The sequence below is a fragment of the Prionailurus bengalensis genome, chromosome C2 (assembly GCF_016509475.1).
Source record: "Prionailurus bengalensis isolate Pbe53 chromosome C2, Fcat_Pben_1.1_paternal_pri, whole genome shotgun sequence".
In the NCBI taxonomy this organism is placed as follows: Eukaryota; Metazoa; Chordata; class Mammalia; order Carnivora; family Felidae; genus Prionailurus; species Prionailurus bengalensis.
In genome coordinates, this window is record NC_057350.1 from 149994158 (window position 1) to 150065926 (window position 71769).

Genomic DNA, 71769 nt, shown 5'->3' on the forward strand with positions numbered 1-71769 from the left:
GCAGTATCAGCCTGACCCACTGATCCTGTACAATCAGTAGGGTGACTTGTTAATAGGGAGCCAGAGCAGGTGGCCAATATGTTAAAGGGCCAGATAGATGGTTGCCTAGAGCCTTGAGCCAGGGCAAGAGCACAGAGTTGGGATATGTCAGTTCTCTACTGCTGTGTAACAACTTCTCCCCTCCCCAAACACAAACTTAGTGGCTTAGAACTAGAGTCATTCATCTATGGGTCAACAGGACAGTTCTGCCTATCTTGACAGGACTTGGTTGGTTTGGGCCATCATCGTCCAAGCATCTTTGGGCTGCTAGAGGCTGGCGAGTCTAGGCGATCTTATTCACATTCTTAGCTAACTAATTGGCTGTCTGCTGGGACAACAGGGGTGACGGGTGCCATTCATGTCTCAAAAGATGAGGCCAGGCTTGTTTACATGGTGGTGGTAGGATTCAGAGTGAGCAGAAGCTGCAAAGCTTCTTCAGGCCTGGGATCAATGCTGGCACTGCATCACGTCCACTGCATTCTGTTGGTCAAAGCAAGACACAGGCCAACTGACGTAACAAAGAGGCATGGATGCAGAGAAGAGTGGAATTGTGGCCTTTATCTTTTGGCAAATATTCTACTACAGTGGATGAGGGGGACATTTCTTTTCTGATAATATGCATTTTCAGAGGTAGTTGTTTTTGCAGATGGGATATTTATTGATTAACCTATATTTGTGAAAAGCACTTTGGTCCTTGGTCAACCAGTCTCCAGGCCCTGGAGCAATCTTTGAGTGGCCCCCCCTCTTGTATTTCACCTATATCTGAGTTCTCTGAAAGGTCTCCAAGGCAAAAGGTGCTGGATCTTGTCAGAAATGAGCCCCAGCCCAGGCTCTCACAGACTCCTGAAAAAGGAAAGGAAAGGACTCTTTCACAATAAGCCAAGGAGATGCCCCTCATCATGTCAGCTATTGACTGATGACTGCACAGGTGCGAGAGGCAGGCTGGAGCCACAGTAGCACCTTTTCTGGCTGCCCAGAAAGCTGAAAAGACAAAAAGTGGTGTTTAGTGCTCTCTCTCAAAGACCAGCTTAAGGGAGAGGAGCCTGGCAGGCTGGAGACCCTAAAAACGGGACATGATTCTAGGACTGCAGGAGAGAATATCTCTCAGCAGTGCACATTCTTCAGAACAAGCACACTCCCTTCTTTTTTAAATATAATTTATTGTCAAGTTGGCAAACATACAGTGTATATAGTGTTCTCTTGGCTTTTGGGGTAGGTTCCCATGATTCACCACTTACATACAACACCCAGTGCTCATCCCAACAAGTGCACTTTTCCCCTCTCTCTCCCTCTCATCACCCATTTTCCCCTCTCTCCCGCCCCTCCCCATCAACCCTTAGTTTGTTCTCTGTATTTAAGAGTCTCTTATGGTTTGCCTCCCTCCCTCTCTGTTTGTAACTATTTTTACCCCTTCCTTTCCCCCCTGGTCTTCTGTTAAGTTTCCCGAGTTCCACATATGAGAGAAAACATTTGATATCGGTCTTTCTCTGACTTATTTCACTTAGCATAATACCCTCACTTACCCATTATACCCAGTTCCATCCATGTTGCTGAAAATGGCAGAATTTCATTCTTTCTCGTTGCCAAGTAGTACTCCATTGTGTATATAAACCACATCTTCTTTATCCATTCATCAGTGGATGGACATTTAAGCTCTTTCCATAATTTGGCTATTGTCGATAGCACTGCTATAAACATTGGGGTACATGTGCCCCTATGAATCAGCACTCTTGTATCCTTTGGATAGATTCCTAGTAGAAGCACATTCCCTTCTAATCCCAGAACCATATAATGTCTATTCCCAAGGCCACAACTTTCTCTCCTCATGCAAATTCGGGTTACATCATGGCCATTGAGGAATGCATGCCTCCCATTCCTGGGAGAGGGCAGATGACATCAGAGCTTCTGGGGATCACAGGAACGTACCAAGGCCACTCCCCTGGAAAACCAGAGAACACCAGGAATGTGGGTGTTCCATAATAAAAATGAACTGGTGCACTGACAGAGGCTTGTTTGGATAATTCCGAAGGGCATAAATGTCAGTCGGGCCTTGAGATGAGTTCTGCGTGTGAGGAGCATCAGGTAAATCAATAGTGATCCAATTACTTTCTATTTTTAGAATAAGGTAAGAAGCCAAACAAGGTGAAAAAGGCCAAAAACCAAGGGTAAATATTGTATGCTTCCACTTATATGAAATACCTACAGTAAGCAAATTCACAGAGACAGAGAGATGAAAGGGGCCGGAGGGAGGCAGCAATGGAGAGTTATTGCTTAATGGGTGCAGAGTTTCTGATTGGGTGATGAAGAATTTTTGGAAATAGCAGTGATGGTTGCATAACATTGTGGGTGTAATTAATGCTACTGAATTTTCACTAGTAAATGGTTAATATAATAAAATTTATGTTCCATGTATTTTACCACAACTTAAAAAAATAGCATAATATTCTTAAACCATCCAAATATATATTCTGAATAGGTTAATTGTATGGATTAAATTATATTTCAGTAAACTTATTTTTTATTTTATTTTTTTAAGTTATTTTGAGAGAGAGAGAGAGAGAGAGAGCATGCACACAAGTGGGGGAGGGGCAGAGAGAAAGAAAGACAGAATCCCAAGCAGGCTTTGCACCATCAGCACAGAGCCCCATGTGGGGCTAAAACTCACCAACTGGGAGATCATGACCTGAGCCGAGACCAAGGGTGGGAAGCCCAAGTGATTACACCATCCAGGTGCCCCAATAAAGTTGGTTTTTTTTTTAATCTTTATTTTTGAGAGAGAGACAGAGTGTGAGCAGGGGAGGAGCAGAGAGAGAGAGAAACACAGAATCTGAAGCAGGCTCCAGGCCCTGAGCTGTCAGCACAGAGCCTGATGTGGGGCTCAAACCCACAAACCGTGAGATCATGAGCTGAGCCAAAGTCGGACGGTCAACCAACTGAGCCACCCAGGTGCCCCTAAAGTTGTTTTTTAAAAAGGCAACCAAGGGTATTGTGAATTCCCTAAATGTCAGCTGAAAGAGGAATGAAATCCAATTACTGACACACAGAACAATGAATTTTTACATAAAGATAAACACAGAGAAAGTCCTTGTCTCTCATGAGAGAATTCAGGAAGGAAGGGATAGTTCTGATGGGCTCTGCTACCTGCCAAGCTGGAGAGCCCTGAGCTTTTCTCAAAGAATGAGTGGGTCAGAGCTACTCAACACACAACTCAAATAGGATGAAACCAAGAGGAATGGGAAAGTCCTGAGGTGGACTGGCTTCAGGTACAGCCTGATCCAGAATTCAAACAACGTCACCAGGACTTAGTTTATCTTTGTCTCTTGGCTCTGCTGGCTGTGGAATTGGCTTCATTCTCTGGCTCCTTATGGTGGCCAGATCAACCCTTATGGTGATGCAATCATTTCAGAAGTTCCCCTCTTCCCCTGGAAGATTCACAGACACTGGGGTACACCTCTTTTCTAGAGGTTTTAAATCAAAATCTTAATCTTCTCTATGATTGGTGCAGTTTAGGTCACTTAATCATTCCTGAACCAATCGCTATGCCGAAAAGAATGTGAATGCTGAATGGCTTAGGCCTGGTCATGTGCTCCACTCTGGAGCCATGGATGCAGCCATCTGCAGATGATGGGTGAGTGAGGGATGGGTGTGTCCAGGTAGAAAATTGAGTGTGTTCACACTTTGGAGGCAAAGTATGAATCCACCTTACAGAGGTTGGGAGCACTCTTGGGAATGACAGAGGCAGACTTGTCGCCAAGAGATGTAAATTTATCTCAAAACAAGTGGCAGAATCTCATCCCTTAATATTACCGTTTGGGCTGCCTTGAAGCTGGTTCAGTCCATCTTCTGTGTGCACTAAGCTTTCACTTCTCAGCTCACTACATTTTAATTTTCATGTATGTCCTCCCACTATCCTGGCAGTTCCTTCAAGTTTAAGAGCAGAGAATGTGTCTGGTTCCTCACTGAGCCTACCCTAGACCCAGTACATAGTCTGTGCTTAATAACTGCTCTTCTAACGATTGAATGAATAAGGAAAGACTGGGGAGTAGGATGCTTTGGTCTGATAGGGTGGGGGAACAGTGTCTGGCTATAGTCGCTGTCTAACTTGGCAGGTCAATTTGTTAGTTGCACAGGTGCAAGCCCTTTTTCCTCATTTTTAAAACAAATCAGTTCTAGAAAGTTCTAATTCCATTCATGTGACCAAGTTGCTCAAAACATGTTTGGTAGGGCATGTTTGTGTGTGTGTATGAGTGTGTGAAGCTCCCTGCATGAGAGCAATTATTCAGTCTACTTTCTTCTCTGCCTTTAAAACCTTTTAAATATTTTGTTTATTTTTTAATAGGTAATTTATTTACTTGTTTTGAAATAGTGGTCAAATAAGGCACCTGGGTGGCTCAGTCGGTTAAGCATCCGACTTCGGCTCAGGTCATAATCTCATGGTCTGTGAGTTCGAGCCCCATGTCGGGCTCTGTGCTGACAGCTCAGAGCCTGGAGCCTGCTTCAGATTCTGTGTCTCCCTCTCTCTCTGACCCTCCCCCATTCATGCTCTGTCTCTCTCTGTCTCAAAAATAAATAAACATTAAAAAAATTTTAAAAGAAATAGTGGTCAAATGTAATAAATTTCTTGCATATCTTTCCATATATAGAACAAGCAAATATACATTAATATTACTTCGTTTTGCACGCTGAGATACTGATTTGAGACTCCTTCTCATTTAACATTATTTCATAAATATCTTCCCATATTAGTATGTGGAGAGTTGCCTGCTTGATTCCAAGGCTGCAAAGAATTCCACTGAATGAAATCACTTCGTAACTTGTGTAATCAACCTCTATTGATGAAAATACAAGTTGTTTCCAATAGTTCCTCATTTTAACCAAATACATGAATGATTGGGGGTGGCTGTTTTCCAACAAAACTATCTATGAGAATAGTCTGCTGGCCAGGTTTGGTCTGTGAGTTGTAGTTTGCCAGGCCCTGCCCTAAACTGTTCCATGAAATCTTTGCACTAACCCCAATAATAATAATGGAAGATGCTTTATGTCTTCCAAGGCACTCTAGTAAATGCACTAAAGTCTTGCACAGGAATGGAGCTCTGGTCAAACAGCAGTGGAAGTGTGGAGGAGGGAGAGGAGGGCTATTACTAGTCTTGCTCTAAAAGACCTCTGCTCCCCTCTCCCAACTCTGGGAGAAGAGACATAATCTCTCTTGACTACAGGTTTTCTGGAAAGCATAAGAATTCAAGATTACGTTTGAAAAACTGCTGAAAAGTACATAAAGTTGAAAAATACTCTACTGATGAGTAGTAGTGGTGACTTTTGCAAATTAAGTTGAAGAGTTAAAAGGAAATAGAGATATGCCATTAGTACTGATCTGTCAATTATGTGAGTATAAGGCTGTGTCCAACCAATCCAGGACAAATTGGTCATTCCAGCTTAAGTTAATTATCTAAACTTCAAGATGAGTGCTTTGAAAGACTTGAGAAAGGCAAATCATTCTACTAAAAGGATAATTTTGGGTAATATAACTAAGAAAGTTTAGAAAAAATCTTGAAAATCTAGAAGAGAAATCCAGGTGATATTGCTTTGCTTTATGTCTTTAAATTCTTTCTTTGCTTTTATGTTTTCAAGCTTTTGATTTACTTTAAAGTTATAGAAATTAGAAATGGAATATGGTACAGTATGATTTACACAAAAATCTTAAGCAGTGCTCCAGTCCATAACTCATATCTAAGAAATGGCCATCACTAAAGATTATTGAGCCAATGTGGATTTATGAGTTTAAGTCTTGGTGTTTATGGCCTGTTTCTTTTATGATTCTCTATTTTATCACTTTTAATTAATCAACTAATTACCAGTCATAACTGAGTCAGCCATAAGAACTTCAGTGTTTTCAAAAGGCTAGCATTATCCTCAATCATTTCAGCATGTTTTGACTCTTTGGAGCTAGAAGGGATTTTTAAGATAACCCAATCTGGTGCCCTTATCTCACAAATGAGGTTGCCCAGCTTCCAGAGAGGATGTCCTTGACCATGACCCATAGTGAGTAGATGAGCAAAATAATTGCTTCTCCCACTGCTCCCTACTAGAAGGAAGTTTTGTGGAGGCCTGGAAGAATGCTATGATAGGCAGAATAATGGTCCTCCAAAGATATCCACTCCCTTACACCTGAAACCTCTGAACATGTTATTTACATGGCAAGGACTTTACAAATGTGATTAAGGTAAAGAACCTTGAGATGGGCAGATTATCTTGGATATCTGGGTGAGCCAGTCTAATCACATGAGTCTTTATAAGTAAGAGAAGAGGCAGAAAGGTGAGTCAGAGGGGCAGCTGGGTGGTTCAGTTGGTTAAGCATCAGACTTTGGCTCAGGTCATGATCTTGTGGTTCACGGGTTTGAGCCCTGCATCGGGCTCTATGCTGACAGCTCAGAGCCTGGAACCTGCTTCAGATTCTCCGTCCCCGCCCCGCCCCTTCCCTGCTTGCCCTCTTGTTCTCTCTCTCTTTCAAAAATAAATAAACATTAAAAAAAATTAAAAGAAATGTGAGTCACAGATACAACAACATAAGAAGAGGAAAGAAGGAGTCAAAGCATGAGAGGGTTTTGACCCATCATTGCTAGTTTTGAAGATAGGGGAAGGGAGGTAAAGTCAAGTCATGCAGATGGCCCCTAGAAGCTGGGAATGGCCCTCAGCTGACAGCCAGCAAGGAAACAGGGTCTTGATCCTACAGCTACAAGGATCTTTATTCTGCTGACAACCCGAATGAGCAATGGAATGGGTTCTCTTCTATAGAACTTTAAGATAATAAATTTGTATAGCTTAAGCTGCTAAGTTTGATGCAGCTTGGTACAGCAACAATAGAAAACTAATACACCGTGTTGGTTACAGACCCCTCCCTGTTTCAGAATATTCTGGTGCATAGCTACTGATGTCATAGAAAAGATTCTAGAAGAGCACACTATGGAGAAGCACTTGGGTTTAGAAGCTCTTGGGTGGAGGTAAGCAGGTTATCAAGGAAGTGGAATCTGAAAAGCCCAGGGAACCGAGTGCAGGTAGAGCAACTTTTCTGCAATAAAGGTCAAAGCTGCCACAGTGGCTGCTTCTCCCCTCCCGTGAGGAGGCACCAAGGCCTGCAGAAGGACTGGTGAACTGGTAAGCTGGTATAGGATGGGCAGGAACCAGGACAGTTATGATGATACCCAGGTGCAAGAGACACTCAGAAAATCCATTTATTGCTTATATGATGACAATTCTGTTGGGAAGGGTTTGAATTCATTCATTCATTCATTCATTCATTCATTCATTCAACAGAGATTCAGAGCACCTACTATATACTAGGCTCTGTTCTAAGTTCTTTTTTTTAATATATGAAATTTATTGTCAAATTGGTTTCCATACAACACCTAGTGCTCATCCCAACAGGTGCCCTCCTCAATGCCCATCACCCACTTTCTCCTCCCTCCCACCCCCCATCAACTGTCAGTTTACTCTCAGTTTTTAAGAGTCTCTTATGGTTTGGTTCCCTCCCTCTCTAACTCCCCACCCCCCCGCCCCTCTGGGGATAAAGCAGAGAACAAAACAGACCAGGTTTCTGCATTCCTGGTGCTTACTCTCTGGTATGGGAGATAGAGGAACAAATAAATGAACAAGGTAATTTCTGAAATTGACTTATATTATGAAGAAAATAGAAATGATTTTCTGTGATGGAGCAGTGATCAGAGGAGATATTGAGATAATTTTTGAGCTGAGACCATGACCACAAAGAGCAGGCTCTGTGGTGGTTGGGGGAGTCCTGTTCCAGCCAGAAGAAACAGCAGACGAAGGGGTGACTGGGTGGCTCAGTTGGTTAAGCGTCTGACTCTTGATTTTGGCTCCAGCCATGATCTCGTGGTTTGTGGGATTGGGACCTGCGGTGGGCTCTGTGCTTGTCTGCTTGGAATTCTCTCTCTCTCTCTCTGCCCTTCTCCTGCTCTCTTAAAATAAATAAACTTTAAAAAAAAACAGCAGATGCAAAGAACCCGTGGTGGGAATGAGATTGGCATGTTTAAGGAAAAGAGATATGCAAGGTGAGTGTGGTGGGGAGAGAGGTGTGAAATCAGACTAGAGAGGTACTCAGGGCCAGAGCAGGAAGGGTCTTGTTGGCTGGGTTGAGGAGTTGGGATTTCAGTTAAAGTTCCAGGGGAACCCACAGGAGGTGAGTGATGTGACTGGATATATGTTTTTAAAAAATTTTTTTAACGTTTATTCAGTTTTGAGAGAGAGAGTGTGAATGGGGGAAGGGCAGAGAGAGAGGGAGACACAGAATTCGTAGCAGAATTCAGGCTCTGGGCTGTCAGCACAGAGCCCGACGTGGGGCTTGAACTCATGAACCGTGAGATCATGACCGGAGCTGAAGCCAGACCCTTAACCAACTGAGCCACCCAGGTGCCCCTGGATATATGTTTTTAAAGAGGACTTTCTAGCTGTTGTGTGGATAATAGGGATAGGGGAACAGGAGAGGATTGTAGGGTTTCGGAGTATATCTAGGAACCTCTACAGAAGTCAGAGTTGATGGTGATTTCTGAACTGCCATGAGGCAGAGGAGATGGTGAGAGGTGGATAGGCTTTGGTAGAACAGGAGACGGGACTCCCAGTGAATTCACTGCAAGGGAAGAAGGAAGGAGGGAGGACTAAGTATGCCTTTTATGAGTCTGTTGGGGAGACGGATATCCTTTGCTGAAACTATCCTTTGCTCTGCTGGAAAATGTAAACATGGACTTCTCTTCCAATATGCATTGGAATTTGGTTATTAAGCTAAGGGCAAGGAGTATGACCACAGTTCAGAAAGACAGGTGTCTTCTGGAGATTGAATACTTTGCATATTTAACTCTTTCACCTTTTAAATCAACACAATTAGGTAAGCATTATTTTTTATCATTATTTAGATGAGGTACGGAGAGGCTGAGTAACTGTCTTCCATTATTCCTGGGATTCCTAAAATCCCAGCTATTACAGGGTAAAGTCAGAATATGAACCCAGGCAACCTGATTCCCAAGTCTGAGCACTTTAAATGCCAGGCCCTCCTCAATAGGGTATGTCGTGTAATAGTGATGTCTGTAACTAATCATGTGAGTTGAGAGTTTAAACAAATGTTTAAAAGTGAAATTCTTCTAATTCAGGACTACACTCGTTTATTTCTAACTTTTTCCCAAGTTAGACATTTGTGTCATTAGTTCTCGACAGAGGACAGTTTTGTCCACCAGGAGACGTTTGGCAGTGTGTGCAGACATTTTTTGTTTGTCACCACTGAAGGGGAGGAGCTTCTGGCACCTGGAGACAGGTGTGCTCCCAAATAAACTCCAATGCATAGACCAGCCCCCAGGAAAAAGGATTTTCCAGCCCAAGTGCCAAGGTCAAGAACCCCTTGTGCAAGTAAATGTAGGCTGGAGAACAGGCACACACCTGTGAATGATAACAGACAGGTGGATGCTATTAGTTGCCTAATTAACATATATTTATGCAGTGTTGGGGCTGTAGGGCATGTCAGGTAGAAGTTATGTTGTAATTTCCAATTGCACATTCTAGTCTGAGGGATAGGACATAGCACAGAACAGGACAATTACCTGCTAGGTTCTGGAGGTGATTCTGAAGGCAGTAGGGGCTTAGAGGGGGAACGTTTATGCAGGATTGCATCAGGCTTCAAGGAGGTGGCACCTGTAGTGGACACCTGAAGATGGAGAAATGTTTGGGTGGGGAAAGGCATGGTAGGGCCCTGTGGATTGGGAAGAGCCATGCATGGAGATGCTAAGGAAAGGGGCATGGGCAGTGGGGAGTGGGGTAGGGAGGTGCAGAGAACAGAGAAGGAGCAACATGGGAATTCACAGTTGACTGAATGATTCCTCCCGACGGAGGGAGGGCAGGGTGAGGCCAGATTATGGAAGACTTAGAAAGCCAAGGGTGGGTTTGCTCTGATAAGGACTAGGGAACTAGAAGCATTCTAAGAGTAACATTTTGTATATGCTTTGGGGACATTCGTCACTCATGTTAGAAACCACCACCTTGGGGTGCTTGGGTGACTGCCAGCTAAGCGGCGTCTGACTCTTGAGTTTGGCTCAGATCACAATCTCTCAGTTTGTGGGTTCGAGCCCCTGGTTGGGCTTCCTGATGACAATGCGGAGCCTGCTTGAGATTTAATCTCTCTTTTTCTCTCTCTCTCTCAAAATAAATAAATAAATTTAGGGAAAGAACAGCATCTAGAAGAGTTGGGAGCAGTGGAGACCAAGAGGCTGGGTTACCATTCAGCTTGCAGTGATGAGGGGGGTTTAGGTAAAGGTACAGAAGGAGGTTCAGGGAATGGTGATCGGTTGGGGGGGGGTGGTTAAGGTTTGGTGATGAGGTGGGTCAGGGGATAATGATGAGGGTGGTTTAGGGGATGGTGATGAGGGGGTTTAGGTGGTGACAACAGAAATGGAGAAGGAGAAACTCAGGAGTCAATTCTCTGAGCACCCCACACATGACCCCCGTTCGCACAGATGAGAAAGCACAGGCATTGTGAGGCTCAGGGACTTGCCAGCTTTTGTCAGTGATGACACCCCTGCTAGGTGGCAGGTCTGGGCTGGACCGGGGTTTGTCTCCTTGTGTGGACAGCTGGAGAAAAGCTCAGCAGAGTTTGATTTGTAGACAGTCTGGGGACAAACTGTGGAAAGGGTGAGACCACAACTCAATATATTCTAGGATAAAATGCAGTGGTGGAAATAATTCAACGTAATAATAATGCTTGAGTAGTGGGACCACATTGAAGTTTTTCCTTCTCTTCCTGTTTTCCAACTTGTACCTATTGAACAAGTTCTACTTGCATAATAAAGGGGAAGAGAGGATTTGATGCCTTTGGGTTTTGCTGGAGGGAAAGAATGTGAGGGTGTGACCTTCACAAGACCAATTTCCTTAGGAAATAGGGCCTCAAGCAGAGGAGGAGAGGCAGGGTTTCGGGTGTCCGGGATTTGCAGTGACACAAAGCAGAGGATTAGGGTGGGAAGAAGTATCATGGTTAAGCCAGGGGAGACTCCCCTTTATCTGAACACACTGAATCGCAGACCCCCACCCTTCTTTTCCTTTAGAGAAACCAGGCTCACCTGGCCACTATTGCCCTGAACTGCCAGGAACCTGAGAAGATGAAGGCATCCTTGGTTCTTTCCCTCCTTGGCTACCTAGTGGTTCCAAGTGGCGCTGCTGTCATGGGGCGCTGCGTGGTGGCTAAGAAGCTCAAAGATGGAGGCCTGGATCATTTCGAGGGCTACAGCCTTGCAAACTGTGAGTAGGTCCCTCTAAGCCCCTTCTCTCCTCACCTCCTTTTCCTCTGGCCTCTGCCCAGGCTTCCCCAACTCGCCTTCCCCCTAGCCACCCACCTCCTGTTCCATCTTAGGGGTGTGCCTGGCTTATTTTGAGAGCAAGTTCAACCCCACGGCGGTCTACGAGAACCTCCAACGTGACTACACTGGCTACGGCCTCTTTCAGATCCCCAACCGTGACTGGTGCGACACGGGCAAGAACCGCTGCCACATGTCCTGCTCTGGTAGGTCACCTCCCTCCATTCCACACCGGGGAACTGGGGGCTGCAGCACAGAGCTCCCGAGGCCTGCCTTCAGGGTGGCCAGAGTTTGCAGGCTTGGAGCAGGGAGGAGGCGGGGCTGGTAGGGGCGGGGCCTGGGAGGCTGAGTGTGGTGAAAGGGCTGCGGAGAGAGGAGGCTGGGCTGTCCAAAGAGGAACGGAGATGCCCATCCGGATAGGCAGAGAAGGTGTCAGAATGTTGAGAGGAGGCGGGGGAGAGGCTGCGAGCATCAGAGCCTCTGGGCCTGAAGGGTTGGAGCAGAGGGCTCTGTGGGGGCTTCATTTTGCCCACACCTGGGCACAACACTCTACTTCAAGGGGAATGGTTGCTGCCACTTGGACAGGCAGAAGTGGTCGCTGGGAGGATACAGGAGTAGGCTCTTCCAAGGAGAGCTTTGCTGCCCCTCTCAGGGGTTCCAAGTACCTGTAGTCACAAGGTTGCACTTGCCCAGGGTTCCATCATCCTAGCACTTACTGAGGACCCACTAAGTGCCAGGTCTCCTGGAGTTGCCATTCTAATGCTGGCAAACTGCCAGGTACTCCAGTAAGCTCTTCATGGATATGAATTCGTCTAATATTCTCAAAGGCACCCATGACATGGGCATCATTATTATCCCCATTCTATAAATGGGGAAACTGAGGTCCAGAGAGGGTTAGTGGCCCAAAGCCACACAGCTGGTAGGTGGTATCGTTGAGAGGCAAACCGAAGCAGTGTGACTCCTGAGTCAGGACTAAACCAATAGGGTGCAGCACCAGGCCAGAGCTCTCTCTGAAACTTGAGGCTGTTATTCTGCCTTAGGAGGGTCTAAGAGCCCAGCATTCTTAGGGTCTCCCTAATGAGCAAACCTCCTTCCCCCATGATGAATGAGAAACGTTCTAGAACCTGTGGCTGCTAAGCTGGGTCTTTAGGAGACAGAGTGGGGAGGTCATGGTAAAGACTTCTTATATGGGCCAGGAGAAACCTGCTTGGTGTTGGGCCCCATGCTCGGCCTTGGGACTCCAAAGAGAAGTAAGACATTCCCAGATTCAAGACGACACAGAATTGCAAAGTAGGAGGGAAAGGTGCAGGAAACACACAGGAACCCAGTGGGATTCCCAGCCACTCCCATTACAAAGTGACTTACATGAGCTTGTGCAATTCACTTCCTAGAGCTTCCTCATCTGTGAAGTGGGGATAACATTAACTACTTCTTAAGGTTGCTGGGAAGGTTGCTGTGGGATAATGTATGTAAAACACTGTGCAGGCCCAAAATCACAGTGATCAAAGTCTAGGAGAAATCTACACATTAAGAACATAATTACTGTGATAGATCATTCAGTGTCATCCTAAGCTTCCTGGTAGCCAAGACAAGAAGAGAAACCCAATAGGCCCATGATTTATATCTCATAAGAAGATTGATTGATTGATTGCCAGGATCTGACCAGAGAAACAACTAATTATCTGTAATAGAGGTGGTACTGAGTGCTGTGATGAAAATAGGGTGGAGTCGATATCTTTGAAAAACCCTCCCAGTAGATAAAATGTAAAAAATTAAATCTGGAATGCCTGGCTGACTCAGTTGATAGAGCATGTGACTCTTGATCTCAGGGTCATGAGTTCAAGCTCCTTATTGGGCATGGAACCTACTTAAAAAAGAAATATCTTCTATAGTACCTGGCTGGCCTGGCAAGAAAGGAAAATCCCTAAAGGCTAAAATGAGGAGCAAGAATCCAGACAGATAAATGAAGATTGAAGCTGATGGTGACCCAGGGGACATCAGCTGATTCCCTGTGGCCTAAGGCAAAGGTTTGAGGTCATCGTGTAGATGGGGCCTGAGCAAAGCAAGGAGGAACGTTGGAGACACATTGAGAGCAGCGCTGTCAGCTGGAAGAGATGAGCTAGAATATCCTGAAAGCAACGACATTCTAAAAAGAGGGGGAAACGGTCTCCTTGGGAATTTGTAACCACAAGCCAGCAGGACTTCCTTGAGCCACAAGGAAGCAAGGCACCATCAAGAGCTACTAGACCCTGTGCTAAGTCCTGGGAGCAGTTCAGGGAATTGTATCCTGTCCTTGTCCAGAAGGGTGAGGAGCAGAGATAATCTTGGCTCCACCTCTTACTACTTATGTGAGCTGAGCCTTAGTTATCTGTAAAGTGGTAATAAGAGGACCTACCTCCCAGGGCTTTTGTTGAGTTTTTAATGTGCTATAGTGTACATTAAGAGCTAAGCACGGCGTCTGGTATACTGCCTGGTGTGTGTGATGAATACAACTTCATTCAAAGAATTTACAAAGCAGCTGGGGTTTAGGACGTGCGCGTGCGCACACACACGTGTGTGTGTGTAAGCATGCATGCACATGTGTACCTATGTATGCACGTAGGTATGTATACACACATGTATGGATTTAACAGGTAAGTGCTGCATCAAAGTGGCATTTTATTCAGAAGTGGGAAGAGGGCGCAGTGAGCTTGGTTGGTGGTCAGTGGCAGACTTTTAAGGACCGTCCTGTTTAGTTGAGCTGATCCAGATTGGGAGATGAGCATGAATAAAGTCCAGGAAGAGGAACTGTGTATGATTACCTCGCTGTGGGTATCAGGGGTAGAGCACCCGCTTTCAGGGTGGGCACTAGCTTTGTCTTCTGCCCCTTGGTAGGTCTCTAATGGTGGGGCCATGGAGGAAGGCAATGGAAGGGTAAGGTGGTGGAAGTGGAAAGGTATGTTGGGGCAAAGTTGGACTCTGCCAAGGACGTGGAGTTTTGTTTTACAGGCAACCAGGGGGCACCGAAGTACTGTTTTAAGGAAAAGCCATCAGACTGGATTAGGGAAAGGAGGAGGCAAAGTGTAGTCAAGAAGGAAGGTATTGCAGTAACCCAGGTGGGAGGTCTTGGCTTCCACATTCAAAGGAGAGAATGGGGTGATGAATGCCTAGTCATGTTGGTTCCCCAGAGGCACCTCTGGGCCATCTCACATGCTGTTTCTTCTGCCTGGAACAGTTTTCCTTTTGTGATCTTTCCACCCCTTTTCCTTACCTACTCTTTTAGATGTCACGTGGCCCAATAACCCCTCCCTGACCCTGAAAGTCTGAATGGGGTGCCCCCACTCATCAGCTCCCATGTCAAGCTGCATTCCCCCATCCTGCCAGGTATCTTTGGTATTATACTTATCTCTGATCTTTATCTCCCTCTATCAGACTGCAGGCTCTAGGAGGACAGGGACAGATTTATTGTGTTTGCCATTTTGTGTCCACTGCTTCTTAGATTGCTTAGCACAGCATATTCACTATACATAAATACTTTTAATGAAAATATTATGATAAGAATTACAAGAAAAAAATCAATAGATTTAGTAAAAGAGGACCACATGCTACTACCTCCTAGGGTTGTCTTGAGAAAAATCTAGGGATAGATTTATCCTTGGAATCATGTGGAAGCCTCTCTAAACATGAGTACCCTGTAGCTTCCCTGACATCACTCTGACTTAGCTGCCAAGTTGTGGAGTCGTATTTTTCCACTGTGTTTTTTCCACAGCTTTACTGAATCCAGATTTGAAGAAGACAATTGAATGTGTTAAGAAAATCGTAAAAGATAAGGAAGGGTTGGGAGCATGGTAAGTGGTACATTTTCTAATAGTCTGTATTAATGACCATCACCCATTATATTTTTTATTAAAATTTTTTTGTTAAGTTTATTTATTTATTTGAGAGGAGCAGAGAGAGAGAAGAGACAGAGAATCCCAAGCAGGCTCCATGCTGGCAGCATGGAGCCCAACGCGAGGCTTGAATCCATGAAACCATGAGACCATGACCTAAGTCGAAACCAAGAGTAGGATGCTCAAGCCACTGAGCCACCCAGGCGCCCCCACCAATTATCTTTAATCCTAATCTTGGCCTAATCTTGGTCTCTGCATATCTGTAGTCTCAAACTAGTGGGATCCTATTCCCCAAGATAAGCGGTAGAACACCACTGAGTTCTGCAACCCCAAGCTCTAAGGAGGAAGGACATAATTATCAGACAAATTGCCTTAAGTTGAATGTATTTTTTTCTTTCTCAAATCTTGTTTAGAGTTATACAGGAGGCTAGGGTGAGCATCCTTGAAATAAATCTCTGTTTATATCTCTGATTATTTCTTTCATCTAAATTCTTGTAAGGTTCTTAATGTTGTAAAATGACTCTCCAGCAAATTTGTACCAATATCAGTATTAAGAGCTTAGTAAGATGCCTATTTAGTGAACTCTGATCAAGTATAAAATCTTTGCCATTTGAAAGGTATATAATAATTTTATCTTCTTTTGCATTTTATGATATCCCATTAGGGGTGTTTTCCCATTATGTTTGTTACATATTTATATTCTTTTGTGATTTTTCCCCTGCCCCTCTCCTTTGCTTATTTTTAAAATTCAGATCATATTTGTTTGAAATAACTCTTTATATATTAGGTGTTGTATTAGATGTATTAATGGATAGTTATATATTTGTTACCAAAAATAACTGCAACTCTGATTTCTTCTATAACCATGTATTTGCTTAGTAAAGACTTCCAAAATTTACAAGTGGTTGGGCCTGTATTTGACTTCTTTCACTCAATATTTGTTCATATTATTGTGTATAGTTCTAATTTGTTTTCGTTGCTATATAGTATTCCATTATATGGATGGATATATCAGTTTATATATCCATTATTCCATTGGTGGGCATTTGAATAGTTTTCATTTTTTTAGTGCTGCCATGAACAGTCTATACTTTTCTTTTGGTGAATGTATAAATGGATTTCCATTGATTATACCAAGGAATAAAATTGTTAGTCATAGGTATGCATATTTTCAGATTTGGTATATTCTGCCAAACAGTTTTCTAGAGGGATTCAATTTATACTGTCACCAGCTGTTGTAGGTTTTGGTGGCTCCAAGTTATTATCAGTGCTTGACATTTTTTAGGTTTTTCTTGTGACTGTGTAGTAGTATTGCATGGGTTTTACCTTGTGTTTCCTAGTCAACTGAGATTGAGCACTTTTTCAAATTTTATTGGCCATTTAGATATCCTTTTATGTGAAGTGCCTGTTCAATAGTTTTGTCAGTTTTTCTATTACATTTGTCTTTTTTCTTATTAATTCATTGGGAATTATTTATATGCCCTGGGTAAAATTTTCTGTTGGATACAAGTATTACAAACATCTTTCATTTTGTCGGTTACCTTTTCACTTTCTTAAAAAAGTCTTGATAAAATGAAATTCTTAGTCTTAATGCAGTCTGATTTATTATTAATTTTCTTTTATGGTTATTTTTGTGTTTTTTTAGAGGAATATTTGCCTATTCCTAGGTCATGAGGATAGTCTTCTTGATTTTTTTTCTAAAAAACTTTATTTAATCTCTCACATTTGACTCTCAATACATTTTGCTTTCTTTTTCTTGCTTTATTGCATTGGCTAGAAACTCCAGTAAATGTTGAGTAGAAGTGATGATAGTGGCATCCTTGTCTCATTCCCAATTTCACAGGTAAGACGTTGGATATTTTATCATTAACTGTTTTATTTTCTTTAAAATTTCTGAGATAGTCTTAATCAGATTGAGTGTTCTTTTCCATCTTTTCCATTTCTAGTTTGTTAAAGGTTTTTAAAATCATGAATGGGTGTTGAATTTTGTTTATTACACTTTTAGTATCTTTGAAGTTCTGTGTTAGCCTATCCATCTTTTTTTTTTTTTTTTTTTTTTAAGCTCTCTTCTCTTCCATGGCTTTCTCCAGAGCTTGTGCCTGGTGACATCTTATTGAAGACATCAGTTATATAAATTTACTTCTGGATTCTGTAGTATATTATTCTCAGAGGAATGTTCCTCTGAATTTCATGATGAGCTCCCTTTTCTTCTACTACTATTTTCCCATAAGTACCATGTTAGTTTCTTTTTTTCTTTGAATAAGGACAGATTTTCCCTCTTATTCAGTATTTGCCACATAGACAGGTCATGTGGCTTTTTCTTGTTTCTGCTCACTGTTACTTGGCTAATGGTTATAGAACAGTGTGTAAGTCTCCTGGCCCAGTTTCCAACCTGGAGATTTTCCTGATATGTGTGTCTAATTCTCTCTCCTAGTCTGAGTCGGTGGAGTACGTAAAAACCCTCCATTCCCAGCATGCACCTCCACCACCTCCACCGATACCATTTATCATGGAGGGCCTATGCTATCCACTAGACACTGTCTCACCACCAATTTCCACCTTCTTTTGCCTTTTCCACCTTCTCTCTGTCCCGTATTTCATAATTGATGTCCTGATTGATTTGGGGCATTATAGTCACCCATTAGATCTAGAAACAATGCAAATATTTTTTTCAGTGCCAAATTGTGCATCTTAATATTTTTTGCTATTAGGGTTTATCTTGTAATTGATGTGTCCTCCCAAATTTTAACAAAAGTTGTTAATAAATCATTAACATATCTTACAATAGAGGAAATCCTTTAATGATAGCTACAATTTCTTTCCTTTGCCGGTATGTAGGCTTTGCATGTCTATATGAACATCACAATCCTTGTGCAGTGAGTATTCTTATTCCTTGTGAAATGAGGAAACAGGGGCACCGAGAGGTACAAGTTACCCATGGCCACAGTGGTGGAACTAATTCTAGATCTGTGCAATTCCAAGCCTCAGCTTTTACCAGTCTGCTCAAAGAGTAGATGGTTGGCCCAGGAAATCTGTGCTCTGGTCATGTGGAAGGCAACCAAAGGACTCTCTCTGCACGGTTCTTCTGTGGGGGCAGGGTTTTGAACAGTCAGTGAGGAGGGGCAGAACTGTAGGCGGACCCATCTTACCAGCAGAAGTCTTAAGTAGTGTTTCTTATAGTGACCTCAGGGCCCTATAGGCAGTGAGACCTTGTTCAGAATCTGGCAACAGAGCGTGTGTCAGTCTCAGAGGTCAGCTTTTCATTGTTGCTTTTTTGTCATTTTCTGTGCCTTTTGGTGCTAACTTCAGTCAGAGATTTTTGTCTGTCTTACCTGCCTCCAGCATCTGGCTCTGTGCCTGGCATATTATAAGTCTTCCCTAAATGTTTGTTGGAAGATCAAGTCCGCATTTGGGCTGTTACCTAGAAGCCATTAAAATTTTTAGAAATTTATTATTTATCATTTCTCAAAATGAAAATAAGACATGTGTGTTTAAAAATGAAAATCAAAAAATAAACATCTTGCTCTTATCAGCAGCCTCCTGAGGGTCACCGCTGTTAATATGTCTTGTAAATCAGAGAAAAATGTGTAAATATTGAGAATAAGAAAAATATCTTAAAACACACGTGAAATCCCAACATGCACACTGACCTGCACCTAACTTTTTTTTCACTTATTAAAGAGCTTGCAAATCTTGGCATAGTGCTACCTAGAACATCTGCCCTCTGGATGCTGCAGGTAATTATCTGCCAGTCCCTTACTGATGAACAGGTAGATTGTTTCCATTTGCTAGGACCACTAGGTGCATTTAAATGTTGGTAGAGAGGGGAGCCTGGGTGGCTCAGTCAGTTAAGCGTCTGACTTTTCATTTTGGCTCAGAGGGTCATGATCTTGTGGTTCATGAGTTTGAGCCCCACATTGGGCTCTGTGCTGACAGTGCATGGAGCCTGCATGGGATTCTCTCCCTCTCCCTCTCTCTTTGCCCCTTCAGCTCTCTCTCTCTCTCTCTCTCTCTCTCTCTCTCTCTCTCAAAATAAATAAACTTCAAAAGAAATAAACGTTGGTAGAGAGATTGCTCAATTGGCATTCAGAGAGAGAGCACCCCCAGATACACTGTGTGAGAAGGCCTGTTCCCTCAGTTCATTGACCTAGAGCAATAAAATTTGTGTAGTTTTTGGAAATTGACCCGTATAAAATGATGCCATTCTATTTTGCCTGGCATTTTTAAACAAAGAAGCTGAGTATCTTTTCGTGTATTTGTTGGCCATTTTTCTCTGAACTGATTACTCATATTCTTAGCCTGTTTTTCTTTTGAGATGATAATGTTTTCTTTCGTTTTTATTGATTTTATACGTGTCTTTTATAAATTAGGGTTATTAGAACTTCGTTCATGATATCTATGTGAACTATTTGTTTCAGGTTTGCGATTTGTATTTTGACTTCATTTATGGTGTATTCATCATATAGGAGTTTTACATTTTCACAGAACCAAATCCCTCAATATTTTGTTTTGTGGCTCCTGAATTTATACGAAACTGTACTCCAGGTTTGTAAAGAAATCAAGCCATGTTTTCTTCTATATTAGAACAGTGCTGGGCGCCTGGGTGGCTCAGTCAGTTAAGTGTCTGACTTCAGCTCAGGTCATGATCTCATGGTTCGTTGGTTTGAGCCCCGCATTGGGCTCTCTGTTTTCAACACAGAGCCTGGAGCCTGCTTCATATCTCTGTCCCTGACTCTCTCTGCCTCTCCCCCGCTTTCTCTCTCTCTCAAAAATAAATAATTTAAAAAAAAAAACGTTAAAAATAAAATGATATATAGAACAGTGCCTGGTACAAAATAAGCCCTATATTAAGTTTTTATTAATATTAGAAAATAAAATTTTCATGGTTTTATGTTTTTATACTTAATTTTTGGTCTTCTTGGAATGTATTTTAGTGAGGTAGGGATCCAGCTTTATATTTTTCAAATGGTTAGTCAGTGTTCTCAATACTACTTATTCATTAATCCCTTTTCCTTACTAATTTAATAGACTGTATTTTAAAGTGGGAGTCCCCTTAATGTGTCTTCCAAGTGTTTAAAGCATCTTTCATACTGTCTTTATTCTCCCAGTTAATTAGAAGCATGGCTGGCTCTCTAGGGCAAGCACTAATGAGCTAAAGTCATCATTATTGTCTAGCACTTAGTAGAGATATGCTGGGCCAGGCTGAGTAAGGCCTTCCCACTTGCTCAGGACTCCAGCAAAGTGAGCTCTTATTAAAGTAATAAGCAGCCATGTCTTTTCAAAGCTCAGATCAAGCAGCTTTGCAGGGTTGAGGCAGACAGGAAGGGAGAAGACCATGGGCCTGCATGCCCCTGGGATTCCCTTCTGCAGTGCCTGCCCTGGGCTATGTAGAGCCTTGCAATTTCTGAAAATACCTATGTGTGTGTTCCCCCTGAGGCTTTATAGTTGTGGGGGGCAGGGGCTCACAGCCCTTTCTTTAACTGTGGAACCCTTACCCTGGAAAATTCATGGAGGCCTGCGTGGCTGAGGGGTGGCCTAACAAAACAGGGTTTCTAATGGTCTGCATCTGGTCTGGTGATCCCCACAACTTCCAGGTTGGGAGCAGAGGACCTGGGGTCTGGGTACTGGCATGGGGGCTGGGAATAGAGGGATCACTTTTCAGGAGAAAAGTTTTGAAAAACTCAGTCTAGCTGGCCTAGGACCAGCTAGAAGGGAGTTTGAGGAGCTGGGTTGAAGGTTGAGGAGCTGAAAGGGAGTTTGAAAGGTGAGAGGGGAAACACGTGCGCGGAAAGGTGAAAGAGGCCCTGGCTCAAAGTCAAGGGTTCCCATTTCAGATCAAGGACTCGCCCTCTGACCCTGGGCAAGTCACAGAACTCCTCTGATGCCCACTTCAGAGAAGTCAAGGATACTTCTCTTGTAGGCTGGGGGAGGGGCTTCCCGCTCATGGTGTGGGACTTACGGAAAGAAGTGGAGGGCAGCGTGAGTATGCTGTGGGTGCAGGGGGCACGAGCATTTGTGCCAGGATGCACTGGAGTTAGCAAGAGGGTCATACTCGAGAGGCACAACGGCCGTAGGAAATGTGCCTGCAGAGGCCAGGCTGGGCTGTAAGTGGGCCAGCAGGGGGTTGTTGGACCTGCAGATCCTGAGCTGGGACACTGGGGAGCCCCCGCCTGTACACTCCACGCTTTCCTTTCTGCAGGCCCTCCTGGTCCCTGAACTGCCAGTACTCAGACACTCTGGAACGGTGGTTGGATGGATGCAGGCTGTAGCTGCAGGGGCGGCCCTGACGCCATTCTCTGGTGGTACCTTCCAAATGAAGATGCTTTGCTGTTTGCTGCCTTCACGCAATCCTGTTGATTATCTCTCAGCTTGACAGCTCCATCAGATGGAAAAGGGCGAAAGTTTGCTTCCTCCAGGGATGCGGGATGTAGAATAAACCAGCTGCTTACTCAACCTGGACCAAAGGTCTCCGCTTGTATTATTTTCCTGTGATTGCTACTCGGATAACCATTATTTACCGTCATCATGATTTATTATTATTTAATCTTAGATGGAGGACTTAGAGGAAGGAAACTATCTGGAAAACAAGGTGTGTCCATGAATGTCAATATTAAATAGGGAAGGGAAGAAAAGATACAGGAGAAGAAAAGAGGGGTCAAGGGCAAGCAGGGCCACCAATCCCAACCTGTGTCCACATTGGGACCCCAGGTGGAAGTGACACTACAAAATCCTCCTTGTACTTCTGTGGAGACAATCAAGTGACAGTTGCTCTTTCTTATAAAAAGTTCAAGTGTTGGGGCGCCTGGGTGGCTCAGTCGGTTGAACAGCCGACTTCGGCTCAGGTCATGATCTTGCACTCCGTGAGTTCGAACCCCGCGTCGGGCTCTGTGCTGACAGCCAGAGCTTGGAGCCTGCTTCGGATTCTGTGTCTCCCTCTCTCTCTGACCCTCCCCCGTTCATGTTCTGTCTCTCTCTGTCTCAAAAATAAATAAACGTTAAAAAAAAAAATTTTAAAAAAAAGTTCAAGTGTTTTTTTAAATTTTAATTGTTTTTAATGCTTATTTATTTTTGAGACAGAGAGAGACAGAGGGTGAGTGGGGGAGGAGCAGAGAGAGGGAGACACAGAATCAGAAGCAGGCTCCAGGCTGTCACCACAGAGCCTGACGCAGGGCTGGAACTCACAAACTCTGAGATCATGACCTGAGCTGAAGTCGGATGCTTAACCAACTGGGCCACCCAGGCGCCCCTAAAAAGTTAAGTTTTAGAAAAAATTATCAGAAACACATACTCTCATTAGAGAAACTGGAAAAAAAATACAGAAATATATATATATATATTCTCCTGTGATCTTAGCTCCCAAAGACAATTGCTGTCATGCTTTGGTTGCAACTTTTTTTTTTCCGTTTAGGGATTTTTCTTCTTTATCAACAATGCTGTGGGGCACCTGGACGCTTCAGTCACTTAATTGTCCAACTCTTGATTTCGGCTCAGGTCATGAATTCACGATTTGTGGGATTTAGCCCCATATCCCGAGAGAATCTGCTTGGGATTCTCTCTCTCTCTCTCTCTGCCTTGTTTGCTCTCTCTCCCAAAATAAATCAATAAAAACTTAAACAAAAAAAACCAATGCTTTTGGTTTAAAAAAAAAACCAAAAATAATGTTATAGAGTTTTGTACCTCATGTTTTAGAAAGAAAGAACATGGCAGTAAATCTTTGTCCCTATATGCATTGTAGTTTTAGACAGAAAGGGATTTATTTCTGAAACTTCAAGCTTTACAGAATCCTTGCCCAGGATGGATCAGCAGGTGACTGCTAGGGCTTCCCGGGTGCCCCTGCCCCAGCCATGCGAGCAGAACTATGTGTTCATCGGAAGCCAGGGCACTTGCTGGAGCCCGGACTTGGAGAGCATGGTCCCTAAACTTGCAGCCCTCACACAGGAGGGAAAAGACTGGAATGACATCAGGGGAGGCCACTGGCATCACCAGCTTCCCCATGCGTGTCAGAGATTCTCCAAAATGAAATCTTAGTGCTGGTTGATATTCCACTGTATGAATGCACCGTATTTGATTTAACTTTCCCCCAGCTGTTAGATTTTTAGACCTTGTCATTTTTTTAACCATTTCCAAAGAATCCTGTAGTGCCTGTTTGTGGTTGCCCCTCTCTTCATTACTTACCCTTTTTAAAAATTACACAAGCCACATGTACTTAATGAAGACCGTGTGGAGAGGACAGATAGTCGTAATGAAGGACATTAAAAATACCCACCATTCCCCACTGGAAACAGAAATTTGCCTCACTGCTACACAGTCACAATTGACAGTCCTCACATAGGGATGGTATCAGTCTTTTTTTGTGTGTGTACCCTTCACTATTTCAGTGTGAGCACGCGCACATATTTTTTTCCTTACAAACATGGGCTACCACTATCTATACAGTTTGTAATATTTTGTGGCCTGATATTTCCAGGTTTATAAATTTTTTTTTTCAACGTTTATTTATTTTTGGGACAGAGAGAGACAGAGCATGAACGGGGGAGGGGCAGAGAGAGGGAGACACAGAATCGGAAACAGGCTCCAGGCTCCGAGCCATCAGCCCAGAGCCCGACGCGGGGCTCGAACTCACGGACCGCGAGATCGTGACCTGGCTGAAGTCAGACACTTAACTGACTGCGCCACCCAGGCGCCCCTCCAGGTTTATGATAGGAAGCCTAGCACTGCTTTTAACAATCTCACAGCATGCCTGTGTGTGGACAGACTGTAACATACATAACCTTCTATTGTTACTCTGTTCCATCCAGACACAAAGTAAATGACCTAAGGGAATCAAGGTCACCACGAGGCAGGCAGGACTGAAAGCAAATCAACCCTTCTTTTTTGTTTGCATCTTGTTTGCTTTCCGAGGGGAAGGAGAAATACCTATAAGTTTGAATTTCAGGGGCAGAACTTTGACTCAAGTTCAGTAATGATTGAACAGCTTAATCAGTTGGCTTTGCGTGGTTTATCCCGGTCTAGAGAGAAGGATATTCCATAGTTCCCAACCACAGAGTAAAATTCCTGCTGGTGGCCACACTTGGGGTTGAGGCACTGAGAAGCTAATGAGACCCTGAGAGCCGCTTCCTTATTGAGCTGGGAGGCCCATGCTGTTTGTGAGGGGGGGGGGGCGCAAGCATGATAATGCATCTGACTTCAACCCAGCCTTCACCCAGACATTCATGACAACCTGCAATTGATTAAAACACTATCTCCTCAAGTGCCAAATCCAGCGTGCTGCCACCTCCTTCCAGCCCATTACCCTGCCACGGCTCATCATCGGCCTCTAATGGACACTATGTCAACATGGGCGTGAGACTTGAGGACAAAGCAAATGTTAGTGTATCGATTGGAACAGTCTCTCTGGGGTTTCCCAAAGTCAGCTCCTGGCTTGGTGCTCTCAAACGCACTGAGAGTGGGCATTACAAAGAGCACTTGTTCTGGGGCCAGATCTCCCTTGTCTGGTTTAGGGAATGATGAAAGCTTCATTTAAAAATCTCAATGACATGGGTATTGAAGAGGGCATCTTGTGGGATGAGCACTGGGTGTTGTATGGAAACCAATTTGACAATAAATTTCATAGATTAAAAATAAATAAATAAATAAATAAATAAATAAATAAATAAATAAAACAAACGTTAAAAAATTAAAAAAATAAAATAAAAATCTCAATGACGACCCTCATTACTATCACTTCTAGCACCAGCAGCTACCGTATGAACCCAACTTAAAAATATTAGACGTAGGCATTTAACATATGGTTTTCCAAAACTTGCAAAACCTTACAAGGTGGGTATGAATTACAATCTTGTCCCAGGGGGAGAAACTGAGGCTTGGGGGGGCTAAACGACTTTACTACAGCCTTGTGAGCGATGGAGATGGAATGAGTGTCTCCCCAAAAGCCGTAGCTCCCCCAGACAGCCCACTCCACACCCTGGTTCTGTGTTGGTGTTAGTTTTTCTCTCCATCCATTAGCTAGAAAATTGGTCTCCAGATTTTTTTTTTTTTTACAATAATAGTGGCTTTTAAAAAATTTATTTTTATTTTTTTTATAATTTACGTCCAAGTTAGCACATGGTGCAACAAGGATTTCAGGAGTAGATTCCTTACGTTCCTTACCCATTTAGCCCATCCCCCCCCCCCACAACCCCTCCAGCAACACTCTGTCTGTTCTTTATACTTAACGGTCTCTTCTGTTTTGTCCCCCTCCCTGTTCTTATATTATTTTTGCTTCCCTTCCCTTGTGTTCATCTGTTCTGTGTCTTAAAGTCCTCATATGAATGAATTCATATGATATTTGTCTTTCTATGATTGACAAATTTTGCTTAGCATAATTCCATCTAGTTCCATCCGTGTAGTTGCAAATGGCAAGATTTCATTCTTTTTGATTGCCGAGTAATACTCCATTGTGTGTGTGTGTGTGTGTGTGTGTGTGTGTGTGTGTGTGTACCACATCTTCTTTACCCATTCATCCATCGATGGACATTTGAGCTCTTTCCATACCTTGGCTACTGTTGATAGTGCTGCTATAAACATTGGGCCGCATGTGCCATTTCAAAACAACATACCTGTGTTCCTTGAATAAATACCTAGTAGTGCAATTGCTCGTTCATAGGGTAGTTATATTTTTAATTTTTTGAGGAACTTCCATACGTTTTCCAGAGTGGCTGCACCAGTTTGCATTCCCACCATCAGTGCAAAAGAGATCCTCTTTCTCTGCATCCTCGCCAACATCTGTTGTTGCCTGAGTTGTTAATGTTAGCCATTCTGACAGGCGTGAGGTGGTATCTCATGGTGGTTTTGATTTGTATGTCCCTGAGGATGAGCAACGTTGAACATTTTTTCATGTGTCTGTTGGCCATCTGGATGTCTTCTTTGAAGAAGTGTCTATTCATGTGTTTTGCCCATTTCTTCACTGGATTATTTGTTTTTTTGGGTGTTGAGTCTGATAAGTTCTTTATAGATTTTGGATACTAACCCTTTATCTGATATTTTGCAAATATCTTCTCCCATTTTGTCAGTTGCCGTTTAGTTTTGCTGATTGTTTCCTTCACTTTGCAGAAGCTTTTTATTTTGATGAGGTCCCAGTAGTTCATTTTTGCTTTTGTTTCCCTTGCCTCCGGAGACGTGTTTGAGTAGGAACTTGCTGCGGCCAAGATCAAAGAGGTTTTTGCCTGCTTTCTCCCCAACGATTTTGTTGGCTTCCTGTCTTACATTCAGGTCTTTCATCCATTTTTAATTTATTTTTGTGTATGGTGTAAGAAAGTGGTCCAGGTTCATTCTTCTGCATGTCGCTGTCCAGTTTTCCAGCACCACTTGCTGAAGAGACTGTCTTTATTCCACTGGGTATTCTTTCCTGCTTTGTCAAAGATTAGTTGGCCATACGTTTGTGGGTCCATTTCTGGGTTCTCTATTCTGTTCCATTGATCTGAGTGTCTGTTTTTGTGCCAGTACCATACTGCTTTGATGATTGCAGCTTTGTAATACAGCTTGGAGTTCGAGATTGTGATGCCTCCAACTTTGGTTTTCATTTCCAAGATTGCTTTGGCTATTCGGGGTCGTTTCTGGTTCTATACAAATCTTAGGATTGTTTGTTCTAGCTCTGTAAATAATGCTGGTGTTATTTTGATAGGGATTGCATTGAATATGTAGGTTGTTTTGGGTAGTATTGACATTTTAACAATATTTGTTCTTCCTATCCAGGAGCATGGAATCTTTTTCCATTTTTTGGTGTCTTTTTCAATTTCTTTCGTAAGCTTTCTATAGTTGTCAGCGTATAGATTTTTCACCTCTTTGGTTAGATTTATTCCTAGGTATTTTATAGGTTTGGGTGCAATTGTAAATGGGATTGATTCCTTGACTTCTCTTTCTATTGCTTCATGGTGTATAGGAATGCAACTGATTTCTGTGCATTGATTTTATATCCTGCGACTTTGCTGAATTCATGAAACAGTTTTAGCAGGTTTTTTTTTCGTGGAATCTTTGGGTTTTCCATATAGAGTATCATGTCATCTGCGAAGAGTGAAAGTTTGACCTCCCCCTGGCCGATTTGGATGCCTTTTATTTCTTTGTGCTGATTGCTGAGGTTAAGACTTCCAATACTATGTTGAATAACAGTGGCGAGAGTGGACATCCCTGTCTTGTTCCTGATCTTAGGGGGAAGGCTCTCAGTTTTTCTCCGTTGAGGATGATATTAGCATTGGGTCGTTCATATATGGCTTTCATGATCTTGAGGTATGATCCTTCTATCCCTACTTTCTTGAGGGTTTTTAATCGCTGTATTTTGTCAAATGCTTTCTCTGCATCTATTGAGAGGATCATGTGGTTCTTGTCTTTTCTTTTATTGATGTGATGAATCACATTAATTGTTTTCAGATATTGAACCAGCCCTGCATCCCAGGTATAAATCCCACTTAGTCGTGGTGAATAATTTTTTTAATGTATTGTTGGATCTGGTTGGCTAATATCTTGTTGAGGATTTTTGCATCCATGTTCATCAGGGAAATTGGTCTCTAGTTCTCCTTTTTAGTGGGGTCTCTGTCTGGTTTTGGAATCAAGGTAGTGTTGGCTTCATAGAAAGAGTTTGGAAGTTTTCCTTCCATTTCTATTTTTTGGAACAGTTTCAAGAGAATAGGTGTCAACGCTTCCTTAAATGTTTGGTAGAATTCCCCTGAAAAGCCATCTGGCCCTGGACTCTTGTTTTTTGGCAGATTTTTTATTACTAATTCGATTTCTTTACTGGTTATGGATCTGTTCAAATTTTCTATTTCTTCCTGTTTCAATTTTGGTAGTGTATATGTTTCTAGGAATTTGTCCATTTCTTTCAGATTGCCCATTTTATTGGTGTATAATTGCTCATAATATTGTCTTATTATTGTTTTTATTTCTGTTGTGTTGGTTGTGATCTCTCCTCTTTCATTCTTGATTTTGTTTATTTGGGTCCTTTCCTTTTTCTTTTTATCAAACTGGCTAGTGGTTTATCAATTTTGTTAATTCTTTCAAAGAACCAGCTTTTGGTTTCATTGTTCTGTTTTTTGGTCTTGATAGCATTAATATCTGCTCTAATCTTTATTATTTCTTGTCTTCTGCTGGTTTGGGGTTTTATTTGCTGTTCTTTTTCCAGTTCTTCGAGATGTAAGGTTAGTTGTGTATCTGAGACCTTTCTTCCTTCTTTAGGAAGTCCTGGATTGCTATATACTTCCCTCTTATGACCGCCTTTGCTGCATCCCAGAGGTTTGGGCTGTGGTGGTATCATTTTCATTGGCTTCCATATACTTTTTAATTTCCTCTTTAACTTCTTGGTTAGCCCATTCATTCTTTAGTAGGATGTTCTTTAGTCTCCAAGTATTTGTTACCTTTCCAAATTTTTTCTTGTGGTTGATTTCGAGTTTCATAGCGTTGTGGTCTGAAAATATGCACGGTATGATCTCGATCTTTTTGTACTTAGGGCTGATGTATGTCCCAGTATGTGGTCTATTCTGGAGAATGTTCCATGTGCACTGGAGAAGAATGTGTATTCCACTGCTTTAGGATGAAATGTTCTGAATATATCTGTTAAGTCCATCTGATCCAGTGTGTCATTCAAAGCCAATGTTTCCTTATTGATTTTCTGTTTAGATGATCTCTCCATTGTTGTAAGTGGGGTGTTGAAGCCCCCTACTATTATGGTATTATTACCAATTATTACCAATTCTTTATGTTTGTGATTAATTGATTTATATATTTGGGTGCTTTCACATTTGGAGTGTAAATGTTTACAATTGTTGGGTCTTCTTGGTGGATAGACCCCTTAATTATGATATAATGCCCTTCTTCATCTCTTGTTACAGTCTTTATTTTAAAGTCTAGTTTGCCTGATATAAGTATGGCTACTCCAGCTTTCTTTTGTCAACCATTAGCATGATAGATGGATTTCCATCCCCTTACTTTCAATTTGAAGGTGTCTTTAGATCTAAAGCAGGTCTCTTGTAAACAGCATATAGATAGGTCTTGTTTTCTTATCCATTCTGTTACCCTATGTCTTTTGATTGGAGCATTTAGTCCACTGACGTTTAGAGTGAGTAACTGAAAGATAGATATTGCCATTATGTTGCTTGTTGAGTTGGAGTTTTTGGTGGTGTTTTCTGGTCCTTTCTAGTCTTCGTTGTTTTTGGTCTTTATTTGTTTATTTTTTTTTCATCTTTTCTCCCCTCAGAGAGTCCCCCTTAAAATTACTTGCAGGGCTGCTTTAGTGGTCATGAACTCCTTTATTTTTTGTTTGGGAAACTTAATCTCTCCTTCTATTTTGAATGACAGCCTTGCTGGATCAAGAATTCTTGGCTGCATATTTTTCTGATTCAGCACATTGAATATATCCTGCCATTCCTTTCTGGCCTGTGGATAGATCTCCTGCAAACCTGATCTGTCTTCCCTTGTAGGTTAAGGACTTTTTTCCCCTTGCTGTTTCTTGATTCTTTTGTTGCCTGAGTATTTTGTGAATTTGGCTATGATATGCCTTGTTGATGATCAGTTTTTGTTGAATCTAATGGAGACGTCTGTGCTTCCTGGATTTTGATATCTGTGTCTCTTCCCAGGTTAAGAAAGTTTCCTGCTATGATTTGCTCACATAACCTTTCTACCCCTTTTTCTCTCTCTTTATCTCCTGGGACCTCTATGATTCCGATGTTCTTTTTTTAATGAGTCACTGATTTCTCTAGTTCTTAAATCATGCTCTTTTGCCTCAGTCTCCCTCTTTTTTTTCTGCTTCATTAATCTCCATAAGTTTGTCCTCTATATCGCTGATTCTCTGCTCTGCCTCATACATCCTTGCTGCCATGGCATCCAATAGAAATTGCAACCCAGTTATAGCATTTTTTAAAAATTTCATTCTGACTAGCTTTTACTTCTTTTGAAAATCTCCGCAGAGGGGCGCCTGGGTGGCTCAGTCGGTCAAGCGTCTGACTTTGGCTCAGGTCATGATCTCACGGTCTGTGAGTTCGAGCCCTGCGTGGGGCTCTGTGCTGACAGCTCAGAGCCTGGAGCCTGCTTCCGATTCTGTGTCTCCCTCTCTCTGACCCTCCCCCATTCATGCTCTGTCTCTCTGTCTCAAAAATAAATAAACATTAAAAAAATGTTAAAAAAAAAAAAAAAGAAAGAAAATCTCCGCAGAAAGGGATTCTAATCTATTTTTGGCTCCAGCTAGTATTCTTATTATCATGATTCTAAATTCTGGTTCAGACATCTTCCTTGTATCTGTGTTGGTTAAGTCTGTGGCTGTCATTTCTTCCTGCTCCTTCTTTTGGGGTGAATTCCTTCGCTTCATCATTTTGAAGGGAGAAAACGAAGTATGAGGAAAAAAAATTAAAATTAAAAAAAATTAAAATTAACAAATTAAAAACAACACCCACCCACCCACACACACACACAAATCAAATAAATGATGCTAGGACCTAGGTGTGTTTTGGTCTGGGTTTTGAAAGGGGCTTGATAGATTAGAGGAAAAAAGGGGAAAGAAAAAAAAGAAAAAAAAGGAAATTATTTGAAAATTTGAAAAAAATGAATACATTGAAATAGAATAAAATGAAATGATTGAAGTAAAATAGAATGTGAAAAAATTTACACAAAAGTATAGTAGAAAAAAATTAAAAAAAATATTTTCTTAAAATATTGTTCTTAAAGAACAATTGAAAATAAGAAAAACTTTTCTTTCTGTATTCAAGAAAAGAAATGAAAAAAAATTGAATAGATGGACCAGTGAACAGACTGAAATATGATTGCAATTACTTTGTTTTGCCCTAGAGGTCAAACTATGAAGCACTTTATAGTCCATAAACTAAGCAGGCAGTGAGACTTGTGTTCTTGAAGAACAAGGTTGGCCCAGTTGGGCGGGGCTTAGTGTAACGGCTCTGCTCTCCACTAGATGGCGCTGCTAGCCTACCGGGGCGGAGTGTTGCAGCGCTTGTAGGTGCCCATGCACATGCGCAGACGCGGTTAAAATGGCGCCACCCAGCCACCCATTCTGTTCTCCCAGATCAGCGATCGCGCGCCTGTCCTCTGTTCAGCTTTCGTCCACTCCCCGCTTTTACGCTGTCCGTGACCAAGCCCCAGGCAGCACCTCCCTCCTGAATTTTATCTCCGATGCGGCTGTTTTTCCCAATCCCTTACTTCTGAGGGACTGCGGCTTTGACCCATTCTGCCCTCTGCAGGAGGCTCTCACCGAGCAATGGCCGGGGGCCGGTGACACCCAGGAACGTTCACGGACCTTGCTGCTGCAGATGTCCAGAGACTGCGGCTGGGTGCCAGCCCGCCCCAGAAAAAGTTCACACGATGGTGCAGCAGCAGTGTTTCGGGGATTATTGAAAATGACGGCACACATTTGGCACCAGGCTTCACCCCCAACGATCTTGTTCCAGCACCAGTGAATGTGGTTGTTCTCTTGGGTCCACTGTGGCCTTTGCCTGTGGGGAATTCTGCCAGCAAGGGAACCGCCACTCCCCATGTGGCCCGAAGACCCCTGGACTCGACTCTGTTCCTGGGGATTCGCCCTTCCCACCAGAGCAGCGCCAGGTATGGAGCTGCGGAGTTTCATCTGCGTTCCCCCTGTTTATAGAGTCTTAGTGGAATTTAAACCCTCTCTCCCTTTTTAGTTCTGTCCCTGCGGCTGTTTCCACTTTTCCACTTTCTCTGCAGCTACTTTTGGCAGGGTGGTTTTCCCGTACCCCCCACCCCTCCCCTGTCTCGGTCCTCTCTCCGTAAGCAAAAACAGCTCCCTGCCCTCCGTGGCTTCTTTCTCCCCCAGTTCACTTCTCCACGCCACATACCTGCTGAGTTCTGTGGTTCAGGTTGTGCAGATTGTTGTGTTAATCCCCAAATCAATTTTCTAGGTGTGCAGGATGGTTTAGTATTGATCTGGCTGTATTTCGGGGATGAAAGACACCAAAAAGCTTCTATGCTGTTCCGCCATCTTCTTTTTTTTTTTTTTTTTAAATGTTTATTTATTTTTGAGAGAGAGCATGAGCAGGGGATGGGAAGAGAGGAGTGGACAGAGGATCCAAAGTGAGCTCTGCACTGACAGCAACAAGCCCAATGTGGGGCTGGAACTCACTAACCATGGGATCCAGACTTGAGATGAAACCAAGAGTTGGACGCTTAACTGACCAGCCCCAGTCTCCAGCTTTTCAATTAAGACTTTGTACTGAAGAGGTTTCAGGCAACTAGCACAGAACAGTGAATCATGTTGCGGTGCACAGTTCAAAGGCTGGGCAATTGAAGTCCTGAGAAATGAAGTAACAGTCTCATCTACACAAGATAAATCAATAGGGAAGGCAGTGTGGGGGCCTGCTGTGTTTCCAAACTTCTGTCATGATAAAAATGACCTAGGGTGGCTGTTAAAATGCTCATTCCTGGTCCAAGCCCCATACCCACTGAGCCCTATCTCCAGGTATGGGGCCCATGAATGTATTTTTTTTTTTTTAAGTCTCTAGGTATATCTGATCTTTGGGAAATGGGAGAGACTAGTTAGTGGCAAGAGCAGGGGTTGGGAAGGTTCAGAAGATATAGGGTCATTCCTGGCTCTGCCCTGACTTTTGAGTCACTTCACTGTCTGAGCCTCATTTTTCCAACCTGTAGACTGAAGTGAGTGAACACGGCTGGGCTAGCCCCACAGTGGTGACATTGAGGGACAGCTGTGAAGTGATGGGTCTTCTGATTCCTGGGCCCTTTTCCCACTTCCCAGTGCCATGTTGGGACATAGGCTCCTTAATATTAAGGAGCAATGATGCTGCTGAAGATCTGCCATCAGGAGGGTCTGGGATGGTGTGTGTGTATGTGTGTGTATGTATGTGTGTGTGTCCCCTCATTGTCTGGTGCCATATTTGTCCCGCAGCATAGCTTGGCCACGTCAGTTACTGGAGTTGAGAAGATTGTATCTTGCTCACCCTCAGGACACTGCTTTCTAGAATTCCCCTTAAGTGGTGGTTGGTTTTCTTTTTGAATCTGAAGCCTACCTACGTCTGGGGTTAGCAGTGAGCCAGGCAGCCCCTGTTCCTCATTGCTGCTTCCTCCTTCCTAGGGAGGAAGACTTCTTTAGCTCTTTTGAAGCAAGTCTGCTGCTCCATTTTCTTGTCCCTGCCCATCATTCACTGAAGGTTTTGGCTCCTGCCTCACTGTTTCCCACCACAGCTAAGATCGTCATTCTCAGTGGCCTTAGTGTTTTTGTAGATAAGCCACCAGCACCCCAACATGTCAGCTCCTCAAGGGCATTGCTTGCAAAGATCTTGGTCTTGACCTCACTTCATGACCCCCGTGGCCATGCCTCGGCCTTGTAATGACTAGTAGCTTTGCCATCTTCAGAGCCTTCATCTTAACACCAAACTCGTGGAACACTACCTCGTATCTTTCCATGGCGTTCCCTCCAACAGGTCTCTAACTCTGACAATTTTTTGATTCTACCAGGATATCAAAGGATTGACCCTCTCAGCCTTGCTCTGCCCCTCACCTTCCCCATGTCCTCACTTGTCTCTTGCTCTTGCTTAGATTCCAGGGCCGCCATTGTGATGTCAGCATGAATCCTCATCTCCCTTGCTCATCTTTCCTCTCTCAGATATACTCACCTGGCTACTCAACCTCAGGTAAATTCGACTCTTCACCTGCTCTATATTTGTGCCCAAGTAGTTCTACATATTTAGAGAAGAGGGGTAAAAACCCCCACAACACCATGTTGACTGGTGTCATTTTAAACTCTTGCCAACCATTATCAAGTGGGCTTTTGCATTTCCAATCTATTTCACACTTTCTCCTCTCTCGTTAAACCTCCAACATCTCCTCCCTAATCCACCCTCTTAACGGATGATGTTGCTTCCTATTTCACGGAGGAAATAGAAGCCTTCAGATAAGACCATCTGCAGGCTCCCATCACACCTGCCCCCACACGCTCCTCCCTCCCTTCTGTGCTCATGGATGAACTGCCGATGCTCCCCGCTAAGGCCAACCTCTCCATTTGGGTCCTGGATACCACCCTCTCTCACTTACTCTCAGACTGTACAAGAGACAAGTCATACTGCACTATCACATTTTGTCTTCCCTACTTGATTGCTTTCATCCTCATAAAAACATATTGTAATCTCTCCCATTAAAAAAAGATCCCTCTTGTGACCTCTCATTTCCTGCCATTTCTTCAAACGGTCCTCAAAAGAATTGTGTAAGTTCCCTATCTTCTCTGCCTTAATGTCTATTCTTTCCTTAATCCAACTCCTTGGAAACACATCTGTTGTGGTTATAGAGGGTCTCCATATTGCCAGACCCTATGATCGATTCTCAAACCACATCTTGCTCTCAGCAGTGTGTGACATTGTTGATCACTCTTTCCTTCTTAAAACACTAAATTCACTGTCATTGGGCCACCATAAATTGTTGGTGCTTCTCCCATCTCATAGGTGACTCCTTCTTCTCCTCCTTTATTGGTATCTCTCCTCTGGTCAGTGTTGGTGGGACCCAGGCTCAATCTTCAGGCCTCTTCTCTGTTTTTATCTACTCCCATGTTAAATAACATCAATATTCATCAGTATGCTTATGGCTTCCAAATATGTATATTCCTTCCCAATATTTCCCCTCAAAACTTCAAATTCCCTATTCTACATCTCCATTTGACTATAAAATAGACATCTGTATATACATCACAGCAGCAGTAGAAAATAAATACGAATACAAAGGAACCCAGAGGTCTCAGGCACAGACTTCTTTGTCCTCAAATTTCTGGGCCGCATAGGATGCACAAGTCTCCAGGAGTATGAAGCACCTCAAATACCAGGAAGCCTGCTTCTGGTAGGGTATCTTCTAGTAAGCTGGTCATATAAGCAGGCTTTAGCTATGTGATCAGCCTTAACCATTCAAACCTGCCCTGCTATCAGCAGTAGGTACAAACCACCAATCTAATTATTTTACTAACTAATGCTGACAGGTTGATTCATCCTGTTCCAAAGTGAATCACTTGTCTTTAGTTAGTACATTCCATACCACTGGGCAAGGGTCATTTGTCTGGAGATAGGCATGCGATCTAGATCATTTAGTATTAACCTGTGTATGCAAATACCATGACAATGAATAAGGCTTTTTTAAGCCTACGGACGGTGGAGCTGACAGAAACATTGCAGGTAGGACAGGAAAATATTCCAGCTGCTCCTGCCATGCTGGGAGAGGTCCAGGGTAATCCACCTTCCCCCAATGGCCCAGCTGGTTCTTCTGGGCAATGGTGTTATATCAGGGGCATCAGTAGTGGTCTCTGCTATTGGTAGGTTGTGAAGGTCAATTTTGGGAAAGAGAAACAAACCCATGTTGTTGAGGACCTGCACGAACTCCATCCCTGATACCATAGCCACGGTGCTTGCCCATCAGGTGTGACTGGTAAAGAGGCTGCTGACATCCGCATCTCTTTTTGTTAACCAGATTATTGAAAGTCTCCTCTCCCGCGGGTGCTCTGTGATGAGCATTCACCCAGGACAGAGATATCCTTGCACTCTGTACCCATTCCAAGAGGTCTGTCTGCACATCTCTTTCTTGGATCTCTTTGTTACCAGTCTTCCATTTTTGTTCTCCTGAATCTCTGATCATCCAGCCAAACCCTTAGTACTTCCTGAATCACCATAGAGTTCTACCTCTGACCATCCATCTTTCTTTTCAGGGACCAACTCACCGTATTGCTTAAAATTCTGCCCTCAGGGAGATTTCCCTCTGTACGGTGCTATAGTAGTCTACATCTAGTAGGTGCAGCACCCTGTGTAGACCCATCCATAACTCCCAGTCTAGCTCCCAGGTTTCTCTTCCTCAATCACCTGGTCATCAAGGACTCCCCACAAAGCCATAGGTGAGGCTGGAGGGAGTGGAGGGACCATAGGAATCTGAGAATGAGCACCTGCTGAAGCAGCTTTCTTATGCTTTCAGGACCTGAGCGAGCCCAATATCAGGTCTGTCACTTTTACTCGGTGATGATACGCTGCTGCACACACAAAGCCACCTTTGCGGCTTGGACAATCAGACAGCATCTGGTTCACAATGAGCAGTTCAGATTACATGGTCACTTGGGCTCCTACAGTCAGCCCTAGTAGCAATGGACAAGCTGCTTCTCAAAAGGAAAGCCGTTACTTCTGGAATAGAGCACAGCTTTGCTTTGAAGCCCTAGGGCACTAAGCTGTGACTCTATCAAGGCTCTCCCGAGGTTTCATGGAATTAGTTGCTGGAAGAGCTAATGGACCCAAGTCAGCCACCTCCTGGTCCACCACTGCAGTTGGGGTTCCAGGAGCCAGAAATTTGCTGCCTTCCACTAACACGTCTGCAACTTGCAGCCAACTTCCCGGGAGCAATGCAGCCTTGAGTGAGGCTACTGGAAGGGGACAATGTAGGCTGCGGCAGCAACTCTGGCCTGATGAGTCCCCACATGCGCCATTCCAGAGGAAGGAGAGTCTGTTACCTCCTTTCTGCCTTTGAAATCTCTGTGAATGTAGCTCAGTGGCAAAGCCCACGTTGCACCTGCATCCCACCTCTCAGCCCCCTCGCTCCTGCAACCCAGGGGAGAACGCAGAAGTGGGCGTACTGCTTGTTAAACTATCTCTTCTTGCATGAGACATTCATTTACTTGGAGAGAGATGAAAAGGGCTGTACAAATCCTGAGAGATCTGACTTAATTAGGCTAATTTGTTAAGTACTCGTTGCAGTGAAAAACATTTAAGTGAATGAAGTTTAATTGTTTTTTTTAATTATTCATTTTTACATCGTGTTATATAAGTTCCTGATTTAAAGAGCAAAATAGGTCTGGCTGTGAAAATCAGCCCTCGTGTTTCTCACCTTCCTCAAGAAAAACAACAACAACAACAGCAACAGGTTTAATTCTTTCAGCTGATGGTTTTGTATCTACAGCCCATTCTCTGAAGAATTTGCTATTATCTTGCTTCTTGGTTTGTGTGAAATTGGGGGTTTCCTGGCACTAGGGAGAATGAGGTTTGATTCTCTTTTGCTCCTTTATCCCCACCACACACACAGAGTCCCCATGACCCCCATCCTACCAATATGATCCAATTATAATTTGGGTTCTTTCAACATTTGGTCTCCATCATCCTATGAAAATGCTTTTCATAGCTGAGCCATGGAATATACTATGATTACTTCTCTTTCCTGAACAAAGTGCTCTCCTCTTTAGTGAATTGTTGTCTGTGTTTGCTTCTTTGTTTGCTTAGTTTCCTGCGTACTTCACTCGTTCAGCCCCTATCATTCTCCCAGTTGTCCAATTCTCCTGTCAGAATGGGCAGATCCACTAGATTTTCTTTCAGTTTCTCTTAAGGAAATCTCTCCCCTGGTGCCTTCTGACTGCTCTAGTCAATATGGTATTTTGTCTCCTGCACACTTACTGTTCTGAAATTTCCCTTTACCACCATCACTTTTGCCTCGCTCCTGGGTTAGATCCTTTGTTTCCTAAAGCCCATGCCTTCCTCTTTCTTGGTTTATTCGCTTGTTTTATTGGAGCACATCCTCCATAAGCTTTCTTAGAAAGAGTGCATGGGACTTTTTTTGAAATTTTTTGAGACTTTGTGTGTCTGAAAATGTTTTTGTTCCACCCTGACACTGGTTGATATTATGGTTGGGTGTAGAGTTCTAGATCAAAAACAATTTTCCTTTATAATATTGATTACATTGCTTTTGGTTACTCTGAAGACCTTCTGATTCTGGTTCTTTGTATGTGACCTGTATTTTCTTTCTGGAAGGTTGTAGGATAGTCTCAGTATTCTGAAGTTTCATGATGACATGCCTCAAGTACCTAAAGATCCAATATAATAGAACCTTTCAATCTGGAAATCTATGTTCTTCGGTTCTGGGCAATTGTCTTAGATTCTTTTGTAGAGCATTTCTTGTTTTCTGATTTCCTTGCTTTCTCTTCCTGGCCTTCCTGTTATATGGATGCTGTGCATCTTGTATTTGTCATTCATTCATTTAATATTTTTTCCCATTTTTTTCTCTTTGATTTTTTCCTTTACTTTCTAGAATATTTCTCACCTTCTTTCTTCCAGAACTTCTATTGATTTTTTCATTTATATTGTCATGCTTTTTAACTTTCAAGGACTTTATTTGTTCTCTAAATGTTCCTTTTCTCTCTCTCTCTTCCTTCCTTCCGCTCTCCCTCTCTTTTCCTCCTTTCCTTTCACTTTTTCTTTCTTTTCTTTCTTCCTTCGTTCCTTCCTTCGTTCCTTCCTTCCTTCCTAACTTCCTTCCTTCCTTCCTTCCTTTTCTTCTAATACCCTGTTCTTGTTTTGAATATGCATTATGTATTTTTCTATGGTGGATTTTGTTGTTAGTTTCTTTGGTAGTAGAGTATCTCCTCCATAAAAATTTATTTATTTATTTATTTACTTATTTACTTATTTACTTATTTCATTTAAAGTCTTTTCTCAAATGTCTATTGATCCCTGCTCATTGGTTCATGTTAAGAGTGGGACAGCAAGGAGCTGATTGGAAGCTTGAAGGCCATGGGTGGACTGTTCTTGGAGATGATGGGCTTCACCACAGGGTGGTCTGCCTGGGCTGTTTCCTTGTGGGCATCACTGAAGTCAGGTCTTCAAATCTGCCTTCTTAGGCTGGTCGTCGTCCCCAGAGAAGGCTGTGGAGCCTCCTACCTAGAGTGGATGGGCCTGGCTACCCATTCTTAGAGCTATTTGGGGAGGAAAGTTGAGGACTGGGCTGGGGCTCAGTTGTCCAGTATATAATTGTTTATTGAAACGCCCTGTTTGTGGTATGGTACTCCCACTCTGAACTGTGTCTGATGTCCTCAATCCAAAAACCCTGCCTTGCCCTCCCCAGATAACAGAATGACAGTTTTCTGGGAGGTGGGAGGGGCAAGCCCCGGCTGCATGGAGTGGGAAAGGAGAGGTGGACTTTAACTGATTCTTAAGCAGCCTATGGGCCATGTAGCCCTTTCTTTCCCCAGACCCCCAGAGCAACCAGTGGCAGTCATTCCTGGCCTCCCTCTGAGGGGCAAGCCAGGCTGCATTTGCTCTGCTGCTGGTGGAAGTTTCGCTTTCTGGGAGCACTCTCAGTCAGTTGCCATAGACCCATCTGCTGCCTCACTTTTAACATGCTGTCAAGTTATCTCTTCTGCTGGGAAAGTTTGTATATTTAAAAAATTCCTTTAAGCTAAAATTGGGGCAGTTTAGGGAGGTGGTTTAGAGCAGGGACCTTGGGTTCAGCAGATTTGGGCTCTAGTTCCAGCCCCACGACTTACTAGTCATGGAAACTCCTGAAAGGTGGTCACTTTTCTGAGCCTCAGTTTCCTGATCTAAAAAAAATACTGGAACAATTTTAGGGAAATTGGAAAACTAATGTAATAATTGGGGTTATATGAGGATTATATGAGATGTACACAGGACACAGTACACGTTAGACAGTCAAGAAGTTCTAGCTAGTATTATCTCAATTATAGCAATAATAATTTTCTTGATAATGAAATATCTGCATGACATATAATTGTGAGTAGAGTAAAAGCCTGGTAAATGATGATTTGTCCAAGGCTATCTCTTCCCTGGCACTAAAACTGTCTGCAAAGATTACACACACACACACACACACACACACACACACACACACACACACACAATTTGTATGCTGTCTGCTGTGGGCAAATTTAGTACATTCAGTGATGAAGGAATACCTTTCTAAAACTTGTTGAGCAAGGAAATAAGAACATGGATCAGCCATTGGGATGTTGCACAGTCAAAAAGTATTGGTTATTGCTATTAGTAAAAGACTTTCTAAGTGCAACATTGAGCACCATTCCTGGCACAGAGTAGGTGACCGAGATGTATTCTCTGAGTTTGATCTGTTTTCCTATTCCTTCTGCTTGTTGGAATGTAATTGGCTAGCCCTGTTTGCAACAATTGACATTTTTAAAACTTTTAAAGTGCTTGTTAGAATACACTGTGATCTGGAGGATGTTTCTTTTCCCTGGAAGAAAGCCCCAAATATTAGCTTTATGTGCCTTAGAATAAGAAGCACAAATCTGAGTGTAATCCATTTGGATTCTAATGGAAGCCTGTGACCAGAACTCAGCCTTCAGGAGGTATTTTGAAGGGCAAATGTAAATAACAGTTTATATTACTATTTCTTTTGGCAAAGGCAGGTTTATTTCTGTAGAATTTTATCTACTACAGTGATCTCTGCCCAATGAAATGGGAACTGGCAAAAAAGTCAGTAAATCGCTTAAGCTTTCCTGTGAGCTCTGGAATTTAAAATACTTGTGATTTGGGGTCACTTTTTGTCATTTCAGATAGGTTTTCCTTCCAGAAATTTCTAATTTATTATCCCAGCAATAAATTCTGGCTTCTTCTAGATGCATTCTTTCTTCAATGTTGGCTTTCCCTTTTTTCCAGCTTCTTTTAAAGTTCAGAATCATACGCCAATTTTAAGCCAGTTGGCTTTGATTGTTCTATACAGCCAGCAAAGAAAATGGCCCACCTCATCCCTTTCTCATTATTATGAAATTCTTAAATAATCTCTTGGTTTCGTTAACTCATTAAAAAAAACTTTCTTTAAATGAATTCATGTGGATTGAAGTACTGAAATCTGAGAAAGACAAATTCAAGATTTTGTCTAGGTCTTGAAGTAGGCATTTATAAAGATGGTCAAGGGACAGTTTAAAGAGCTGGAAAGAGGGGCGCCTGGGTGGCGCAGTCGGTTAAGCATCCGACTTCAGCCAGGTCATGATCTCGCGGTCCATGAGTTCGAGCCCCACGTCGGGCTCTGGGCTGATGGCTCAGAGCCTGGAGCCTGTTTCCGATTCTGTATCTCCCTCTCTCTCTGCCCCTCCCCGGTTCATGCTCTGTCTCTCTCTGTCCCAAAAATAAATAAACCTTGAAAAAAAAAATTTTTAAAGAGCTGGAAAGATCCAACATTGGTCGTAATCTCTTGCCACCATAATGCCATATGACAAACTATCCAGATGTCAGTGGACTCTAACAGTAGGTATTTATTTTTCTCTCTTATGTCTGCAAGTCATAGGGCCCACCCAATTTAAGCTTAGCAGGGCTCAGTGGGACTTCGCTACAACTCACAGGTAAATGACTTACACTCATTGAACTCCAGTTTACCCACCTGTAAAACAGGGCATTAAACATTTCCCTCCTTTGGAAAAGTATGTCTGAAGTGCAGGCTTAGGCCTTTGGCCACAAGTGATGAATCCAGGGTCGGCACCTGACCCCAGTGTGATACTCTGATTACTTTTTGAAGAGTTTGGGATTTTGCAGTGAGAAGCACAGAAGCTAGAGGACAGGTAGACTGAGTCACTTTGATGGCACAGTTCTAGAAACATCTAAGGAAATTGCTCTTAGTGCTGACGCATCTGGGTTTTTTTGTTGGTTCCTGCCCTTCTTCTGGAATCCGTGAGATACCATGACTACTTCCAATAAACTTCACCCTCTGCTTAAGCAAATACGGTAGATTTAAAATATGGCCCCCAAATTCTTTGACCTTCTTCTTAAGAGGTGGGGAGGGGGTGTCTGTTAATTAGTTATCGCATGACTATTAACATGAGTGGAAGTTACATTATGCCATTTTCCATCCTCAGACCTTGAGAAACTGGCAGCTTACACTCTTTCTCAAGAGGTGCTTGCTTTTGTAACCAAGCCCCCATGTTGAGGGGAAGCCCAAGCTGCCCATAGAAAGGCCCGTGTGGAGAGAAACCACCAACGAGCGCCATCCTACTTGCAATATGACTGAACCACATGGCAAGTAGAGCTTCCTGCCTCAGCCCAGCTGTCCCAGTTGATTCCATGAGCAGCAGAGACGAGCCATCCCTGCTGAACCCAAATTGCAGATTTGTGAGAAAAATAAATGACTGCCATTAGTGTAAGCCATTCCGTTTGGAATGGCTACCTAAACAGCAATAGATGAATGGAATAACCAGCTACAGTTCTACTTGTTTGTTTGGTTTTTTTTCTACTTTCTTTTCTGTTCCTTACAACCAGAAGCAGGAGCACAGAGATGAAGCACTTAGATCTGGACTCCAGTTGTCTGGATCCAAGTCCTGCCTTTGCCGTTTGCTAGGTGTGACTTTTGGGCTGGTTGTGACGTCTCTCTGCACTCAAATTTTCTCACTTGTCAAATGAGGAGAGGAATAGAAAATAGTCCCCTCTCACCAGGTTGTTCTGAGAATTAAGTGAGATTATGTATGCAAAGTATTTAGTGTATTTCTGAATCTGGCTTCTCTCATTCTGATTCATACAGAAGTGGGGTTTGGGAATGGGCTGCAACATACCAGAGCTTCCCATGTGGAAGCAGCTGAATTGAGGTGGCGTGGGAAGACGTGAGGACCCCCTGATCCCAGCAGGGGATACTGGCAGGGCTTTTACACTCAGGGGCAAATATAGTCCGTTAAAATACCTCTCCCTGTCGACTTGAGGCCAGATCATGTGGCCAGTGACGAAGCACTTAGGGGCAGACGAGCAAAATATCAGAGTATTTCAGAAGTTGGAGATCATCTACAGACTTTAGTAAATGACTCCAGGAAGAGATAAGCTCCAGACAAGCCGGACTGACAACCTAAAAGCAGAGTGACAACAGAACAGAGACCCTTGTTGCTGATGTCCTGAGGCCACTGGAGATCAAATAGTCATGGCCTTCTAAATCTCAGAGGCTACGTTCTCTGCTGCCCCCAAATGAGTGCCCTGATGAATATGCAAGCTCCTGGATGAGAGATGCCTGGGAGAAGCCTAGGAAGGCAGGGATGCTGATTTTGCACATACCCTGGCACCTTCTGCTGGGACATTGGGCATTTTGCCAACACTGCACCTCTAGGAACATGGATGAGTCCTCATTGGTTTTGTCTATACTGTGTGTCCCTGACCCCTTGGCTAGCTCTGACAGGTCCAGGGGAGAACCCAATCTTGCTCCATCCAGCACATTCTCTGTCCTTGAACTGAAGGGCCTAGACCTTAGGTTGCTGAGTCATGGTAATGCAGAGGGACGGTCAGCAAACCTGCTGCCGAGTCCACAGACCTGCTGTTGGCTTCTGCCTTTCCTCCAGCCTTGGGTTAGCTTTTCCTCTTTTTTTTTTTTTTTTTTTTTTTTGTTCTGTGGGATCCAGCAGTATTTACCTAGTAGCGACTGCTTTTTAATTAAGCTTCTCTCTCGTTTGCCACCCTAAGACACTCATCAGAATGGAGATTTAAAAAACAGAAAAACAGCAAATGCTCTGCTCTGTGGGCACCCGGCGATGGTTCAAACAGACGATACATAGTGAGGGTTACCAGCCCTGTGCCTGCACAAAGTAGGTCATCAGTACCCTCTCCCTTCACCTCTTTCCTTCTCTTGAATGTACTTTGGACACACGCTCATTACCACAAAAGGCCAGGCTGCTCTGGAGTACTGTTCTCTTGCTTCAGGAGCCTGCAGCCCTCTGCCCATCTCATCTGCATGCTAATGCAATTTCCGAGGATGATCTATCCTAAGCGTGGCTAAAATTCCTGGGAGATTTATTATGTTCCCTAGTTCTATAGATCAGGGACAATTTTTTATAAATTCTTGCTTTTGCTGAACAATTTAATATGCCATTGTCTAGGCAACGGAATTCTCCTCAATTAGATTTTCAGGCTAATGTGGGGAGGAACTTTCCCCCTTCCTCTCCAGCAATATTAGGAAAGGCCATAAGTCCTGCTCAAGAACACAATTTGCTGCCGCCTCGTGAGGACATTCAAACCTGACTCTCTTCCACAGCAGTCCGCATCTTCCCTTCTGCTCCAGGCTGCTGTCTTGGTGAGGTGGTTGAGGCTGCCCGTGAGAAGAGCCCACAGCTACTGTGGGGTCTGGGCACTGGCCTTGCAGAAAGGCCCCCCACCAGGGGACATTGATCTTGGAGAATGAATCACTGCCTCAGTCGTGTAAGCTCAGAAATTCAATCTTTGAAGTCCAGAAGTTATTAGACGCCTGAATAAACATTGCCAACAAGGAACGAGAAATGAGAACAAACCAGAAAGAGAATTTGCTACTTTCAAGCAGACTGAAGGTTCGCACCAGCAGGACGAGCACATTCTGTCCCTAGGGGCGTTGCTCCTCAGGAAGCCAAGTTACCTGATGGTGGCTGGGTGAACAGGAAACCAGAATGTGACCTTCTTTTTTTTAAGTTTGTTCATTTATTTTTGAGAGAGAGAGCGAGAGCACACAGGGGGAGCAGAGAGAGAGAGAAACAGAGGGAGGGTGGGAGGGAGAGAGAATCCCAAGCAGGCCTGGCACTGTCAGTGTGGAGCCCAATGTGGGGCTTGAACCCACAAACTGTAAGATCATGACTTGAGCCGAAACCAAGAGTTGGATGCTTCACCGACTGAGCCACCCATGTGCCCCCAGAACGTGACCTTCTACTGGCTTCAGCCTTTCCTGGGCAGAGGATGGGCAGGCCCTGCCAGTATACAACCTCTACGCCTCCTTGTTCAGGCTTCCCTGGTTCATCAACCTTCATCGAGGGACCCTTTCTCCCTCAAGGGGTTGATCCCTTTGCGGGCCTGGAGCTTGTTCTCGGGCCTCTACACTTCGGTTCACTCCGTCACGAACCAGTTCCTGGTTTAACTCTCAAGACATCCTTAATTCCTTCCCTTCCACACCCAGGGCTCGGTTAGTCACCATGCAAGATGGAATCTGGGTTTTGACTGGATTTGAAGGTGGACAGGAGGGGAAAGTAAAGTTGACTCAGGTGGTACATCTGGCTGACAGGCTGAGTGGTGGCACCATCTGGATCAGCATGATGATAGCTGCTGTTTGTGGAGTGCTGTGCTACAGGCAACAGCATCATTAGCTCATTTAATCTTCCCAAGTACCTACAAGAAAAGTACTAGTCTATTTCCCAATTGGCTGAATGGCAGCTTTGATAGATTTACTTGTTTTTGTTGAATTATTTAGTTTTAATTGACCAGTTTTCATTTTGTCCTTGTAACAGCATTTACATAGAACATTCAGTGTGTCCTTGCTTCCATTTCCTCTTCTGCTGCTGGAGCTTAAGGGTGGAGAGAGGGGAAGTGGAGGGAGAGGAAAGTGTAATATATTCTTTAATAAGGAGAATTTTTATGAGCATATTCTTCATTTATGTTTTCTTATTCATAAAGAGAATGTATTTATGAGTCTTTATAATAAAGAACACAGCCTCATGAATGTATTCTCCTCATGCCCCCACCCCCTCCAGCCTGACTTTCTTTTGTGGCCTCTCTCCCTGTCAACCTCCCCCTCCCTACTCCATCTTGGCACCTCAGTCTCCAGCTGCAGCAGCAGAGAGCTGGGGGAGACAATATTTAAATATTCCATAAAATCCTGTTACGGAGACAAGATGAACTGACCAATGAAAACAGACTACAAAGGATCAAATGATGTAGTGAATTACTCATTTGGTGGGCTGGCTCCCAGGGTTTTGGGACTAGCCATTTGGCTTGGCTTTTGGTTGACTATCCAGATGAAGTGACCTGGAGTCATTTTCCAGACAAGGAAGCGGAGGCTGGAGAAGCAATACCAAATGTTAGAGCCGTAATTTAAAAAGGCTTGTTTGAAGGTGAGTTGGTGTCTTTGTGCCATTCAGCCGGATAGGAGCACAGAAGAGAAGACAGGATAAAACCCAGGATGGATTTCCCACGGTCTCCAAAGAACTGTATTCGGGGAAGTTGATTTTCAAGTGTCAAAAATGCAAATGCCTTTAGAGTCCAGGAAAGTGAGAAAACAATCGGCAGGGTAAAGGAATTAGAAAAATTTAATTTTCTCTAAATAAGCCCACAAAACAGTGCTAAGTGTGGTGCAATGTGGGCCTATCACTTGACACCCATGACAGGGAGGCAGTAGAGACAGATGGGGATGGTAGTGAACTGAAGAGGGAGCTGCCATCACTGTTATAGATATTTTGATTTTCCCAAAAGAGCTGGAAGTCCTGATTTTGATATCAAATCTCCCAAGTTGTGAGCGTAACTTCAGATTCCTTTGCAACACCGTGTAGGCCAGTCTAAACAAATCTGGATGCTGGATCTGGTCTGTAAATTTGCAGCCTTGGCAGCTGGCATGGAGACATCACCAAACCTGGAAGCTGAGTCAAAACCATGGAGGCCATGTGGCTGTGGGGAGGTCTGCAAATTCAGATTATGACGAAGAATAGATGAAGACGTCAAGAAATGATCTCAGTGCTTACACAAGAATAACATTTTATCACCAGAAGGAAATCGGTTTCCAAATACCTCACCTCATACATGGAGTGAAGACTTGAAAGAGGAGGCTTTGAAACCGGAGAAATCTGGTGCTGAATCCCAGCCCTACCACTTACCTGCTGTCCAACCTTGAGCAGATCCATCAACCTTTGGTGCCTTTATTTCCTTCTATCTGAATTCTTGTGAGGCTTCAATGCAATAAGATATGAAAATCTAGATAGACGGCAGATAGAAGGCTCTCACTAAAACAGCAATGGTGATCAATACCATCGATAATCATGACAATTGTTATCGGTACATACATTTATAAACTCCAGAGAAAGCTACAATGGAAATTGGCTGCTGAAAGTTTTGTTCATGGGCGATTTTTCCACAACGTTGGCAAGGCTCTTTGATGCTTCCTTCTCATTTCAACATAGTTACACTGGAAATCACAAAGCCTAGTGCCTTTTTGTAACTCTATCAGAAAAGCATTCAGGGAACTCAAATAATCCATTCAAACCCAAACCTGGTGGGAATTTCTGGCACTTGACTAACAGCATAAGGCATCTCCAGATACTTCTATCCAGTGGCTTTTAAAGCAGGCTGTGCCTTGGGAGGATTCACACAGAATTCAGCACGTTTCTCATGCATAGGGCTCCTTCATTCTGTTTTCCACCCCTTCCATGCTGCCTATCTCTTATTGTGCTATTCAGCTCAGCCCAGGTTGAAACCACTGCATTTGATGAGCCAAGTGGCCATCTTCTAGATAGCCCTTCCAGGACTTGCACTCATGCGCGCACACACACACCCCCTTACCCAGCACTCAGTACGAAGTCTTAAGCTTCAGTCCTACTGTGGGAGTGGAGGAGGGTAGATGTGGGAAACAGGGGCCCTTATGTTTTGAAAAGAGTGAGAAAGTCTCTCAATGTAGTCCCTAGTTGCCCATGCTAACAGAGAGAAATCTGACCTGCCTCACAGTCTCACAGTGTAACCAGCACCCAGGAATGCAGGGTTTGGGCCTCCAGAACAGTTGATGGCAAAAGTCTAGAACTCCTAACGTCATTTCTGATTCACTCCCCAACCCCCAGGGCTACCTGCACCAGCTCCTGACTTTAGATTTGCCATCCTCGTTCTAGCCCAAGCTCAGACCTGATGTGAGAGATGTGGCTTCTCCTGATGAGCTTTGGGCCCTTGTCGCAGATGCTGTGGAGGCCTCACCTTGACCATTCCCTTGCACATGGACCCCATGATGTCCAGTTTCCCGTAGCTGCAACTTGCTGCCTGAAGAAGGCTTTCTCTAGGTACTTAAGCCCACTGAGCTGGTTCCCGGAGCAAGCTATGCCAGGGGGTTAAGCCTCACCCTCCAGCAGCCCTCCACTAATGATGGATGGGAATTGGGGTGAATAAAACTCCAACTTCCTCATTCTCTGAAGGAGAGACAACTCTGAAGCGTGTTCCACCCCATGTCCCAGAGGTCCCCGGTGGGGCTGAACTCCAATCGCTCACAGGGGTCACTGACACATCAAAGCACCCACTATCACTACCGTCCCTTTTCTGACACATTCCTGCTCTCATACTGACGTTTTTCAGGATAACCTCCCAAATAAACTTGACTCAGGATCTGCTTTGGGGCAGTCTAACCTAAGACAGCCTTCTTTCTTATCCTACAGAGTAAAATACTACTCACTAACCACATTATTATGTCAGACACAATATTTATTTCACATTAGATCCCTGAGATGGGTGCTGTTTTAACCCCCACTTTACAAATGAGAAAATGGAGGCCACAGAGCCAGCCAGTGGCAGAGCCAGGATTTGAACTCAGATCTTTCCGGCTCCAAAAGTTCTGCCTGCCCTATCATATGACACTCACCTGGCTCCTTCCATCCTGGATCTCTTTCCTGCAATCAAGCCTTGGCCACAAAGACAGAAGGAGGAATGGCTGACCACTTACTGTGACACCAATTATCGCCACATGTAAAGAACAGGAAATTGTAATTCAGGAACTGAGTGTACCAAGACAGCTGGCTTCAGCCCACAGAGGCAGGCAGCACTATTATTTTAAGAATCCTTCCGGGCACAGAAGAGCAGCCTTTGTGTCTGTGGAGGTTGGTACAGTGATGGTGATGCCCTCCCCATCAACAGACTGTGTAGGAAGACCTATGGAAAATGGAAAAACCCAGCTTGGACCCTCTCTGGTCTACTACTCCTAGTACAAAGTAGAGGACTAACAACCTGGGGATCTGGCTTCCAATTCTCAAGCTTCCCTTTATAGTCTGTGTAAAGTTTGGTTTCTTACTTCCTTGCACTGGACCTCAGTTTCATGGGTTACATGTACTAAATCTATGATGGTCCCACCAACTGTAGCAGGCTGAGTGAATTTTAAATGTTGGGTGCTCCATTTGGATGTGTTCCCATAATGTTTGGCCCGTGGCTCACTCCAGATAGAACTTCAGCTCCAGATAAGGTAAATAAGATGATAGTCAGGTCCCATCTTGGGATCAAAGGAAACACATCATTGGCCAAAAATATATTTCTATTTTGTGCTTACTCTGGTGTGAGATTCTAGAGAAGATGAGCATTGGTTCATATCTGCATTCAAACAATCGACAGTACTTTCAAGCATACCTTTGTTCTAGGCCCTGAGCTTGGCGTCATGGGTACAAAAATAGATAATACAAGGCCATAACCCCAAGTGTCAGGAAATACCATGGAAAGCGACTAGCAGGAATGAGTGTGAAGGAAAAGAACCTGGACTCTCTCTGCTTATCCTGAGAGACGGCCTCAGTGAGTCCCCCTCTGGTGGGGAATAAAGCATAGCAGCTCTGTCAAAGAAGGTAAGCTCCATCTGAGGAGAGGTCATTGCTTGCAGTATTGCAGAGGGGAGAGGCTCTCCCAGGAGAACCAGGGAAAGCTTCATAGAGGAGATGATATTTGAGTGGAGCCTTGAAAGGAGCACAGGACTTCAGCGGCTGGAGATGGGAAGAGAATATTCTAGGCAAGGCAAATGTATGCAAAGTCCCCCAGACATTGTCCAGGGCACAAGTTGTTTCAGTTGGATGCAGCAGAGGTTATCTGAAAAGAAAAGGATATAGGAAGAAAGACTGGAATAGACTGTTCAGATCATATGAGAAAGCTTCTGAATTCAGACCAAGGAGCATGCAATTCAGCAGGGAATCGGTAGATGAGCCCTAGCAGTCAGGGTTCTGAATTCCAAGCCACAGAAATCAATTCCAACTAACGTTAGCAAAGAGAAGACTTTATTAGAAGGATACGCTAAAGCTCATAGAATTGAAGGGAAAGCTGACCAACCAGACCTCGGAAAATACAGGAACCAGGAAACCTAGAAGGAAATAGTGATAGGGAATAATAAACAATATAATAGTCAGGTTTTGCTGCAGTAAAGCTGCTTAACAAATAGTCCTCAAAGCTCAGTGACTGACAACCGCAAACCTTTTATTTTTCTTGTTCATGGGTTTGAGGATCAGCTGGGTTGGCTCCCTTTCAGGCTATAGGTAAATTCGGTTGTGCAACACATGTCTCCTCATTCTCCTTGGGCCAGTGGCTACCTGAGGCTTGTCCTTCTGCAGCAGAGAGTGGAAGAGCAAGCCAAACCACAGAAGAACATTCAAGGTCTCTGCTCCTTTTCAGTAATGCTGAATAATATTCCCTTGGCCAGAGCAAGTCCTGTGGGGAAAGAGAAGGGAAAATAAGAAGGAATGGGAATCTTGGGAATCTGCGATGGGTGTGTAAGTGAGTGAGTGTGTGTGTGTGTGTGTGTGTGTGTGTGTGTGTTTGGGAATGGATTGTTTCAAGATACTAGTAAATAGGGGCAGTTTGCCAGTAGGATTACAACACTGGAGGCCAGAAGTTTCTGCTTCCCTCAGAAACTGAGTGAGTCCGCTTTTCCCTGCTTCTGGCCACACCTCTCCTTCTGAGGACCGAAGTAGAACACCCTAGAGGTATTAATATAACCCTTAACCTCACAGCATGGGAGGCCCCTTGAGGGTTTTTATACATTCTTACTCAGACCCAAGTGATAAAGCTGACCACCCCCTAAACCCCCACCCAGGGAACAGCCTTCATGCCCAAATTCTTTTTTTTTTTTTTTGAGAGAGAGAGAACGAGACAGAGGGAGAGAGTGAGAGCGAGCAGTGGAGGGGCAGAGGGAGAGGGAGAGGGAGAGAGAGAATCCCAAGCAGGCTCTATCCCCAGTTCGAAGCCAGACACGGGGCTCGATCTCACGAATGGGAGATCGTGACCTGAGCCAAAGTCAAGACTCGGGTGCTTAACTGACTGAGCCACCCAGGCACCCCAATGCCCAAATTCTTGAGTGAAGAATTGAACCCTGGGGCAATATTGACCACTGGGAGCACCAGGGATCCCAAAAGACAAAGCTACCTATCTCAGATCCCTCAGGGGATAAGAAATAGGGGAGTTAGAGCCTCCTTTCTGGGCTCAAGTAGAAAGCACTCAGCTTCTTGTCACTCCCAGGATGGGGAGCAAAGCTTCTGGTTGCACCGGAAACCATCCCTCACCCCACCTCTGCATCCGGGCTCTGCAAACCTGGGGTTCCCCTGGGAGGGCTTCTGGCTATGGCATCTCACTGGGTGCTATGCCTCTGGCTGGTCTCTAGTTCAAAGCTAAAACTTCTCATTCCAACTGGTGATTTTCCTCCCTTAGCCAGGCTGAGGCTCATGTTTCTATAAGCAGAGCCCTGGTTGCTAGGTGACATCCTGGCTCCTCGTTCCGGAGGCAACCGAGGCAGAAATGAACTGAAGAGATTTGAAGCTTCCACTTTGAAGACAGAATATGAAACCTAAAAGAGGAAATAAGACCCTAACTTAATTGGAGGGTTATATAACAACCAGACATGGCTCTCATGTCCTCCCCGCTACCCTGCCAAGACCAGTGGGATATATTTAAGTGTATTTTTCAAAATAGGAAAAAAAATAGTAGCAAGTTGGACTGATAAATATAGTTGGCTCTTTTGATTGGGAGAGGAAACTTCTAATTACATCGCTTTTCTAAGCTCCATCAATCAGATCTACACCTTCATTAGCCTCTGAGTCATTAGTGGAACTTATTGAAACAATTAGAACTGCAGAGAACTGCAACCATCAGCATCTCTGACAGCTGCATCGGAGATTTAAACTTTTCATTAAAATTGGATGGAGCCTCTTGCAAATCAATAAGGAATAGATGAGCATTCCAAGTGAAAAATGAGCAAAGAATGTGAATAGACAATTTACAAAAGAACTATGAATGGACAATAAACAAATGAAAAAATTTCCCAACTCCTTAGCAACTGTGAAAATACATTAAAATAATAATGAGAAAGCATTTTAATCTATTAAGCAAGTATTCTTTAAATGATAATATACAGGATAATATACAGTAAATGTGCTACTTTGATGCACTGTTGGTTCAAATGCAGTCAAAGGAGACCTTTTTGGAAAGCAATGTGGCCACATATTGAAAGTCTTAAACTTATACACAACTTTTGGCCGAGCAATGTGGTGTCCTCATTTACAAAATGTTCACATAACATTATTTATAAAAAGGGAGAAATTTGAAAAAATATGTATCTAACAGTGGATATTAGTTAAGCAAAAAGGAATCATTTAATTACATACAAACATACTCTCAAGATTGGGAAAGGGAAAAAGAAGGTTATAAAGTCGCATGCACTTCATGAATCCATTTCTGTAAGATGAAAAAAAATTATTTATGTTCATATAGAATACTGTTAGCTGGGGTTCACAAACATTCTTGATTCATGGAAACTTTAGTGCCTCCGAAGTTCTCTCATGGAGCCCCTGGACACTGCTCCCTGCCCTGAATAGAAACCCGACAATTGAGTTTATTAAGTAGTTAGCTCCAAACAATTTAACAGTAGTAGTTTTTATGGTGTTGGGCAGATGTTGCTATGTTTCCGTCAGGTACTTAAAACACCCTGTGGCACCCCTGTGAGTTTATTGCGGAGCCCTGGCACATACTTTGGAAACGGAGCAGCTATAAAGCTAAAGGTTACCTGTGGTTCAGTTCTGGACCCCAAGCTGCGTGTGTTTCCACATGGGCTCTCTCACTTGCTAATGAGTGACCCTGTGCAGACTATCTTCCCGGTGCCTCAGTTTTCTCCTCTGTCAAGTGGAGCGCAGGTGACTTTGAATTTTTTCTTTATACTTTTTTTTTTTTGCATTTTCAAAATGTCACACAGTAAACATGTATTGCTTTTTTCTCTTTCTTTCTTTCTTTCTTTCTTTCTTTCTTTCTTTCTTTCTTTCTTTCTTCTTTATTTATTCTTTCTTTATTTTTAAATCAGAGAAAGTAGCGTCGTCAGCTCCCCCTGTCCTGAGTGCTGTGCACAGGCAGGACAGAGAGTGGAACAGGTAACACACCCGGAAGGCGTTGAGGGCATTCTCCTTCTGCAGACAGTAGTGCCTTGGTAATTCTGCATGAAGAATGTCCCTCTGTGCTACCTTGGGAAAGAAGGACTTCTCATGGGCATCTTATTAATTACAAATGGTAGAGGGCATAACTCCCTCCCCAACCTCAGGTAGTTCGGCATTTGCCTCTGCTCAAGCTGTGCCCTGGGCTGGGAGCACCCTCACCCCTCCTTTGCCTGGCCACTTCCCACACGCTGATCCGCTCTGATCTGCTCAGTCTTGGATGAGCTAGGAGGCCGTCCTCTGACAACCTCTACTTTATTGAAATATTCCTTGTCTGTGTCTATTGCTGCCTTTTCATCTCCCCCTCCCCCGCCACTTCATGCTTCCTTGGGGCAAAAGCTGCATGAGTCTCATCTGCCTGGCATTCAGTGGGTGCTTCACAAATGCTTGTTGATCTGCTCATCCCCTTCATGGGAGGCGGGAGGCTGTGTCACACGGGGATTTACATTTGTAAATTCACATTCCTTGGGAACAAGGTTACTCTTGGCATAACCAACTTTGACCAGAAGCTTACGGGTCCTGCTTGAAGGTTGGGTATGGAGCTGACTGTCCCCTGGGGGTATGTCGGTGGTGGCACTTCATAGGATCACTGGGGAAACCAAGCCTTTGGCCTGGGCCTGGAGAAGCACTGACTCTTTCTAAGAGTGACTAGCTAGCTAGAAGGGGCTGATCGCTGGGATGCGAGGCATCATGTCTACTCGCAGGCCATGCAGAAAACGTTGCTGTCTGCTCACTCAGCAAATGATGATTAAGCACCTGCTGTAGACACAGCCCTACACCAAGATCGAGAAGATTAGCAGGTAGGGTTTGAATCTTGAAGGGGAGACACACACACACCGGTAACTCTAAGATGTCAGGCCCTGGTGGCTGGGACAGAGGCATGAACAAAGCCCTTTGGGGACCAAGGCAGGAGACAGGGAGAGTCTAGAGGAAGGAGGGGACTAGTTTGGCATGATGGGTAGCTGAGACTCTTCCACCTGGAGAGGGAGAGAAGAGGGGGAAGAAGGAGGAGAAGAGTCACGGGCAGGGGAATGGCAGAGACAAAGTCATGAGTGTGAGGCATGTGGAGGAGGGAGGGGCCCAGTGCAGCAACTGCCCAGTTTCTGCCTGGGGTTCCCCCCATCACCCGCTTCTCAGGGGATGTGTCCAGTGAAAAAGATGAAAAAGATGGCCTCAGGCCAACTCAGCACTCACGGCTTTGCTCTCTGAGTCCTGGGCAGTGGGCGGTGGCTTCCAGGGCCAGCACCCAGTGAGGCAGATCCCAAAAGGGTCAGGTCCAAGTGCCGACATATGGGAGACACACATGAAGCTCCCCAGTCCAGAAGCACTTCCTAGAGGTCCTGAGACAAGCCCCCAGGACAGGATCCCAGGGACATGGCGTCTCTATTTCCCACCACCACTCCCAGTGTGGACAACCAGGGTCTCTCATTAGGTGTCTCAGGGACAGAAAAATGTCCCCCCTACTGCTCCTTTATTCTACCTTCCACAGTACCCCTCCTGCAGAGCAGCCTCCAGACAAATGGTTCTGTTTAATTAAACAGAATGAAATCTTCCCAGTTTATATGGGATAGGGATTAGAAGGATAAGGAATCTGAGTAGCTGTTTGTGTACTTAATTAACTTTTTCTTTATTTCAATATCTAATACACATTTATTATAGAAAATTAGAAAATGCCAACAAGTAAGCATAACAAAATTGGGACACCTGGGTGGCTCAGTTGGTTAAATGTCTGACTTCAGCTCAGATCATGATCTCGTGGTTTGTGGGTTCGAGCCCACATCGGAATCTGTGCTGACAGCTCAGAGCCTGGAGCCTGCTTCAGATTCTGTGCCTCCCTCTCTTTTTGCCCCTCCCCCGCTCATGCACGCTCTCTCTCTCTCTCTCTCTCTCTCTCTCTCTGTCTCACTTGTCTCTCTCTCAAAAGTAAACTACAAAAATTAAAACATTGCATTTCTACCACTTAAGGATTACTTTTGTAACTTTGGTCTAGAGCATACCTTTTGTGGTGGATGAAACTATTCTCCCGATTCTCCACTCCCCTGTAGTTGTATTAAATATCCACACCTTGTCATGGCTTCATAGCAGGTGGACTAAACTTCCCTGCCCTTGATTTCAGACCTGGTTTCGTGACTTGCTTTGGCCAAGGGGGTGTGAGTAGACATAATGAACTTAGAGGCTTGAAGTGTGCTCGTGTGGCTGGGTTTTCCAATTCTCACTCGTGCCTTTCACCAAGAGTAGGACATGCCTCAGGTAGGTGTTGGTGTAAGGTATAGACCTGGTCTCAGCCTGAAGTCCCACCATGGCCACCCTAGGTAATTCCAGATGACCAGCAGATGAGAGAATATGGAATAAATGCTTATCATGGCACACCACTGACATTGTGGGGTTATTTTGTGCATCATATGTGGCAACTAGTGACCCATACACTCTTCGAGATCTTTTCCTCTGCACAATTTTTAATCTAGTATAACTAGATTATACTCTAGTTTTGTAGGCCACTTGTTTCGATTCTTGTACTTAGCTTAATTTTTATGTTAGCTAACGTTGAAACCGTATTCAAATTTCTCCAGTTGACAAAGAAAATATCCTTTACAGCTGGCTTATCCGAACTGGTTTCAAATCAAGGCTCTGACCTTGCATGTGGTTATGTCCTTAAATCCCTTTTAACCTAGCACAGTCCCGTTTGGGATGACACTGGCATGTTGCAGATGAACATTTTGGCTAGAGTACAACATCGGTGACGCTGTGTGCTTTAGAGCACACCACTTTGGGACACCTTAACGTCTGGACGACCCTTTTATGAAGATCTCACATACAAGATACGGCAGGGCTGAGGCTAAGGCCCGGCTGAGTCAACCAGTAAATGTACAAGCCAGTTTAGATTGAGACAGAATTACTTACACAGGCAGTGAAAGGAAGTATGCTGAACGTGCCAGCATGCCATGATCCTTTCCATGGTCCCCAAGAGGATCCGCACTGAAACTGTACAGGCAGGTGACTGCGGGTGAATCGTGGGACCCTGTTGGTGGACCAGCCAAGGGCAGACCGCAGCCAAGCAGGGATGCATGCAGGATTCAAAGGCAGGGAGAGGCAGGGATGGAGCAGAAGGCCACCTTCCTCATCCGAACCTGGGTGGCGATGAGAAGCTCTTTCATGGCAGCCTCCCAGGGGAGAGAGGGAGGCCAGTGGGAGATGGCCTCATGGCAGCTCCCTACAAGCCTCTCATCCGTGTTCTGAAATCGCAAGACATTCTGCCAAGACCAGATTAGCTGCCACTCAAGACTTTGCCTGTGTGGATACATTCAAGGTCACCAAGACCCTTGGTGGCGCCATCTTCCTACGTCTTCCCGAGCGATCCTAAGGTTGCCTGTTGAGTGAAGGTGCTGATGATGATCTGAATCTCCCACTAAAGTTATCTGTGTGATGCTCCTATGTCACTCGATGAATGTTCAGTTCCCTGTCCACCGTATGTCGAGGATGTTAGCAGCAACGCATAAAGCTTGCCTGAATCACCATTTCAATAGTGTCAGTGAGACAGTGGTCTGCTCTTCCTCCTGTGTCTGCTACCTGGCATTCTGAGAAGTGAGCTTTCCCTCAGCCTCTGAGGCTCTCCGGAGCCTCTGAAATTAAGTTCCTACTGAAAATGTGGGATTAATGCTTGATTTCTACAACTGCATATTCCAATTTTTATTATTAAAAAAATTCAAAGATATAAAAAAAGGAAAGAATGGTACTGCAAACACTCTTATACCCATGACTCAGATTGAAAAATTGTCAACACTGACTGTATTTGCTTTATCTCTGTGAGTATATATTTTATTTTTCCTGAAAGTAGATTGTAGACATCATTACCCCTTATTACCTCAGCAAGCATTTCCTCAGAACAAGGATATTTTGCTACATAAACACAGTGCCCTTATAACTCCCTAGATAATTAATATTAATCTCTAATATTATATTCATCATATAAATATATATAGCTCAACATTAGACTCAAATTTAAGTTTCCCCAATTGTTCTCCAAATGTCTTTTATGTGTTTTTTTAAACAAAATAAAACCAGAGTCCAATCAAATTTCATGCATTACATTGACTTTGTTTAGTTTATTTTAATCTAGACAATCCTCTTCCCCCAGTGGCTTTGATTTTAAAGTTTATTTTATTTTGAGAGAGAGAAAGAGCTGGGAGGGGCAGAGAGAGAGAGAGAGAGAGAGAGAGAGAGAGAGAGAATGAGAGAATCCCAAGCAGGCTCTGCTCTGTCAGGCACAGAACCTCTGACGTGGAGCTTGAGCTCACGAACTGTGAGATCGTGACCTAGGCTGAAATCAAGAATCAGACACTTAACCAGCTGAGCCACCCAGGCGCTACTGGCATTGATTGTTTTTTTTAAGGGTCTAGACCAGTTGTCTTGTAAAATGTCTCAAATTCTGTATTAATCTAACTGGCTTCTTCATGGGTCACTTGACTGCTATTTCCATAGATTTTTTTTTCAGATTCAAATTATGTCCAAATGCTTGATGAGGTCCAACTTAAATATTTCTGGCACCCACAGGTAATGTTGCATCCTTCATACTGCGTCTTCTCAGGAGACACGTAACCTCAGGTTGTCGTTCTATAAGGGGTGCTGCATTTAAGTGGCTATTTAGGTTAGCAATGACCACAGTTCTTCCTTGTAAAAAGCACATTTCCCCTTTGTGATTAGTAAGTAATCTATGGGGTGATACCTTGGCACAGCGTGAATATGTGTTCTCCAACTGCCTTTCACTGTTTGGGTTGAGCGTGTAAAAATAATGGTCTGTCCGTACGACAAGGGAGGTGGGCACTGCAGTGAAGTATCTACAAGTCAAGGAACATTGAGGACTGCCAGCCCCCACAGGTAGCTGGAAGAAACATGGAAGGATCCTCCCTACAGGTTTCAGAGGGACCATGGCCCTGCCGACACCTTCATTTCAGACCTCTGGCCTCCAGAGCTCGGGAAATTAGTGTCATCTAGAAGAAAGAATGCTGTATTGGGAGTTGATCCAGATTCTAACCTTCTTACTAACAGCCCATGACTTCTGAGTCTCTGTCTTCTCGTCTATGAAATGGACCCTACATTTGTCACACTTACTTCAGGGCTGGGGTTGTAAGGATAACTACCTCTGTGTGTCAAAGGAGACATTGTTTGCATAGGGACTACGTAAACAAATACAGGCTTAAAATGAATCGAGAATTATATGGGGTGTTGCAAAATGATGCTTTGCTTTTCTTCTCTGTTTATTAGCTGACTTTTTTTTTTTTTTCTGTTAAGGAAGAGCTTTTTCTCACCAGCTAGGGATGAACTAAAGCTCCTACACACACAAGAAAATGAAGCTACATATCTTTTTTGTCCTTTAATTATCAATTTTCAGAATAAGGACTTGATATATTAGTTATCTCCAGTAATGACAATTGAATTTTTTCCTTTTTTTCCTTTATCTTTTAAAAATGATTACTATAGACCCATGTGTCTTTGTGTATTCAAATTTTATAATAAATTGCAGTCATTATTCTTTTTTTTTTTTTTCGTGCTCCAATGATCTCAAGTCTGGCCAGTGGCAAGCCCTTCAAACTTGACTCCCATGATCTGTCTTGATGTGTACCTCATCATGACCCTCATCAACTTCAGTGCTTTTAATTAATAGAGCAGTGCACCACAAGTGAATCGCAATGTAAACTATGGACCTTGGGTGATAATGACACATCAGTATAGGTTCATCCATTGTGACAAATGTGCCACTCTGGTGTGGGATGTTGTTAGTAGGGGAGGCTGTGCATGAGTGAGGGGCAGGGGCTACAGGAGAACTCGGTATCTTCTGCTCAATTTTGCTATGGGCCTAAAACATCTCTAAAGTATTTTTTTAAAAAGAAATACATTAATTTTAAATTATGAAACATTGAGCAATTAATAATTATAGAGAATAAAAGAATATAATATAGAAATATTTCATTCTTCTGTCCTTCTCTCCTTCCTCCCTGTCTCTCTGTCTCTCTGTCTCTCTCTCTCTCACTCTCTCTCTCCCAGCCCCTTCCTGGAGGTTATCACCGGGAGCACAGGACTCTGTGGTACATGCACCCAAGATGTACTATGTGAGTATAAAAAAGAATGAAAAAGCCCTCCATGTGCTAAAATGGAGTGATTGCAGAATGTATTGTTAGTGTGGGGCGGGGTGGGGGAAGGCACAGAACAATATATATAAGATGTTGGTTTCTGTAAAAGAGAGGAGAAAACAGAATGCGCATTACTTACACACCTATATCCATTTGCTTAGTTTTACAAAAAGAAACACTGGAAAGATAATCGAAATGGTTGCCCGTTAGAGGTAGGATGGGGAAAATAATGGAGGGGATGGGAATAGAAATGAGGCTTCTCTGAAAATAGCTTTTTATATCATTTGGATTTAACTGCACAAAAATTTTACATATTCACAAAATAAAATTAGAGAAGAAAAAAGCAAACTTTGAAACTGAAAACAAATTAGGCTCGAGGAACCCAACTGCATAATAAATTAGTAAGAGCTATGCCAAGAAAAAGGGTTTTCAGACATCTTTGACATGGTTTTCTGACAGTCTGTTCTTTGTGAGATGTATTCCAAGAGCAGAAAGAACTGCAAGAAAATAGTCAACTTCACTTGGTAGTTTTATTAGGAACATTCTGTTTTAATTTGTGGACAGTTTTAGGTATGTTGTAAGATAAAGCAAAAAAGTAAATACTTGAAACTATTTTCTGTATATTATAGAATAAAGCAATTAATTAAACATATTCTAATATTATTAGGGGCCAAACGTTTTCAGGGTAAAAGAAAAGAGGTCCAAATACAAAATAGAATAGATTTAATAGAAACTCTTCATTGTTAAATTTGAATTGGAGTAAAGATGAACCCATGATTTGTATGTGTGTATATAAATATGTATAAAATCCATAAAGGACCTGACAGAATGACCTGTCTCTGTTTTAAAACACTTGTGTGCTGGGAACTCCCTCAGTTATATAAAAATATATATCTATTTATATATGATAGTTCTGTGCATTGAAAGGGCCTAGAAGCAGTGAGCATCCCAAGCACCTAGATCTTTAATTCTAAACAAAATTCCCACTCAAAAGAACCAGGGCTCCTCAGGGTCAGGGCTGGGGCAGGGAACTATGAGCAGAGTCTGAAACATCTTGTTGGTCCAGAAAATAAGCAAATGCTTAAAGACTGCAGGGTACAATGTTTGCTGGGATGGAGGGAGCTCCCAGGACATGGGGCTATTCAGCTTGAAACCTGGGACAAGTTGGTCACTCGGTCAAGTCTTCTCCAGACAGGCATTTGGATTATTTCCAGGTTTGTTTTTTTTTTTTTTTTTTGCTAATGTAAATAATGTCACAATGACAAACCTCTTGTTTGTTTTGTATTTGTGGATGTGCATATTCAAGGTAGATTCCCAGCAGTGGAATTCCTGGGCTACAGGGTAAATACACCTGTCCTTTTGTTAGATGTTGACAAATTCTCCTCCACGGAAGTGGTTATGCTGTTTGGCATCCAATTCTTTGTCCTGATACTTGGATCTGACCCAGCAGGGACAGAACATCTTATGATACCGTAGTTAGGAAGATAAGTGACTGCCATTTATTTCCAGGGAGTATAAATGACGGTCATCAGCTTCTTTCCTAGATAACTATCTTGATAGCAGGAGAAGGAGTGAGGAGGAAAAGATGCTTTGACATCTTTGGGGAAGGCTCTAAGTCCGGATTTTCCCTGCATCCCCGTTCTGCCTGGGTTTCTGGAACTCTGACACGCTACTTAGGCAAGATAACAGACTCCAAGCCTACAATTCCAAGCCCATTCTCTTTCAATACCCAGACCCTTGTCACTAGTTAACACAGGGCATTCTCACCCAGGTCTGCCTTTTTGGGCCCTCAGCTTATTTGGGCTGTCGAATTGGTACTGGGACCACATACGAGGGCCTCCCTTCTCTGTCCTAGCCCTCTTGTTGCTAATCAGGGCACCATGCTTCTCCCCTTAGCACTGCCAATACCTAGGACAGGAGCTTTTTGTCCATGTACAAAGCAACAGAAGCCTTCCCAGTGCAGCTGTTTTGTTTTGTTTTCTTTCTTTCTTTTTTTTTTTTTTTTTTTGCTTCCTCCCAGCAAATAGAACATTTACATTTTCTTTTTTTTTTTTTTTTTTAAATTTTTTTTTCAACGTTTATTTATTTTTGGGACAGAGAGAGACAGAGCATGAACGGGGGAGGGGCAGAGAGAGAGGGAGACACAGAATTGGAAACAGGCTCCAGGCTCTGAGCCATCAGCCCAGAGCCTGATGCGGGGCTCGAACTCCCGGACCGCGAGATCGTGACCTGGCTGAAGTCGGACGCTTAACCGACTGCGCCACCCAGGCGCCCCGAACATTTACATTTTCATAAGCATACCCAGATTTTATGAAACCTCAAACAAATTCTGCAAGGAAATAAAGCAATTGACATTACAGCTGTTTTGTCCCAGTCCTCATGGAAACCTCTCATTCAGTTATGTGAGGTTCCAGGCCTGGCTACGGCCCTAAGACAGGCTGTGTCTGCATGACCCCAGGGGCTCTGGATGTGGCACCGGCTCTCCCTCTCCCCCAAGAAAGCATGGTGTTAATGTGAATGAGCTAGATGTATAAGTGGTTACAGAAATCAACCTCAAAGCATGCAGTTGAATGAAAGAACAAGTTGCAAAAGCAAATAGAGTATCTTTTGAAGGCCCACAAAGCACTACACCATTCATGGAGACATCTGCACAGGACCGGTATACAGGGGCCACTGCTGGGGAGCCGGTTGGTTTCTGGCTGCTTACTGCTGTGATGGGTGCCAGGCCCCATGCAGGTTGTTAAATATCTTGATATTGTGTCCCCCTCCAACAGTGGCAAAGTGTGAAAACAAGCACAGAGAAGTACACAACGTTAGGGTGGTGGGTACTTAACACACAGCAGAATGGAGGGAAATGGTTCGCAGGTTAGAGGATTTGACTTTGCCTATAGCTTACTTTGTTCTTTCTCTTTTCTGTTGTTAAGGATATGAAAAAAATATGTGCAGACATTAGCATTTGTTAAGTGTGTATCTGGATGCTTGTTCTATTATTCTCTCTATATTTTTTCATATACTCTAAATATTGAATTATTTGTGTACATATATATTTTAGAGAGTGGAGAGAAAGCCTGAATGCAAAACAGTGAGAATGGGTTTGGGAATAGACTTAAAGCCTCTCTAATTTGTCTACAGGAGAGGGAGGAGGAGGGATACGGAGTCTATTCATCCACAAATACCTGCCTTTTAACTCTGTTAGTCACAAATTCCCTGCAATCCCAACAGTCGGCCAGGGGGTTGGTAACACATCAGGTGCTCACTGACCACTGAAAAGCCTGAAGTCGACCTGTAAGCCCTGACATGGAAAGTCTCCAAGATGAGAGAAGCGATCACTGAGCGACATTGGCAGTTGTCAGCTGTCGTGACTGATTACCTCTGGGAGGGGGTGAGGAGGGACAGAGGGAACGGTGGAGGACTTTCACATCTTATTCTTTAGAATTGTGCTTAGTTGTGTTTGATGTTTCATAGTAAGAATGAATGAATGCATTGCTTTTATTTTTTTTTTTTAATTTTTTTTTTCACCATTTATTTATTTTTTTTGGTACAGAGAGAGACAGAGCATGAACGGGGGAGGGTCAGAGAGAGAGGGAGACACAGAATCGGAAACAGGCTCCAGGCTCTGAGCCATCAGCCCAGAGCCCGACGCGGGGCTCGAACTCTCAGACCGCGAGATCGTGACCTGGCTGAAGTCGGACGCTTAACCGACTGCGCCACCCAGGCGCCCCTGAATGCATTGCTTTTAAAATTAAAATAATTTAAAGTGGTGAGGGTCACAGGAGAGGTACAGGCAAAGAGCCTTAAAGGAAACAAGAAAGGCCCCATGGAGGAGACGCGGGGGCCCTGAGGAATAGGTAGGACCTAGAATACAGAAGCAGGGGAGGCGGAAGACAGCAGGGCAGAGGCATCGAGGTAAGAAGCAGTGGTGGCTTCAGGAAGGGAGTATGGAGCTCTCCTGGGAAGGACCTGGTAAATACACCGGGGCCAGATTAGGCTGGACTTTGGGTTTTCAGGCTGGGGAGTCTGGCTTCCACTTCTCTGCCGCTTCCCCTCCCTGGAAGAATCAGACTACTGCCCAGGGGGGCTATGGTTGCCCAAGCCGGACTGGGCCCCACAGACCTAAGGTGAGATCCGCCCAGAGGTCGCTGGGAGATGGGCCAAGGCAGAGGCTTCTCTGTCATTCTCTGTCTCCCATGAGCAGCCCTGGGTGCCGCGTTCCCGGAAAAGGAGGTGGGTGGGAGAGGGAGGGCAGGCGGACAAGTGCATTCTTACTGAGCTATGATCAACTGCTGGGCACATGGCCTGGGGCCTGAATGAAACTAGGAAACCATTAATTTATATAATCTGCTAATTAAGCTAATTGTCTGAACGGCACTTTTTTTGTATAGTCATCATAAAGAGGCATAATGAGCATAAAAACAAAGGGTCTTTCTTTTTTTTCTTTTCTATGTCTTAATCATCACTTCAAATATCCCTCCCTGCCTGGTTGCTATAATTACAGGCTCTCAGTACAGAAATGAAGCTGGTTTCCAGAGGATGTTGAGTTCACATCCCTGTTCTGCCAGAAAGCTGGCCCTGTCCTATAGAAGCTTCTGAAATTAGGAATGCTTCTCTCGGCGTGCAGATTTCCTTGGATGCCTTTTGATCACACAGAGACAGATATTTCAGAATGCCAAGAGACAGAGACAGAGATTCCTCTTCCTACGCAATGGAGAAGTCATATTGTGATAGAAAAACATGGTGCTGTAGTGGACGCCATGGGTGCTAGGCGGATAGTGTTCTTCCGAGGACTGTAGAACAGAATGCAGGATGCCGTCACCATGACCCCAGAATGTTCTGGAACCCTTGGTAAGAGGCCCACTTGTGGGTGTTGATGGAAGAATAGGTAGAATGGACACTTCTGTGCCCACACCCACTGAGAAGATCATCTCTAGGCAGTGCTGTCAGCGTTCACCCTTGGAAACACTTGCCACTTCAAGGCACAATGTAAGCTTGACTTTATCAGCCATCTTTGTTGAAAGGCTGCCCATCCAGAGTCCATTTGGCCTGCATTAGGGAGGGAGTAGGAAGAAACAGGGAATTAACATCTCTCTGAACCAGCCCTTATGGGCAGTGACTGACAGATGTGAATACCTTAGCTACATCACCCTTGGACCTCCATATCCCAGAGTTCCTTCTTAGGATTGACTCCAGTTACCCACTGAAGTAGCTGGCTGAATAGCACACCCTTACTGGCTACCTCCTCTGCCCAAATTCCTTTCTCCTTCACCTTCCCATGCTCCCTCCACCTTCCATGTAAACTACTTTCTCTCAAATCCTTAACTCAAGATCTGCTTCTGCAGGAGCTCAAACCAAGACCCCCTGCGCAAACCTTGCTGTGGGCAGCTCCATCCATAAACCACCACATTTGATCATTAGATTCGGCTCAGCTCCTCAGTCCTTGCTGAAGTCTCAGCCTTCTGAACTTGGCTGTGGGTTTTCCACTGTGTTCTGCATCCTTGGAGGTGCCCCAGGAACCTCAATGGGCAAGGGAAGCAGGTAGTTCTGGGGACCCCTCACCCTGAGCCAACCTGAATAGTTCTGCTTTAATCTGTTATACATATGGATTTAATCTGAAAAAAGGCTTCTGCCATTGCCCCTGGAGAAATAAAGACGGCAATCACTGAGCAAGCCCAGTGCTCACCCCAACATGAGAATCTGCTCTTAATGAGCTAAGGATTTCAAGTTTACAAGCCTGCACCTTTGCCAGCCCATCAGAGTGTGGGGTGTCACCATGGGAGAGGTCTGCTGCCCTTGCCCCATGGCCACCACCTTGGCACAGCGTAGCTATCCTCACTTCCTGTTGCCCAAGTGAAGAATATACTCCATTGTCATTTATGCCTTCTGAAGAGGATCCAGAAAACATCTGTCTCTCTTCCTGTATCTCTAGCCCACACTTCCATGTCTTCCCTCATACAAACTCCTTCCAATCCAGTTAAATGGACCATTCACTCTGATTTTCAGGGACACTTTCCTTATCGGCACCTGTGTTAGGCAAAATCATGGCCCCCAAAGGTGGCTACTCTTTAGTTCTGGAAACCTGTGACTCTTTTACCTCATATGACCAAAGAGATTTTGCAGAATTTGTGATTAAATTAAGGATCTTAAACTGGGGAGATTATCCTGGATTATCCAGGTAGGTCCCTGTCATCACAAGAGTCCTTGTAAATGCAAGAATAGAGAAGGAAGAGAGGGGAGCAGAGTCAGAGATGTGCTGGCAGAAGCAGAGCTCAGTTGAGGTGGAAGGGCCATGAGCCCAGGAATGCATGTAGTTTCTAGAAGATAGAGAAGGCAAGAAGGTGGATTCTAGAGCTTCCATAAAGGAAAGTGGCCCTTCTGACACCTGGATTTGAACCCAACGAGATCCCTTTCAGACCTCTGACCTCCAGAACTATAAGATAGTAAGTTTGTGTTGTTTTAAACCACTGAGTTTGTGGTAACTTGTTATAGCAGTAATAAGAGACTAATACATGATATCTGTGCTGTATGCTATTCCCTCTGGCCCCAATACCCTCCCGTCTTCCACCCCACCCCATTCCCACCAAGTTCCCTACTTTTTGGGTGCCATGAAACTTCACTTGTTCCTGCCTCTATCTCCAGGGTCATCCACCCATTAGGCATCTCTCAACACAATCCCCAACTCCCATAGCTCCAAGCCCCAGCAAGGTTGCTCTTCTGGCTTTCAAACATTGCAGCCAATAGAAACAATTTTTCCATTTTGCACAACTGATGCAGACTGACATTTTGAAGAATTTTTCGAAAGAAGAAAAGGAGGGGATGAACTCTCAAAACACAAGGGGCACCTGGGTGGCTCAGTTGGTTGAACATTTGACTCTTGATTTTGGCTTATGATCCCAGGATTGTGGGATTGAGCCCAGAGTTGGGCTTCACACTGAGCATGGGTTCTGCCTTGGATTATCTCTCCCTCTCCCTATACCTACCCCCCCCCACCCCCCCACCCCCCCGCTTAAAAAAATCCAATAGAAGTAGCAAAAAACTGCATTAGGATCCTGAGGTTTCTGCTTGGAGCAAGCCTAATGCACTATCCTGACTTCCTGCCCTGCTCCTCCCTGCGTAGATCTGTCCATGGCTTCCAGATGCTACCTCACCCTTCTTGGAGCTACCCGAAGCCCTCTGAAACTTCCTCCCCATTTCTGGGCTCACACCTTCAGGACCCCATTAGCTCACTCACTTTCAGTCTGAGGGGCTCGACCAGGTGGCAGCCTTAGGAAAAGCTGATGCCCACAATGGCAGTGGGTACTGTATAACTTATTATCCAAACTGGGACACTTTGGGTAGTGAAAGGAGTTGTTAATATTTGTGCTTGGAAAAAATGGGGTAGAGTCAGCTGTTGTGGGCAAACCGGGCCATTTGACCACCCTGGCAATGAATGGTCCGACTCTTCCTGGAGGACCCAGTTGGGAGATTCAGGGCTGTGAATCTCCTATCTTTCTGCCCACGTACCGGAGCTGACAGAGGAAACAAAGCTAACCTCACTCAGACACAGGAGACAGCCAGCCAGACACCAACAACACTAACAATCCTCAGTGAAGGATTGTTCTAGGGGAAAATGTGCTCTGTGCTCAGATAAGGCCGGAAAACCTGGCTTACATAAAAGCAAGAAAGTTTTGGTCTTTAAGTCAGGACTTCTCGGAACCCTTAATCCTCCAGTGTGGGTCATGCAGCTCCAAGAAGAAAATACAGTGTGCCATGTTTCCCTCACAATAGCATGGCTACCTTCCAGAAATCCCATATGGCACCTTGAGGGATAGTCAGAGGCAGATCTGAAGTAGCAGAGTGGCTCAGATTCTCTGATTCGGGAAATCCCAGTTTCTCTTCACTTGGGAAGGCCCCAGAGATCGGTGGCCTATCCCTGAAGAGTCCTCGGGACCCTGCAAACCATCCTTCTCCAGATGTGTGGGAAGGTGTGTAGGGAAGGGGAGGGGCAGTTCTCAGGCACGAGCTGAGTACAGACTTGTACCAGGTAAACTCCACCCAGAGTTGGGGCACGTGTCCTCCCCTCCTGGGTGGTGGCTGCTTTAGAAGATGCTTTTGTCTTTTGCTAAGAGACCCAGGGAACTGCAGAACATGAGGTGATAATCCAGGGTGGCCTTCCTACCTCCAGTCCCACCCTTGGACCTGAAGTCCTGAAGATAAGCCTACTTCTAGTCACAGGTTCATTTTGGCCTTTCAAGCCCCAGACAACAGCTGCTTGTAGGTAATGCTTGAGCTGAGCATTGATTTTTCTTTGGAGGAGCCAGAGTCCCTGCAGCCTACATATCGACAGCCTTCATCCGTCATTCAGACATGAGCCTGGAGACCCAAACCCGAGCACATTCATGTGCTGGCCTGCGTGAGCTGATGACCCATGCGGGAAAAATGAGGAACGTTCTCTCCTGCACGAATCAGCGTTTATCATTACTCTGTTCTGCCATCATCCTAGGCTTTTATTTCTTGTACTTTGGTACCTTAGGAATTAATCAAACTCAACTCCTATCATCCAGGAACAGTACACATGCAGAGATTCAGAAGAAGGGCATGTGGTTTGCTGGGGAGAGCACTGGTCAGGAATTTGGAAGATCTAGGCCTGTCTCCAATTTTCTGTCCCTAAAAATCTTTGGGTCTCAGCTTGTTTTGTTTTGTTTTGTTTTTTTATCTACAAAATAAGGTGTATAAATGATATAATAATGAAGTGTCTGGTACAACATTTGCGTTAAATGTAGCTGAACCAAAGTTTACCCACCAAAACTCAATTCAGATAAGCATAAAATGTAATTTTCTTTGTATGTGTATATGCATGTGTGTGTGATGTGTTTTGTGTGTGTGTCTGTGTGTGTGTGTATGAAACTACAACTTGCAACTTGCTTTAGAGGCATTTCTCTCTCAGAGCAGAAAACATTTACATTTCCCAATCAATTAAAGGTAATTCTACCTCTTCTAATTTGAATGTCTCTTTTGTGTAAATATTCTGTTAATTCTAAATTCAGGCTTCCAGTCTAGAATTATGATGCTCACCCCTCAAGGAATCTCCTTACCCCTTTTCCTTTCCAAAGGAAATACAAATCAAAACTATAGTGAGATGCCACTTAATACTCAGTAAGGTGGCTGTAATAAACATCACAGATAATAACACATGTTGGTGAGGATGTGGAAAAATTGAAACCCTCACGCAATGCTGACATGAACGTAAAACAGTGCAGCCACTTTGGAAAACAGTCTTAGCAGGTCCTCAGAAGGTTAAACATAGAATTATCATATGACCCAGAAATTCCACTCTAGGCATACACCCAAGAGAAATGAAAACATATGTCTACACCAAAACTTGTATGCAAATGTTTACAGCAGTGTTATTCATGAATAGCCAAAAAGTAGAAACAGTTCAAATGCTTATCAACTAATGAATGGATAAATAATATGTCTGTCCTCACAATGAAATATTATTAGTCAAGAACAAAGGATAAGGGGTGGGGCCGGGTGGCCCAGTTGGTTGAGCATCGGACTCTTGATTTGGGCTCAGGTCATGATCCAGGGTCGTGGGATTGAGCCCCATGCCCAACTCTTCGCTGAGTATGGAGTCTGCTTAAGATTCTCTCTCTCTCTCTCTCTCTCTCTCTCTCTCTCTCTCTCTCTCTTTCCCTATGACCCTCTCCCTGCTCATGCATGCTCTCTCTCTAAAATAAAATTTAAAAAAGAAAAAAAGATAAAATACTGATACCTGCTACAATGTGGACGAACCTTAAAGCCTTACACTAAGTCAAAGATGGTTGAGGGACCACATATTGTATGAGCTCATCTCTATGAAATGTCTAGAACAGGCAAATTAGTAGAAACAGAAAGAAGATTGGTGGTTGTCTAGGGCTGGGATGGGAGTTGGCGGCAAATGGGGAGTGAATGCTAAGGGATATAGGGTTTTGTTTTGGGATGATGAAAATATCCCCAATTGATTGTGATGATGGTTGTATAAGTCTGTGAATAATATACTAAAAACCTTGGGCTTATATAAATGGTGAACTTTAAGTGGGGAAACTTTAATATGTGAATTATATATCAAGAAAGCTCTTACCACCCCTCACCACCCCACCAAGGAGTTGCTCTCTTTTCTCTGATGTTAAGCTGGTAGAATAAAAACTTGAAACTGCTAGTGGCCATAGGTGCCCATCTCTGAATGAAGCCAACACAAAAGAAAGCAGAGACAAGAAAGATAGAGAAAGATTCCTGTGGATATTATTTGAGCCCCTGATTCAGCCATGCCTGAAGCCATATACTCCCTGGACTTTTTGGTTATGTGAGCCACTTAATTCCTTTGTAATAAAATTGAAGTCTCAGGGTGCCTGGGTGGCTCAGTCTGTTAAACATCTGACTCTTGATTTCGGCTTGGGTCATAATCTTATACTTCATGGAATAAAGCCTCATGTCAGGCTCTGCTGATGGCTCACAGCCTGCTTGGGATTCTTCCTCTCTCTCTCTGCCTCTCTCTCTCTCTCTCTCTCTCTCTCTCTCTCTCTCTCTCAATAAACAGTAGAAAAGAATTAAAAAATTTTTACTTTCTCCCACTTAGAAATGAAAGTATCTGACTTGTATGGTAAGATGGGCAACCTGGTTTCACAGGGTTTGTCTTGATTTTGGATCCAATTCTACTTTGGAACATGACTTCTAGCACTTTCTCAGCTACATAAACCCCAGTGTGGGGAAGACATTTCCAACTCTGTGCACAGATGTGCTCTGTCCTGAGAAAGTCTCTACAGAGCCCCCTCATCACCCAGAGCTGAGCAGGGCTGGGAGCTCAGTGTCTCATCTCAGGGACTTGGAGTCACGGGTCACTCTGTAACATGCTGTTGACTTTGCAGCAGGAACAGTTATTCAATTACCAGCACCTCTTTTTGGAAAATATATCGGGCACTGAGACACAACATGTGGAATAAGTGACCTCACTAAAGTTACCAAACATTTGATCTGGGAATAAAAATTTACACAAAACCCAGTTTGTTTCTGAAAAACCTATGGGAAATTTCTTTAGACTATCCAATTTACTAAAAACAAGACAATACATATAAATGTTTAAGCTGGAAGAGATCTAAGACATTGTTTGGCTCAGGGGTTCTGATTTTACAACCTGAGTTAATGAAAAAAGGAAATGAAAAATACTTTCCTTCCTGTTCATTTGAACTAATGGTATAAAGTTCTTATTTCACCCTAAATAAGCCTAAGGTGGCGCAAAAAGCCAGACCCACATACTTGGCTGTCAGAGACGCCATGGATTGGCTGTGCGGAGATGGCTCAACGATCTCATTTCTTCTGCAGGCCAAACACCATCATCTTGTTAAAATTCACTTTAGAGCAGATTTAAAGGCTCTTTTTATCTAATTTATTTTTAACATTTATTTATTTATTTTGGGAGAGAGAGGGAAAGCATGTGTGCGCATGTGTGAGGGAAGGGCAGAGAGAGAGGGAAGGAGGGGGGGGAGAGAGAGAGAGAGAGGGAGGGAGAGAGAGATAATCCCCAGTAGGCTCCGTGTTCAGCACGGAGCCCAACGTGGGGCTCAATCCCACAAACTGTGAGATCACGACCTGAGCCGAAATCAATAGTCGGACGCTTAACCAACTGAGCCACCCAGGTGCCCCTAAGCCTCATTTTAAAATTTAATTACACAGTTTGTTAAGTTGTTAAGAAGCGAGGATCTGAGATAGGTGGTGGGCTGCAGACAGGCAGGCAGTGGTCAGGCTCAAGAGGAGGGCAGAAACAGAAAAAAGGAAAGATGTCTGAAGTTCAGGAGGCAAGAGGAGGAGTCCAAGGTCAGTCAAAGGCAGGAGAAGGAGGGAGGAACAAAATCACTCAGGTCTTGCATTCAGGGCTCCAGTTAAAGCAGGAACAAAGGATGGATAGGAATGTAGGAAACAAAAAGTTAGGGATCTGGACAAAAGTCTGGGTCAGCAGAAGCCAGGAAGGAGACAGAAGGCCTTGGAACTAGGTGGGCTCAAGGACAGAAGGAAGGACTCTCCTTTGGGCTGAGAGTCATGTGGCACAGGCAGGGGGTCCAGGCTGGGTGGGGGGTGAGGGGCCAGTTCAGCCTGCACCCCAATCTAGCTCTCCTGGGTGGTCTCATCCCACCTTCACCTGGCCCCGTGCTCCCCAATTCATGCTGTGGCTTTGGCACCCTCAGTCGGAAGTGGGCATCCGACCTCCAGAACAGCCGCCTTGCCTGACAGAGCTCTGCCCACCACTGTAACTTGCCCCACAGCGGAGCTCAAACCCTGAGTTCTAACCAGGAGCCCACCCAGCCCACTGTGGCTCGAGGGGACACATTCAGTCCATGACCTGCTCTGTTAGTCCCCAGACTGCCTGCAAGTATAGGTCATCTGATTTGTGCAAATGTCTTACCTTTTTACTAGAGTAGAAAGCCCCTGAAAGCACATTTTTCACAGCCCTTATGCAATGCCAGATGTACATGTCCTTGATGCCCCATGAATGTTTCAACTGAGTGAATGAGGCCACTGGGTAAAGTTTTCTTTTCAACTGGCTTCCCAGCCTGATTGCAGGAGGCTTTTGCTAACAAGCTGTTCTCAATAATGTTCATTTTTTATTTCAGTACTGGGACTTGCCTACTGGGCTCTTGGTAAAAACAAAACCCAAGGGTGCCTTTTAAGGAAAGGACCCAATGTTTAAAGCCTACAGCGAAAATAAAATAATGAATACCCTGGAGGGATCTTGC

The 71769-nt window shown here is 43.9% G+C and overlaps 1 protein-coding gene across 2 annotated transcripts; it reads left to right on the plus strand.

The window, feature by feature from the left end:
• The first annotated feature begins 6960 nt into the window (after positions 1 to 6960).
• LYZL4 (lysozyme like 4) lies at positions 6961 to 21712 on the plus strand. 2 transcript variants are annotated; one of them, XM_043596081.1, is made up of 5 exons: positions 6961 to 7037; positions 11136 to 11328; positions 11441 to 11590; positions 15133 to 15211; positions 21453 to 21712. In XM_043596081.1, the coding sequence occupies exons 2-5, from the start codon at positions 11190 to 11192 to the stop codon at positions 21520 to 21522; spliced, it is 438 nt and encodes a 145-aa protein (XP_043452016.1). In that variant the 5' UTR covers positions 6961 to 7037; positions 11136 to 11189; the 3' UTR covers positions 21523 to 21712. The 2 variants fall into 2 exon arrangements, with proteins under 2 accessions (XP_043452016.1, XP_043452015.1); XM_043596080.1 differs by lacking the exon at positions 6961 to 7037 and adding an exon at positions 7044 to 7191.
• The last annotated feature ends 50057 nt before the right edge of the window (positions 21713 to 71769 follow it).

Bases quoted from the DNA above. Each gene is read 5' to 3' on its own strand.
- LYZL4 (XM_043596081.1), top strand. From the start codon at position 11,190: ATGAAGGCATCCTTGGTTCTTTCCCTCCTTGGCTACCTAGTGGTTCCA. The intron at 11,591-15,132 runs GTAGGTCACCTC...TTTTTTCCACAG, and splicing joins CTGCCACATGTCCTGCTCTG to CTTTACTGAATCCAGATTTG. The intron at 15,212-21,452 runs GTAAGTGGTACA...TCCTTTCTGCAG, and splicing joins AAGGAAGGGTTGGGAGCATG to GCCCTCCTGGTCCCTGAACT.